Genomic DNA, 72,089 nt, shown 5'->3' on the forward strand with positions numbered 1-72,089 from the left:
AGGGGAAAACAAAGGAGGAGGTAACAATGCTTGCTAAGAAATGTACTCATTATCTTACTCATGTATGGTATTTTTACAATAATAAAACCTATAAAAAAATAAAAAAGCATGCCTGGGGCCAGGTACATGGCTCAAATGTTGGAAGATTTGCCTAGCATGATGGAAGACCTGAGTGCCATCTCTATTACTGCCAAAAATGTCTTTCAAGGTGCAGGCATTTTCCCCATCACTGGGGAAGTAGGGTCAGATCTTCAGTTCCAAAGGATAGCCTGGGATCTAGAACGTGTGTAAAAATAAAGGGGAAAAAACAGGACAAATATATTTTAATTAGAAAAAAATAATAAATGCATTGAGGATGCAAGAAAAGGGAGAAATGAAAGTAAGCCCAAGAAATAAACAGAGAAAAGCAGAGATAACAAAGTGAAAGAATTATAGACTACATATATAACATTCTTTGGGCATGTACCAATGGCTCACAGCTGTAATCCTAAGTGACTCAGAAGCAGAAGCCTGAGGATCATGGTTCAATGCTAGACCAGAGAAAGAAGTCCATGAGACTCATTTCCAAACAATAAAAACCAAATGTGGAGAGGTGGCTCAAGCAGTACAGAGCTAGACTTTAGCAGTAAAGCTAAACGACAGCACCCAGGCGTCAGTTCAAGCCCCAGGACTGACACAAAAAGAAAATAAAACGTTAAGTTCTTTGGGATCATTAAGTATAGATAAGTTATTAGTGAATAAATACCGAAGAGTAATAAAGAAAATATTTGGAATTATACCATAATAATGATCATTGGAGTTTACTTGTTAAATACCACACAAATACCACCAAATAGATGTGGAATGGGCTATTAAAAAGGTCTCATAAATTGGCAAAAGTCTCTCTAGGAAACAGAGAGAACAGAATATACCATTTACCATGGAAGAGACAGAAGGAAAATTGCAGACTATCCTCCAAAAGTGTCCAAGGCCCAAGAGATTCCAGGCAATTCTATTCATTCTTCTCAAACTTTTCAAACTGCTCAGGAAAAAAAAGGGGGCACTGGGTGGGCGCAGGAAGGAGGAAGATCTTAAACATCTCTTTTGGGTATTTCTCTGCTTTTCTAATTGCACGTAAGATCCCTCCCAAGCTTCAGCCAAGTCATCAATGTTCCTTTAATGGAACCCAGTAATATCAACCAACCAACTCAGGAAAAGGAAGAGGAAGCAGGGCTTATTCCAGCCCAGCTCTCTCACTCCCCCAATCCTCCCATGATGCTAGTCCTGCTTGCACTACACTACACTGGACCACAGGGTTGGAGTATCTATTCACAACTGGATCAGCAAACGCAGCTGTTAAGATGAAAATGCACAAAAATCAAGAAGGGTCCTCTAATTGCTAAGGCCCACAACAGCACTGCTGTTCCTGAGGAGCTTCCTTCAGCATCTGACCGCAAGGCTTTGGTTCTCAAAGCTTATTTTCATTTCTCCCTCTTCTTTAACTGGATTGTCAATGCACTTATTCTTTTTTTCTTATTAAAATATATTTTCCTGGTATTTTTTCCTTTTTTCCCACAGGTTCTGAATCCCAAGCTATCTTCTGGAACTGAAGATCTGCCCCCACTTCCTCAGTGCTGGAGAAAATGCCTGCACCTTGAAGGCCATTTTTGGCAGTAATAGAGATTGCATTCAGGTCTTCCATCATGTTAGGCAAATCTTTTGACATTTGAGCCACATACCTGACCCAAGACATGTTTTTAAGGCAGTGATCTTTACCTGTGGATTTCATTGTAACTGTATTTGTGTGTGTGTGTGTGTGTGTGTGTGTGTGTGTGTGTGTGTGTGTGTGTGTGTGTTACTGTAGATAAAACTCAGAGCTCACACATTTGGGCAAGTGTGCTACAATTAAGCTACACCCTCATTCCTCACTTTTCACTTTTTGAGATGAAATCTCAAACTCAAATTTACCTTTAACTTCTTGTCTCAAGTGGTCCTTCTGCATCAACCTGCCATGTGACTGGTACTAAAGACATGTCATCATGCCTGGAGATTTAACTGTATCATGCAGATAATAGTGTGTAGTTTCTTTTTTAATTTGCAAAAAGAAATCCTGCATAAATGATGTTTAAAATTTTTTAAACTATCACAGAATTACAGAAAATTTGTTAGTGTGGTGATACTTGTTGTAAGTCCAGTAGTCAGGAGGCTGAGGCAGGAAGATTATGAGTTTAATGCCAGCCTAGGTTACATACTGAGATATCTCAAACCACACTATAATCAATCAGGACCCTGAGTTTCCAATTGCAGTGCTGCAAATAGTCGCAATCATCATCATCATCATCATCATTATCATCATCATCATCATCATCATCATCATCATCATCATCATCATCATCACAATTACCCAAGTATTGAAAGTACATTACAGAGAACTTTTCTTTCTGAACCATTTAATATTACCATTTAAGATTGTTCTTGGATGCGTAGCAGGACAAAGGCATTGTCCTGTATAACCAAATCCAGCCACCAGAATCAGAGTTATGTACTATATTGCTATCACCTGATCCTCGAATCTTACCACTGCAAATAAGGTCATTTCTAGCAGAAGGGAGCCCATTCAGAATCCCATGTTGCATTTTGTTTTCCTCTCTCTTCAGTCTGAAACAATTTCCATAGGCTTTCCTTGACTGTGACACCTTAAAGGTGAACATTAGAAGTCAGTACCCCATACCACCCCACCCTCCCTGGCTGAGGATCCAACCCTCAGCCTTGGGCTTGTACCTGTGCTCTATCACTGAGCTGCACACCCAGCCTAGTCACTTTGTAGCTCACCCATGAGATGGGTTTGTCTGCAGTCACAGCACCCTCGGGTTCTGCATGTTGAATAGGAGGCTCACACAGGTGATGATGTATCTTTTTCAACCACTCCTCAGATGTGGAGTGCAATGACTCAATACTGATGTTCACGTCTGTTCCTTCATTGAAATAGTGTCTATATGCCAGGTTTCCTCTCCCCCTCCCTTTCTCCTCCTCATCTCCATCTTCCCCTTCTCACGTCCCTGCGCCTCCCCCACCACCTCTCTATGGGTGATGTTGGAATTGAATCCAGGGCCTTGTTCCTGCTTCTCAGTGCTCTACCACTGGGCCTACTCCCCAGTCCCTCTTTCTCTAATTTGAAGTTTGTACTTTTCATTGTAATTGATGAGTTTAAAGTGGACAGGTACTTGATACTAGGTAGGTATTTACATTCTTCCTCACTTCAATTCATGTCATCATGGATTCAGGGTTTATTCTTTTATTCAGTCAATTTTAATCTATGTTTTTCATTACTTGTTTTGATATCCTCTAAATTTTTTGTTGAAAATGATTATCAAGTCACATCCAGTGATTAATAAAAATTTTATAGGGCAGTCCCTTCTACCCTTGCTGAGATTTCCCAATTGTAAATATTTGGTCTAATTTTGAAGTGCGGTATCATTGCTGAAAAGTTGACACTGGTGCAATGCAGTTTATTCCCACCTCATCAGTTTTCCATGAATCCATGTATTTGTGGGATTTTTTGTTCAGGTATGTCACCTGTACCATATTAAATATTTAGGGTACTGGATGGTTCCAGTCATTCAAGCTCCCCTTCTCCCACATTTTTCTAGGCAGAACTAGTCCTATTTTCCCTACTACCCTCATCCTTGATAATACATATTAGCTTTGCTATTTTATCATATAGTATGGCTTAAGGCTAGCACTCTACCACTTGCCCAACAACACCATTTCTGGCTTTTTCTGATTATGTGGTACTAAAGAATCAAATCCAGGGCTTCATGCATGCTAGGCAATCATTCTACCACTAAGCCACATTCCAGCCCTGCAATGTTGTTCTCTCTCTCTCTCTCTCTCTCTCTCTCTCTCTCTCTCTCTCTCTCTCTCTCTCTCTCTCTCTCTCTCTCTCTCTCTCTCTCGATCTCTGTGTGTGTGTGTGTGTGTGTGTGTGTGTGTGTGTGTGTGTGTGTTTAGCAGGGTGAGCGCGGGCAGTTTTTCTTTCTTTTTGTTATTGTTTTTCCATACTGTGAGTTGAACCCAGAGCCTTGTGCATGCTAGGCAGCACTGAGCTACACCTACTCCAGCTATTTTTATTTTGAAATAAGATGCAACTAAATGGTCCAGACTAGCATTGACTGCCCAAGTAGATGGGATTACAGGTAGTGTGTACCACCATGCCCGGGTATTAAAGCAGCGATGAAGATTCACGTACAGGTTTTTGTAGAAGCCCAAATTTCCATCTCTCTGGAATAAATGACCAATAATACAATTTATATATTATATTCTTAGGTTTTTCTTTTCATTTTGCAGTGCTTGAGATTGAACCAAGGACCTTGAAGATGATGGCCAATACTCTGTCACTAAATAAACCCCAGTATCTTCATGCCAGTTCTTTATATATGGCTTTACCATTACCCATTGCCACCAGAAGTGTACCAGTGAACAGTTTCTCCAATTACCAGTGTTTGGTGTTAATGCTATTTCTTTTATTATAAGTTATTAATTGTAAAAATAGTGTACAGAGGGATTACAGTTACCTGAGTAAGGTAATGAGTATATTTCCTATTGAGCATTGTTACCTCCTCCTTTGTATTCCCCTACCATCCTCCCCACCTCACCTCTCCAATTCGTCCCTACCCCACCCCAAGTTGTAAAGTTCATTTTCAACATAATGTCTTGTACATCTCATTGTCACAATGGGTCAACCTGTATCTTTATTTCAGCATTTTGTTATTTCCCTTCTTCTCCCCAAATTAGAAAAATGTATATACAAGATGCAGGGCACCGACATGAAATACAGTAAAAATGGGCTATACTGTGGGGGAAGAACATACAAAAGAAACAAAAAATCTCACATTGTACAAGTTAAATACACTCCCTTATGACCCAGCAGTCCCACTTGGCATTTACCCAAATGATCACAAACAAGACCATACTAAAGCTACCACCACAACTATGTTTATTGTAGCATTATTCACCATAGCTAAGATATGGAACCAACCCAGAGGACCCTCAGTAGATGAATGGATCAAGAAAATGTGGTATATATACACAATGGAATTCTATGCCTCCATCAGAAAGAGTGACATTGCCCCATTTGTTAGGAAATGGAAAGACTTGGAAAAAAATATTAAGTGAAGTAAGCGAGGCCCAAAGAAATAGAGGTCCCATGGTTTCCCTTATTTGCAATTACTAGTATATGTCTGAGACAAGAAGAAACAGTCAGATAAGTTGATGTTAGGCGAAATGAACCCTAGATAAGGATTCAAATGGTTTTTCTTTCTTGCGATTGTTTCTAACATATTTATAAGATGATTTCTTTGTTGCTTTGTATGTCCCTCCCCCACAGTATAACCCCTGTTTTCACTGTATTTGATGTTGGTATAATTTGTGGAGGGGAAGGAAAAAAACAAATTGTTTAAATAGGGATACAGGTGGACCCATTGCAACAATGAGATGTACAAGATGCTGTGTTGAAAAACAAACTTTACAACTTTGGCCTGGGGGCAAAGCGGGAAGGGGGTAGGGGAGATGGGAAGGGATTGGAAGGGGAAAAAAAGGAGGAGGCAACAATGCTTGATAAGAAATGTATTCATTACCTTGCCCATGTAATTGTAACCCCTCTGTACGGTATTTTCACAATTAAAAAAAACAATAGCAGAAAGAATAAAACCACTGTGTCCCTATCTTGGGGTTCATTTCACATAACATCATCTTATATGGTCATATGCACATAGCTTTTGACCTTTTCTGCTTGTCCTAGACTTATACTAGTTATCACAAATAAGTTATTACAAATAATGGGACTTATGTTTCTTTGGGCCTGGCTTACTTCACTTAATATAATTTTTTCCAAGTCTTTCCATTTCTTAACAAATGGGGCAATGTCATTCTTTCTAATGGAAGCATAGAATTCCATTGTGTATATATATCACATTTTCTTGATCCATTCATCTACTCAGGGGCATCTAGGTTGTTTCCATATCTTAGCTGTGATACACATAGTTGTGCTGGTAGCTTTAGTATAGCCTTGTTTGTGATCATTTGGGTAAATGCCAAAAACTGGGATTGCTGGGTCATAGGGCAGGTCTATGTGGAGTCTTTTGAGGAACCTCCATACTGCTTTCCAAAGTGGTTGAACAAGTTTACACTCCCACTAACAATGCAGTAGGGTTCCCTTTGGGCCACATCCCTTCCAGCATCTGTTGTTATTAGATTTCTTGATTATAGCCATTCTAACTGTGGTGAGGTGAAATCTCAATGATGTTTTGATTTGCATTTCTTTTATGGCTAGAGAAGTTGAGTATTTCTTCATGTATCTATTGGCCATTCTCATATCCTCTTCAGAGAATCCCACTTTAAGTCTTTAGCCTACTTATTTATCGGACAGTTGTTTCTTTGACGATTTGTTGTTGGGGGATTTAGTTTTTTGAGTTCTAAGTATATTTTAGATATGAGGCCCTTGTCTGTTGTATGGCTAGTGAAGATCTTCTCCCAATCTGTGGGCTTTCTATTGATCTTGCTAGCTATGTCCTTTACCATGCAGAAGCTCTGCTACTTCATGCAATCCCATTTGTCCAACCTTTCTTTGATTTGTTGTGTTTCTCAATCTTTTTAAAGAAAATTTTGCCCTGTGCCAAGGAGCCCTAGAGTTTCTCCTATTCCTTCATGTTATGTTTGCAGGGTGTCTGCTTTGATTTTGAGGTCTTTGATCCATTTGGAGTTGATTCTGGTGCAGGGTGATATATAAGGATCTAGCATTAGTTTTCTACAAGTATTTAACCAATTTTTCCAGCACCATTGTATTTTTTTTTAGCTCCCTTATCAAAGATTAGGTGGTCATAGGTCTGTGGGTTCATTTCTGGGTCTTCATTTCTATTCCGTTGGCCCTCAGTTCTGTTCTTGTGCCAGTACCAAGCTGTTTTGATTACTGTGCTTTGTAGTAGAGTTTGAAATTTGGTATTGATATTCCTCCAGCACTGTTGTTTCTACTAAGGATTGTTTTTGCTATTTGGGGTCTCTTATTGTTCCATATGAATTTTTGGGTTGCTGCTTCTACTTCATTGAAGATTGAGGTTGGAATATTGATAGGTATCACATTTAATTTGTAGATAGCCTTTGGAAGTATTGACATTTTCATGATGTTAATCCTCCCAATCTGGGGGAATGGGAGGTTTTTTTTTACTTTCTATGTTCTGATTAAGAAGTGGCACTATGGCTCAAGTGGTAGAGCACTTGTCTTGAACTGAAGAGCTGAGGGACAGCGCCCAGGCCCAGAGTTCAAGCTTCACAATCGACCAAAAATAATATTTCTAAGTTCTGATTTAATTTCCTTTTTTAGCTTTTTAAAGTTTTCGTCATAGAGGTCCTTAATTTCTTTAGTCAATTCCTAGGTATTTTATTTTTTGTGGGGCTACTACAAAAGGAGTTCTTTCATGATTTCAGCCATGTTCTTTTCATTGCTGATATACAGAAAAACCATTGATTTCTGAGGGTTAATTTTATAACCTGCTATTTTGCCAAAGTTTTGAATCAGCTTGAGTAAATTGGGCTTCAAGTTCATGGGATTTTTTAAATAGAAGATCATGTCATCTGCAAATAGGGAGAGTTTTACATCAACTTTCCCTATTTGAATCCCCTTTATGTTCTCATCTTTTCTTATTGCTTTAGTATTATTTCTTTAGTTATTCTGGTTTACTAGTGTGGTTTTAATTTGCATTTTCCTCAAAGTTGGTTATGTGGATACCTTCCATCTATGTATATCTTTGGTTAAATGTCTGTTTATCCATTGTGTGGGTTGTCTCATCAGGATATTTCTTTATGTATTGTCGAGAATTTTTGTTTAGTGGTTCTTTGTTGGTGCTGGGAATGAAATTCAGGACCTCAAAGGTGCAAGGCACTTGTGGTCTACCACTAAAATATGCCCCATTCCCCACTGTTGAGTTCTGATAGTCATATATTCTAAAAATTGCTTTTATTGGATATATAATGATATATTTATATCATTTAGATAACTTTCATCCACTTGTTCTTGTTGCCTTGTTAATCATAGTTCTTGAACTCAGGGCCTGGAAACTATCCTTGAGCTTTTCTGCTCAAAGTTAGAGAACTACTACATTGAGCTATAGCTCCACTTCTGGTTTTCTGGTGGATAACTGGAGACGAGTCTCACAGACTTTTCTGCCTGGGCTGGCTTTGAACTGCCATTCTCAGGTTTTAGCCTAGGTAAGCTAGGATTACAGGCATGAGCCACCAGCACCCAGCTTTTTTTGTTATGATGTGGGGCTTTTTTTGGACATAGGGTCATCCTGTGTACCCTAGTTTGAATTCAAGTGTTTTTGCTGAAGGCTGGCAGTCTACCACTTGAACTCCATCTTTACTTCTGCTTGTAGGTGGTGAATTGTAGATAAAAGTCCAACAGACTTTCTTGCCCAAGCTAGCTTTGAACTGAGATCCTCAGATCTCAGTCTCCTGAATAGCTGAGATTAAAGGTGAGTGACCAGTGCATGGCACTTTCTTTGTTTCAATTCATTTTATAATAAACATTTTCCTGTGTGTGCTGATACTGGGGCTTGACCTCAGAGCCTGGGTGCTCTCCTTTAGCTGTTGCACTCAAGGCTGGCTCTCAGTCACTTCAGCCACAGTCCACTTTCAGCCTTTTGCTTGTTAGTTGGAGATAAATGTCTCACAGACTTTCCTCCTTAGGGTGGCTTTGAACTGTGATCCTCAGGTCTCAGACTCCTTAGTAGCTAGGATTACAGGTGTTCGTCACTAGAACATGACTCTTTCATCCTTTAGTAGGATCTTTAGCTGAGTAAAAGCTCTTAATTTTGATTTGGTCTAGTTAATGATTTTTTTCTTTTATGGATCATGATTTGTGTTAAATTGATAGCAAAGATTTTGCTACTCTTTTTTTCTAAGAATGTGTAGTTTGACACATTTTACAGTGAATTAAATGTTGCCTGAAGTGTGAGATTCAAGCCAAAATTGACTTTGGTTTGCTTTGGTTTTACTTACGATGTCTAGTTGCTCCAGTTAATTTGTTGAAAAGAGTAGCTGTCCTCCACAAACTGCTTTTCACCTCTAGTAAAATCTGGGGTGCTTGGCATTGGAAAGGCCTTGGTTTTAGTCTCCAGAACTAGACAAAAACATTTCAAGATTTTTATATGTTCATTCAAACATTACACAACCAAAACTCTTTAGATACCAAGAAACTCATAATCCTAATTGTGAAACTGTCAGCAACTTTACTCATTTTTGGTCCCCTCTGGGTCTGTCACAAATTTCTCTGATTAATCCAAGACTCCTATGATTTGGTTCTCATTTTTACTTCCCTAAGTCATTTTGATGATGATGTACATTGTGTTTGGCTAAACATCATATGATGGATATAGAATTTGACCCATGCCCCATTCTTGATGCTAGGCATTGAACTTAGGACTATATATATATATATATATATATATATATATATATATATATATATATATATATATATATGCTGCTAAGAATGTGCTCTACTACTGAGCACACTTCTAGCCCCTGGAGTTTTCTAAAACTGATAAGGTAATATTTTAAAATTCAGGGCTACATTGCCTAACATACACAAGCCCTCCTGGTTATATCCTCACCTGTGCTAGTGTGAGGGTGGGTACAAAACCAAAAACAGTTGGAACTGGAACTTTGGAGCATTCTTCTAATCCCAATCAATCAGATGTTGTGCAAAATAAAGTTGAGGCCAAAGGATAACTTCAGCCAAGGTATTCAAGATTAGCCTGGTGGATATAATGAGATGCTATCTTCAAAAAGAAAAAGAAAAAAAGGTAAATTTGTGTGAATCTACTTTTAGGGTTTACACTTTATCATATCTGTATCATTTTCCTTAACCCTGCTAGCCTCAATTTTCCCAGCTGAACTGAGACTAATGGAATCTACCTCCTCACATCTAACATTGAGAATGAATATTTTATATGAATGGAAAAATGTTATTTATTTGATCAGAACACACTGTGCATGCATCTACATATACTGTACTCCATTAATCTGTCTAATTATTACATTTTAATCACAATTTATTTTTATGTGAGTACTGGTGCTTTTCTGATCCGGGTTGGTACGCCACCACGTGAGCTATACATCTGCTTCTGGTTTGTTAGTTAATAATTTGGAAATAAGAGTCTCATGAATTTTTCTGCTTAGGCTGGCTTTTGAACTATGATCCTCAGATCTCAACCTCCTGAGTAGCTAGGATTACAGGTGTGAGCCACCAGAACCCACATTAATCAATTTTGAAAATACTTCAGGAGCAAGGTAAATCCTATAATGTCCACTAGGGAGCATGATGCCATTGTTGGAATTACCTGCTAAGAATGAGTTTGCAGTCTACCTTAAATCTTCCTTTAACATCTGAGAAATGAGGCTTAAATTTGATGAAGTACACAAAAGGAAAAGGGAATTACCTACCCTGCCCTGAGCCCTCTGTTCTCTTACTGGCCCCAAAGAAGTCTAAATTCTCAAACGTAACTAGCAAGCTTCTTCACATTGCTTCTTCACAGTGGACTTTTTTGTTTCTGTTTACCATCCCAGAAAGAGGAGTACTGAGTTAACATTTACATGTTATCCACCTAATTATTTTTTTTATTTTCAACCCAGAGAGCATGACACGAGGTAAGATAAAGCTTGATTTCATTTCACAGCCTAGAACTTTCATTTCATTTGCATTTTCCTAAAAGCTGATTATGTGGATACCTTCCATCTATGTATATCTTTGAATTTCACTGAATTCAGGCCCCAACTCTTCATTCTTGGAATACAAATTTGAGATCTCTCAAGTGCTAAAAGGAGATTGGAATTCTGGGAACAAGCCATTCACAGCTATGATTTCAAAGTTCAGAATCTCAGTTTTTGATAGTAGTTGCTATTGGGAGATAGGCCAGGGCATTTCCCCATGCCATTTAGACTAGAAAAGGTCCAAACCTTCTAGGATATATGGTGTAGTTGTACACTGTAACCTGTATATTAACATTTCTATCACATAGCCTACAGTGCTTGCTGTAGGAAATTAGGGACAAGCAAGGGCACAATATGGGCAAAAAATGTAGAAGGGCCTGGCGCCACCGGCTCATGCCTGTAATCCTAGCTACTCAGGAGGCTGAGATCTGAGGATCTCGGTTAGAAGCCAACCCAGGTATGAAAAGTCTGTGAGACCCTTATCTCCAGTTAACCACAAAATGCCAGAAGTGGAACTATGGCTCAATGGGTAGAACACTAGCCTTGAGCAAAAGAGCTCAGGAACAGTACCCAGGCCGCAAGTTCAAGCCCCAGTGTATGCAAAAAGTAAAAGTCATAGAAGGGTAAATCATGATTCTCTTCCGAGTGATGGCGCCCTTGTTTACCCATTAGAAACCACTGTGTCCAGCAGAAGAGCAAGTACATGATGGTCAGAGGCAGTCATACCATAGCTTGCTGAGTAGCTAGTGAAATCTTAACACTGTATAAGACAGGTAAGGTGATAGCCGGCCTACTTTTTACCAGTGTGTTACAGATGTGTAACTTAAGAAAGCACTCAACAGATTTGATATCTCACCCCAGTTTCATTGTTTGGCAGTGAAACAAGTAGGAAATAAGCCAAAACCAAACAGGCCTATTATATGTAATTATAGCATAGCTTGGTCTATTTCAGACTCAAGATTTGTCTTACTTTCTGCACATACAGCACATATTCCACAATGGCCATGAGCTTCAATGTAAAAAATTCTTAGGAAGAGCAAGGTGGCTCTGCAATGTTTGTCTAACAATGTAAGGGTCATGGTTTTTTTCCCAATATTATAGTGGATACAAATCATGTGCCATCTTTATATCCATATCTATCTATCTATCTATCTATTTATGTACACACACACACACACATATATGGAAAGGAAAAATGAGAAATGTTTGTATGGCTTTTTTTCAAAAGTTGGTTATTTCTGGATAGACTGATCTTGTGTAATTTGGTATTTGTGTTTGCGCCAGACCTGGAGCTTGAAATCTGGGCCTGGGCACTGTCCCTGAGTTTTCATACTCAAATCTAGCATTCTGCCACTTGAGCAACAGCTCCACTTCTGGCTTTTTGGTGGCTAATTGAAGATTAAGTCTCACAGGCTTTCTTGTCTAGCCTGGACATTGCTACTTAGGCTGGCTTTGAACTGCCTGCCATACCTCAGCCTGCTGAGTAGCTAGAGTTACAGGCATGAGCCACTGACTAGTACCTGACCCTCATTTGTATTTGCTTTTTAACTTTCTGAAGATAAATTTTGTAATCAGAAAAATTATGTATTTTAAGCAATAAATTGTAGAATGAAGAATGTTGTAAATGTGTCTGTTGCTATGCTCATATCTGGCATACTAGTAGGTATTCCGAGCCAAAAATTCACTAAGGGAAGAGAAGTCTGCCAATGGGTTTCACTTGGGAACAAAAGTTACAGTTTTGGTGAGAATGAGGGTGTCTTTCTGAAATATGAATTTGCCTTCTGACCAACCTTCCATACTTAAATTGTAAGGGCCTACAAGCAAACTCTGAAGAATACTTTTTTGAACTTTTATTACACAAATTTTCAAACATATACAAAAGTATAGAGGATAGTATAATGAATTCTCAAACATCCATCACACCACTTCAATAATAAAATCAGAACCAATCTTATTCCATCTATGCACTCACCTACCCCACCCTCAGATTATACTGAAGCAAATAGCAATACTGTATCTGTCCTTTTTTCCAGAACATTTCTCTAAAAGAATTAAAAAAACATGACCAAAGTACTGACCATATCACACTTAAAAACAAATTGTAAGATGTGTTTTTATTTCAAATCCTGTTAAGATTTTGAGACACAATCAATACACTTCACTAGTACCATGAAGCAAGGTGTAACACTGCAACGGAGTTCAAGCTTTACCCAAGGTAATTGCTTTATAATGCAAAAGAAAAAACTACCATTTTAAGAGCTACTTTTGGGCCTTTTCAAGGAGCTGAAGAAGAGTGCTGACATCACATACCCCATGATGACCAAACTCAATGAACGTCTGCGCTTTTCTTAAAGTTGTTCTCCTAGAAGCAGCTGACCCAAGTCCCCTCTTCAAATCCTTCATTTTCTGTTACCTCTTTATAGCAGTATCTTACCCAATAGTCTTTTCTAAGTGACAATGTAGTGTTCCACCAGAGCCCCCTGAATTTTCATATACTGAAAGTAGTGGGGGGAAAAGCTAGCTGAGTATATAGAAAAGTTTTAGAAACTATGGCCAACTGGAACAATAAGAGGCAAAAGAAACCTAGGTAAACTAAATGACAAAATTAACTTTGAAAGTGCCTATCTAAGCAGTCTTTCTTGGCTCTGGCATTAGATAACACATTATTTTGAATCTGCAAATTGAGAATAGCAATGTTTTCTTCCTTAAGATGTTAAGATGGCATGTAATAGTGATTAGAGCATCGCAAACAAAATTAAATGTATTATTTTCATATTATTTTAAATTTTTAGAAAAACACAATATAGTTTATTGTATTTACTCTTACAATTACCTTTATAGCAAGTGATTTTTGAATAAACCTTTAAGCAAATTAACAACAGTACAAAAACACTAAAGTTGTTACACGAAGGACTGATTCTACAAAATGTTGCCTTAAGTGATGGCATACTCTTTAAACTGTGCAAGCCACTGTGCGGTATGACATAGAAATTTGAGTAATAATTCATGTCCTTGAACATCTTAAACTGTCTTGAAATGTTTCTGAAACACCTGAATCACAAAAGCCACATGTATGGTGCTTAGACAGCATATACTCTACTAGCACCAGATTGGGAGGGGAATGTTTTGCCACACAGGGATTACAAAATATTAATTGAATCAAAGACCTTCAGTGATGCCAACCATATTTCAAGTAGTGTCTCAGATGCAGAAAATGCAAAGAGTAAGGAAAAATAGTCTTTGCTTTCAAAGATACAGTCTAATGGCAAAGGCAGACACATCAGAAAAGCACAACAAAAGGCTATAGGTGCTGAGTTAAAGTCTGTTCACGTACAACAGTACAACAACCAGAGCAAGAAGAGTCAGTGGAATAGACGGGGAAGGAATGTCCCAAGATGTAAGAGGAAAACCAGATGAGCTGTCTCCTCGGGAACGTTAGAAGTTGACAAATCCATCGTGCAGTGGATTCACATCAATGATTCCTGAACATCTTTACTGCTCATCTGGAAAGAGACAGCAACATACAATTAGGAGCCTTACATTAACAATTTTTCCCACTGACAAAATTATTGAGGGTTTATCAATCACTTGGTACTTGGGAAACTGTCACAGAATCATCTAATGGAAATCCTATAGGTGTCTGGATCAGCAATTGAAAGAGAGTCGCAGCCCCAAAAAGTCTCAGGAAACTCATGATACCAGAAGTTTTGCAAAAGGGGAATGTAAATTTAAGACATAAAACATTTAAGACACAAAACTTTATGTTCTTGACTCTAGGCTAATGGGAGTCATTCAGGCTGGTGGCCATGCAGTGATACCAATAGATTAAATCCAACTGTAGTAACATTCACAAAGAATAGGATTTAAGCCTCAGTTAGAAAAGGCTTCTCATTGTAGAAGTTTATGAAGTATCTATTTTTATTATGTCTGGTGGCAGATTTTTAAAAAACATAAGCAGGAGATAATTAAATAACTTAGCTAAAGCTACAGAATAAGAACTGGAACTAGGTTTGTCTGACTTCCAATGTCGTTTCTATAACATCAAGTTCTCTCATAAAAATGTCATATTTTAATGTAATCTCCATAGTGATTTCCAGTTCTCATAGTGCTCTTTGCTTAAAAGTGCTTCAAGTCTGCTAAATATAGTACAGTAAATTATCTAGAGAAAACTACAAAAAAAAAAAATACCTATGAAATTCTTTTTGGTAGTATCTGGCAGCTTCTTCCACAAAGGAAGCCTGAAAGTGAAAGCTCTAGCCATGTCAAAATTTTTTATCTGTATAATTACATTTACTATAATTAGTAAGTATAAACAAATTGCCAGTCTTTCTTATATGGATCTTTTCTTTCCTTTCTTGGCAGTACTGGAGTTTGAACTCAGTCTCTCGCACTTGCTTAGGCAGGTAGGTGCTTCACTATTTGAAGCATACCTATCTTACCTTAAATGGATCTATATGAAAGAAGGTAAGAAGCAATTGAACAATTTCACCTCTTTACAATTGTTTTCTTTAAAGTGTGGGTAACAAATTTTATATTTGCACAAATTTTATATCTGCATGCACATAAACATTTCCAGTATATCTAGGTATCTACATTTCCTTGTTTTCTCTTTACACATGTGCAAGAATAAAACACTTGACCACGGGGCTGAGAGCTTAGTGGTATGATGCATACTTCAAACTGAATCACCAAAACAAAACCAGAGGAAAAAAACACTTGAGCAGCTAAAAATGTGCAGAATATGTATAAAATGTGAAGAAATTAAATTTGATTCATAACTGAAAATCACAATTATCTGTGATGAAAACTTCTTCCTTTTTTAATTGAAGGACAATAAAAGTTAACTGTGCATTTCTGATACAATCATAAAATGTGTAAGTGGCTTACAACAGTTTCAGGAAGAAAAAATTAATCCCTGTGGTACATCACTATTTTGGAAGACTAAACTGATTATTGAGTTAGTCTTAAAAGGAGCTTTTAATTATTGGACAAGACTTTTATACTGTTTTACAAAACCTACTTAATTCATACTGAAAAAATCTAAAAATCCTACTTAAATTATACTGAAAATGTATTCTAAAAAAATCTATTATGTGTGTATGTATGTATATGTATTATATACATATATATCTGTTCATTGTATTTCAGTTTGTCAGAAGAAACAAAAAATAATCCAATTACACTATATGATAAACTTGTCTTGTTTTGTGTGGGTACTGGTGATTGAACTCAGTACTATCCCTTAGCTTTTTCACTCAAGGCTGGCACTCTACCATTTAAGCCACAGCTCTACTTCTAGTTTTCTGCTGGTTAATTGGAGATGAGTCTCATAAAATTTACTGCTCAGGCTGGCTTTGAACTGCGATCCTTAGATTTCAGCCTCCCAAGTAGCTAGGATTACAGGCTTGAACCACTATGCACAGCTGGGTTTTGCACACTTGCTTGGCTTTTTCCTCTCATGACTGGCATTCAAACGTCAGTACTGCAAAAAAAATTAAATAAACAACACTTTGTTAAAGCTGGGTGTCAATGGCTCATGCAATATTCAGGAAGTTAAGATCTAAAGATTGCAGTTCAAAGCCAGCCTGGGAAGAAAATTCCATGAGACTCTTATCTCCAATTAACAAGCAAGAAAGCTGGAAGTGAAGCTATGGCTCAAATGGTAAAGAACTAGACTTGGGTGAAAAAGTGAAGAAATAGCACCTAGGCCCTGAGTTCAAACACCAGTACTGCAAAGAGAGAAAGAGGGGGGGGGGAATTTTATTAGTATAGTATTTTATAGTATAATCAAATACAATGTTTTTCCTCTAACAAGCTGAAAAAACTCCCATGGACTTTTCTGCTCCAACTGGCATTTGATCAAGTATGTTCCTCCTCAGATCTCATTGTCCTGAATACCTAGGATAAAGAGTATGAGCTACAAGTATTAGTCTGTCATATTTTTAATACGTTTTTTATTGTGAAAATACTATAGAAAGGGGTTATATTTACATGAGCAAGGAAATGAGTACACTTCTTATCAAGCATCTTTGCCTCCTACTTTGTTTTCCCCCTACCATCTCTTCCCTCCCACCTCCTCAACTACATCCCCTCCCCCAAATTATAAAGTTCGTTTTTCGACATAGTGTCTTGCACATCTCATTGTTTCAATGGGTCAACCTGTATCCCTACTTAAACATCTTGTTTTTTCCCTTCCTCTCCCCAAATTATACCACCATCAAATACAGTGAAAACAGGGGTTATACCATGGGGGAGGGACATACAAAGCAACAAAAAAAAATCTCATGGACATATTTTTTAACTACTTACATTCCAGTTAACCATTTCCTTTGGAAATATTAGTGCAGAAAATGCTTGGTAATCTGATACTTATATTTTATGTTTATTTAAATGTAAACAAACATTTTTAAAAAGAGAAACCACATTTGTTTAGAAAATGTGACGCACATTTTAGTAGCATATAACAATATGAATTCGTGAAATTACAACTCAAACTCAATGAAGAAAAATATTATAGTACTATGAATGATAAAAGGCAAAAAAAAACACAAACTGTTAGCAAAAGGCATATAGGTATCATTCAAAATCAGAACTATTCCCTGGTATTAGTGACAGCAGAGCAATGTAGAGATTGGAAGGAGTAATTCAGGAGCTTTTGGGCTAGTGGCAATGTTGCTTTTTGATCTGCATTCTGGTTATCTGTGTTTACTATGTGCAAATTCATTAAACTCTATAATTAAGATTTTAAGATTTTATGCATTCCTCCATATATATGATGACTGTCAGCAAATAATTTTTAAAGATTATATGCCCAGTAAATCTTTAGCAGTAATTGTGTTTAAACATCTTTCCATCTCCAGTAATTTATTTTCCAAAGGAAGCATTCATTCCACCTAACTTCAAACATAGCTCCACGAATAGAGGAAGTTCCAAAAGACAGACAGGTTTTTTAGATGGGGTGTTTGCTGTCAAGCAAGTATTAATGCCAATGGGAGTACTCAAAATTGAGTACAACCAACTTTGGGCTGCAAAGACATTCGCTCCAGGTCCCATTAATGAGACTGCTGGGGTGTCCTAAGGTCTTGGGATGCCCATGACAGCTGAGAGGGGGGAGCATTAACTCACTCAACTAGGATGCAATCACTACCAAAGCTCACACTCCTCTGCTTGCTTGAGTTAGCAAAGTTTAACTAGGTTTATACTAAAGACAAATATGAGAGACCACTTCCCTTCACACATGCATCGTGAGAGAACCAAGGTTCTTCTAGCCACCCAAACGTGGCACTTGAGAGTCCAGAACACAGGTTTCACGGGAAGATGTGTTTCCCTAGCAATTACCCAGAAATACCTATTCTCTAGGGCAAAACCTCGTAAACTCTACAGGAAATGGCCATGTCAAGTCAGCAGTGAGGAATTGCCCAGTGTGAAAATTTCTCTGTCTCTGTCTCTCTCAAAGTCTACATAGAAATACACAAAGAATTGTCTTGACAGGAGCATATCAAAACCCATCTCTGAAGCTAAAATTAGTATTAAGAGAAAGCATAAGATTTCCGATTTTCCTTTTCCTTTTTTGTTTTTTATAATTTTAAAATGGATTCTTGCAACCCACTCCCACCCCAGAAGAGATCGCTGACAAGCAGGAAGGCTGCTGAAGGAGAAAACAACAGGAGATGCCCACCCTGACCAGGCCGGTCGGAATTTAAAGGCCTCCACCAGGCAAGGAAGGAGCCAGCAGTAGCCTGGCATCAGAAATGCGCACGCACACTCACGCACAAACATATGGAAATGAAGGGGGGAACCCAAACAAAAACATCAGCGGGCCCGCCCCGCCCTCGCCCCCCACAAGCAGGGCCGGCCGCGAAGGCACCTTGCCAAGCAATGGTTTGCCGGCGGGGCTCAGGGAGACACTGCAGTGTCACCAAGAAGCGATTTCCATCGCGTCTGCAAAACGTGCAGACTGTCTGCGAGCAGCCTGGCAAGCCAGACAGCTCGCAGCGTGATTCGGAGGTCCGCCTGCCAAGGAAACAAAAGAAGCCTCGCTCCTGCCCGCGCGACCGACCGCACGCACATGGCAGCGGAGGGGCTCCCGAGGGCTGCGGGCTGGAGGGACCGGTTTTGGGGGGGGGGCGGCGACCGCAGCGTCGGCGCGGGAGGGAGCGGGACTTACTGAGGCTGGCTCTCGGGCGGAGGCAACGGCGGGGCCACGGAGTTTCCATTGGTCGGGGAGCCGCCCAGCTTCAGCTTCTCCAGGTACGCGGCGTGCACGGGCTTGTGGCACTGCAGGATCTTGATGGCATCCTCGATCTTGAACCACTCGCGCTTCCGGCCGATGCTCAGCGAGTCTTCCCAGTCTTCCAGCAGCTCGGTGACGGTGAGGACGTACACGTAGGTGCGGTGCTTGCGGTCCTGGTTCTGCTCGAAGACGCCCAGCAGCCGGCCGAGCTTCCCCTTGACGCCCGCCTCCTCGTACACCTCGCGCACCGCCGCGCCGCCCGGCTCCTCCTCGGGCTCCATTCCGCCGCCGGGCACGATCCAGCGGTCGGGGTAGCGGCTGCTGCTCACCAGCAGCACCTCGTCCTCGCGCTCGCTGCGGAAGCACAGGCACGCCGCCCGCTGCTTGAAGCCCTCGGGGTCGTAGGTGCGCGTCTGGTTCGGCTTGCACTTCATCCTCGGAGCCGGCTGTGCCCTGCGGGCCGCGCGCGGACACCGGGCTCTGCTGTGGCGGCTGCGGCTGCGGCTGTGGCTGCAGAGAGAGGGCCGGGCGGGCGGGCGGGCGAGGGAGTGAGCGACTCAGCGAACGAGGGCGGGCGGCTGGAGACCTTGGCGCCTCTGCTGCGAGCCAAGCGGAGCCGCGGGGAAGATGAGGCGGGCGGAGGCGGGCGCGGGCGCGGGCGCGGGGGCGGGCCGCGTCAGGCAGCCAGTCACTCGGGCCGTGGGGCGGGCAGCGCAGCCCGGGCACGCGGAGGGTCCCGAGCCCGCCGTCTGATTGGAGGCGTCGCTTCCACCGCCCCCTCACGGAGTCGGGAGCCCGCGACGCCCCACAGCCCACCGCGTCGCCGGTGCGCAGCTCCCCCCACCCCCACCCTCAGCCCCGTGAGTTGCCCAGGCAGGGGTTGAGCGAGGTGAGGCGAAACCGCGTGCGCGTTCTCACTCGGTGCGTGTGCGCGTCCGCGGGAACGGGCGAGGGGCGGGGCGGGGGTCTCTCTGCTCCCGCGGAGCGCGCTGCCGCGGGCACACTGCGCAGGCGCCCGGCACCTCTGCCATAGGGAACCTCCTGCCCACGGACTGCATTATGCATGCCTAGAAGCCTCTCCGTGTGTATCCCAGCCAGGCCCTGCTGTGGCGCTCCCAGACATTGCCCTTCCCCTTCCCCACCCTGGAGAACCTCACACAAATGCCCCACCCAGAACTAGGCCAAGGACCGCAGTGGCTGCCATGATGCTTATTGATAGGAAGGGCAGGTGTCATCAAAATGACCATTGGCATTCCTGGCAAAGCGGTCTTTGCTGAGTCACACGCAGTTTTTACTCTTCAACAGGTTCTCCACCTTGTCAAGCATCCTGATGCAGCCCTTAATTCAACACGTTTCTTTTTCTTTTCTTTTTGTTTTGGATTTTGGCAATAGTACAGTTTGAACTCAAGGTCTTGCAGGTGCTCTGGGACTTGAGCCACTCCCCTGGCCCTTTTTGTTTGGGTTGTCCTTTGAGATAGGCTTTCCTTCATGCTCAGGCCTGCCTGGATCAGGATCCTCCCATTTGTGATCCCCCTGCCTAGAAGCTGGGATGACAGGTGCCAGCCACCATGGCCCAGCCAGGGGTGGAGATGAAGCCCTGGAAACTTCTTGCCTAGATTGGCCTGGAATTGGCATCCCCAGATCTCAGCTTCCTAGGGAGCTAGGATTCCAGGCTTTAGCCACCATGCCAGACTAACACTTTTTTTTCAAAGCCACATTTACATTTCTATTCCTCAGTGTTCTCCTCAGTAAACTTCTAGTCCCTCATTTCAGCCCTTCATTTGCTCTATGAAGAACATGCACCTCACAACTGGAGAAGCATCCAACTGATCTTAAGTCCCAACTATCTCCATCCACACACACCATCCATCCTTGTCTTTTTTAAATTGTCTTTCAGTAGTTGTACGAATGGATTTCAATTCAACCTGTCAATTTATGAGTACAGTGCCTGTAGATCTGAGTCACCTTTGCTATTCTTCTCCCCCTATTCTAACCCCTTCCCTCCCTTCTATTTTCCTGGTTCCATTGTCATATATGTACATTGAGTATTATGACTGTATTCACCCACCAGTCTTCTCTCTCCCTTCCTCTGCCCCTTTCTACACACCCACTAGATGATTAACTGACAGTTTAACAAAATGAATGCCAGGCAAATGAAGCTAGTATCTTTCAGCTAGAGGTGAGGAAAGCATACCCATGGAAATACCTTTGTGACTTACATTTTTACTTTGAAGTACAGAATGGGACTCCAGCAAGGTCACTTGTTGCCCTCAGATCTCCATGATCCAAGTGATGACACTCCAAACTGAAAATTTTAGCAATCTAGAACTTTTCTCACCTTTTCTATTTGTTCATAGTATTTCCTTAATCCCTTCTTTCGTCAAAAACAAAGGAGAGTTAGGTGCTGGTGGTTCACACCTGTAATCCTAACTACTCAGGAGACTGAGTTCTGAGGTTCACAATTCAAAGTCAGCTAGTCCAGGAAGTGGCACTGTGGCTCAAGTGGTAGAGTGCTCCCCTTGATCTGAGGAGCTGAAGAACAGCGCCTAGGCCCAGAGTTCAAGCTCCATGACTGACAAAAATAAGGCAGCCAGGCCAAGAAAGTCTGTGAGACTCACATCTCTAATTAACCCACACAGAAAAGCTGGAAGTGGAGCTGTGGCTGAAAAGGTAGAGTGCTAGCCTTGAGCAAAAAATGATCAGAGATAGTGCCCAGGCCCAGCACACACCACCACCACCACTACCACCATTTACAAAGGTAACTGTGGGAGTTGGGAGAAAGAGAGACTTGGGGAAAGAAGAGACACCTTTTCTGCACTGCTTTGCGCCCTTTTCCACATAGAACATTACACTGCCCCTCCCATATGAGTATTTTTAGCCGTAGGGCCACAAGCAGATGCCACACAGCAAAGGCAGAAGGGAATAAGGACTTCATCTGTGCTCCCATGGAGCAATGTCCAATTCCAGATTAAAGGCACCATTGCCTCCTTCCCCTCTCCTTCGAAAGGAACTTTCTGGCCTAGAAGATTGAAGCCTTCAGCTGAACTGTAAGGGCTCTGGGGAAAAATCTCACCATTATTCCCCAAAAGAGTGATGTTTGTGTCATTGGCAATCATAGCCACAACCGTTTTATAGAGGCTACTCATAGTTCCTGACTCACATGTATGCACACATATGTATCCCCATGAACACCCACACAAACACACACACACACACACACACACACACACACACACACACACACACACACACACACACACACACACACACCATCCCATGGCTGAGACAGGTCTCAATTCCCTTTACATCTTCCAAGTGGGGAGGGGGGCTTAAATTACTGGGCCAGGTCTCAGGCTTCTGGAAATGGGTGCATGCATTTGAAGAAATGGAGCCTACATCCTGCCTAGTTTATTGAGCTCTTCTTGAATTCAATTTCCATCCATAGCTCTAGTTCTCCTCTGCCAGGCCTGGCCCAGAATTCTACAGTCAAAAAGAGCTAATAGTGTTTCCTTATTCCATTGACAATGCCAGCTTCTAGGCCTTTTGCCCAGGTTACAGTCTCCACCTCCCTACCCACCCCATTCCCTTCCTCCAAGAAATTCCAATCCCTCTTCCTCTGCACAAATCTCAATTGGGATGATCTGCCTGGATGATTCCTCTTCAGAGTGTTGTGCCTTAGCTCCCTCTTGGGACATGAACAGATATTTTCCTTTTGACCTTTGAGGTCCCAACAAAAAACAAGAAATATCAAAGTAAGCAATGAGCAGCATAAAGGTTGAGGAAGAATGTCATCCTGTGTCACATGCCCCTTACCTTCACAGTGTGAGATTCTAGCAGACAAGCCTGGGGTCAGGGAGACAGGGAGAAGGAGGAAGAGAGTTACAGGAAGTAAATGTAAGGAAACTATTGGAAGACTCTTCCAATTAGCCAGACAGCTGGGCCCTCCTATGCTTGCCTCCACAGTCCTATGAGCAAGTTTGCACATCACAAAAAGTAGGGGTGGGGGTCACAGACCAAGCTACAGGGTTGCAGCTCCTGTCTGCTAGGCCACCTGGTGGTTGGAGAGGGCAAGGAAGAAGACCAGAGGGACAAGCTGCAAAGGACAGGGCTGACAGAGGAACAAAAGACTGGTGTTGAGTGGGAGGACAGGTAGGAAATATAAGCTGAGGTATCCAGAGAGCTTGGGGCCCAGGAGTTGAAGTCCTCTCCTGTGACAGTTGGAGCCTTCCAGATGGCCTCAGGTTTGAGGAAGCCCATGGAGTGGAGCTGCCGCCGCCACTGATGGAATCTCCCTTCTGGCATTGGCATGGGTGAGTTTGCACTCCCAGCCAAACACTGGATCATCTGTTCATGAACTGCTATTAGTAGTGGGAGTTCCTGTGGGAGGACATGTGGCTGGCATGGCTGGTGAGGAGGTGGAGCCTCGGTTGTAGTTCCAGAGTTGCTGTCTATCCGTGGTGCTAGGATCTATGACCTCCCAAAGGAGCTAAGGCTGGTGCCAAGGTGCAAAGGTGCCTTGCTCTCTCCAGAGTCTGCCCACCCTGCTGCATCTTCAGTAAGACCTGCAAGATGCAGGGATTGGTGAGGATGGAGAAGGACTCCTGGTTCTGCCTCTGCTGTGGAAAGACAGGGAGCTGCAGGCTGAGCTGCTCCTTCAGCTGGGGCTAAGCAGGGCAATCCTCATGAAGATCAACATATTCCCCATCATCTGAGCAGCAAAATCAGGGTTCTGGTCCATGATTGTATCATGCTGTGCATGAGGGGTGTTGCGATCACATTCTGCCTTAGCTGGGGGATTACAGAAATCTGCGGCAGGATTGTGTACATTTCTGGGCTATTGAATTTTGCTGGCCCCAGGCTAGCCCCATGGATCCATAGTTGTTGAGTATACCTGGCTCATCCGCCATCCTGTCATAAACTCTTCACTGGGACGGGAACCTTTGGAGGTGGGGAGCACCTGGGCACAAGGGCTAGGCATCGGCTCTCTATTCTCAATAGGAGGTGGCTGGGAAGGCAAGCTGTCAGTTCTAGGCAAGAGAAGAGAATGCAGCACTGACCTGGCCATGGTGGGCCACTTAGGGCCCAGGACAGGCATGATGTCCTTGGAGAGTCACAGGGCTACATCTTGGTTTCACATCCATTCTGCCTTCATGGCTGGACTCCAAGCCAGCTCCATTGTCTGCCTCATGTTGAGTGTGAGGCTAATCTCAAGGTTCCCCTTCATCAATTGCTACTTTTGGGGGTTGGTCATGATTGTGTGGCACATCAGGAACACTAGATATTTTATCTTGGAACAAGGGGTTCTTTGTGATTTATGACAGCCTTGTGTGCTTAGATATCATCTGTCTTTGTACCTGTGGCTGTAGCTTTATGAAGCTGGCAGAGCCCAGGCCCAGGCTGTACAGGCCCAGGTTGTCCCTAAAGACAGAATAGTTGCAGAATCCTGGGGTAGTCCTTTCCAAATGGGGACAACTGTTCCCCAGGTTCCTCTGTCAGCATGTGAAATGGCCCTGGTAGAGGTGGAGGGCTGGGCAGAGGTGCCAAAGCAGGTTTAGTGGAGGGTGCTGTGCTGAAGTGGGGACAGCAGTGTATATGGGGGGAAGCCACTGCAGCATCTGGATCTTGAGCCTTCTGATGACCTAGATGGTCAGTGAGCTTATCCTGGACCCATGCTGATTCAGTGTGTCTCAGTCCTTGAGGATCTTGCCTGGAAAGACCTGAACCAGCTGGTCCTATGGACAGTGAATCTTCTGGGGATTTTCCCTTTGCACTTGTTTACCTAAGCTCCATTTCAGGCCACAATTTCCTCCTACTCCTTGAAGGTTTCATGGTGACTCAGTAAGGGGCCTCTTCTCCCCATGGTGCCATAGCAGCCCACCAGCCTGCCCTCCTCCTCATCCTTTTTCCCCCAACCTGCCTAGCCCTGTTCAAATCCTTCTATTCCTCTCTCCTTCCCTCTCCTGATCCCTTCTTCCTTCATACAGATCTCTGCTGCCCCTAAGGTGTATACTGTCACAGCTTATGCATCTTGCTCTCTCTCACTGACCCCCTCCTGGCATCAGACAGGAGTCATGGAAACAGCTTTTTTTAAATGAAATCATCGCTTCATCTAGAGAAAAGACTGAAAAGCAAATGGAATGTAGCTATGAACCAGCTATGACATTTTTAAACATTACAGCTTCCCAAGATCTGATCAACACCATTTCTACCCTAAAACATTAATGAAAATGATCTCATTCTCAAGTACAGCCAAGAATGTTCTTCCCCATTTTATATACTTTGCCATTATTAAAGAAGAACATGAAAAATAAGCAAAAAATCACTTTCAACTGGGTCAAAAACAGGCTGGTATGGGTAAAAGTAAGAATCCAGTAAGTCAGCCAGCTGGACTGTCTGCATCTGTGACTGTCTGGGTCCCAAGGTAGCCTCTTGTGCACTATGGCAAATTTCATTCATGGTAAGAGTTGCCAAGACATAATGTACCCGACATTCTTCCTTGGTAATATTTTTCTACCTGGAAGATCTGGGTACCCAAGAGGATGTAGCTTCCACTGAAATGTGAGGATTGTCAGACTCAAAGCTGACAGGATTAGCTCTGAAACCAACAAGCTCAGAATACATATTGTGATTTTGTCTGAGCCAGGAAGGAGCAATTAACAAGGAACAGGGCAATTAGGAGGCCTGGGAGAAGCCTGCAGTTGCTGTTAGGAACCTCTTCTTCTGTGGCTTAGGTTTGGTGAGGTTTAGGACTGAGAGTAGGTTTAGGCCTGAGAAGAACACCCAGAAACAGCTGGCACCCAGGGTTGAGGAAGGTAGACACTTCTCCAGGCTGTCCAGTACATATTGCTGGACAGTGGTACCACAGTTGCTCAGGAGAGCGACCACCAACATCTGCCTGAGAGACTTTCTGATATTTGGAGGGGAGCAAAGCCAAGGGAAGGGATTGCATCCTAATCAATGAGGAGCTCAGTGGTGGACACTGGACCAAATGGCCTAGAGCTCTAGTGGGCCTCCCTTAGTATCTACAAAGCCTTAGGTAAGTTTACAGCTTCAGCCTCAGTTTTTCTCATCTGTAGAATAGGGCAAGTGAACTACCTCCTTCCTAACACCTCTTTCCAAGAGGCTTTTCTGACCCTGTGCACACCCACCCCTGTCACAAGGGCTCAATCACCACCCTCTGATTCTCTAGGCTTACTTTACACACTGATTCTGTCAGAGCCCCAGATCCTGGTTCTGTGAGCTCCTCTGTGAGGAGAGGAGGGGCTGCGAACCAAGCTGAAGTGTAACTGCTCGCCTCCAAGTCAGCACTGTGTCTAGGACTAGGGCCCAGGCAGGGACTTCAAGTCACATTGACGGAATGACAGAAGCTACATGGACCCCAGGACAGACAGTATTATCCCTCTTGATTGTCTCTTACTGACAGGAAATGAAATGTGAGAGGCCCAGGGCAGCTTCTTACCTGCCTTTTCCTCTGGAGCAGGAAGAGATGGGGGGGGGGCGGTGCTGGGCCTTTGACATCAACCCCCAGGTGTTCCCAAATTCTTTGTTTTGCCCTCCAAAATGCAGGTGGCTTCACAATGGTCTCTAGTAGGTCTTTCACTGAAATGTTCTCAAATACAAATGTTTGAACACAAAAGACCCCACATATTTGTTTCACTAGTTGAGTCATGGGATGTAATCAGGACAGCTTCTCAGATGCTTCCTGTGAATCATGGCAGAGGTATGCTCAGAGCCAGGGGAGCTAACCCAGTGGTCAGCTAATTGGGAAGGCCATGTGAGTGCCTCCACTCTCCCCTACCCTTCTCCCCCTTGCTCACTAGCTCTGCCCCTCCCAGCTGTATCCCTGCGCCAGGGAGGAACAGAGCTGCCTAGGCCCTCTCTCATGCTCCTGTTTCCTGGGTGAGGACTGAGGTGCCTCCAGAAGCCTCAGGGTCTGCAGCACTGGCTGCTGCCTGGCCTTTCTGGCCTGCCATTGCTTAGTCTCCATCACTCCCCCACCTCTGGCTGCCTTGGACTCTGCAGGCATTCCTGAGGGCCTGAACCCAAAAATCCCTCTCCTATTTTTTTCAGAGTTTTTCCCCTTTCCTTCCATGCTAAGTTCACATTCCACTAATGCCTGGGCAGTTCTCAGCCCCCCAGACTGCCATATTACATAAAATCAGTTTGCACACTCATGTTTGCCCCCTCTTCCTCTTAAGCCTAGTCCCATTTCCTGTAGCCTAAGTTGTCTTTTTATTATAGCAAATATCCCCTAGCAGAATGAAACTTACAACATGAGTGTGCTTATTCTCTCTCTCCCCTCCAGGGCTCCTGCTGGAATAAATGCTCTTGAGCTTGGCACTGATGGCTCATATCTGTAACCCTAACTACTCAGGAGGCTGAGATCTGAAGGGTCACAGTTTGAAGCCATCTAGGATAGAAAATCTGTGAGACTATCTATTAAAATAACTACCTAAGCCAGGCATTGGTGGCTCATGCTTATAATCCTAATTAATCAGGAGGCTGAGATCTATGGCTCAAGTGGTATAGTACTAGCTTTGAGTAAAAGGACCTCAGGGACAATGCTCAGGAATTGAGTTTGAAAAGAAAAAAAATCCTAGCTTAGTAAATAATGCTGCAATAAACATAGTCGTGCTGGTAGCTTTAGTGTGCTCTTGTTTGTGAACATTTGGGTAAATGCCCAAAAGTGGGATTGCTGGGTCATAGGGGAGCTCTATGTGGAGTCTTTTGAGGAACGTACATATTCCTTTCCAAAGTGGTTGAACAAGTTTATACTCCCACCAACAATGCAGTAAGGTTCCCTTCTGTCCACATCCCCTCCAGCATCTGTTGTTATTAGAGTTCTTGATTATAGCCATTCTAACTGGAGTGAGGTGGTATCTCAATGTTGTTTTGATTTGCATTTCTTTTATGGCTAGTGAGGTTGAGCATTTCTTCATGTGTCTATTGGGCATCCTTCTTTTCTCTTCAGAGAAGTTTCTCTTTAAGTCTTTAGCCCATTTATTTATTGGGCAGTTGTTTCTTAGAAGATTTGTTGTTGGGGGATTTAATTTTTTGAGTTCCAGGTACATTTTAGATATGAGACCCTTGTCTGTTGTATGGCTAGTGAAGATATCCTAATCTGTGGGCTTTCTATTGATCTTGCTAGCTATGTCTTTTGCCAGGCAGAAGCTCTGCAATTTCATGCAATCCCATTTGTCCAACCTTTCTTTGATTTGTTGTGTTTCAGGGTCTCTATTCAGAAAATTTTGGCCTGTGCCAAGGAGACCTAGGGTTTCTCCTATTCCATCCTGTAATGTTTTCAGAGTGTCTGCTTTGACTCTGAGGTCTTTGATCCATTTGGATTTGATTCTGGTGCAGGGTGATATATAAGGATATAGCTTTAGTTTTCTACAAGTAGTTAACCAATTTTGCCAGCACCATTTACTGAAGAAGCTGTCTTTCTTGCATTCTATTTTTTTAGCTCCCTTATCGAAGATTAGATGGCTATAGGTCTGTAGGTTCATTTCTGGGTTTTCAATTCTATTCCATTGGTCCTGAGGTCTGTTCTTGCCCCTCAGTAGATGAATGGATCAAGAAAATGTGGTATATATACGCAATGGAATTCTATGCCTCCATCAGAAAGAATGACATTGCCTCATTTGTTAGGAAATGGAAAGACTTGGAAAAATTTCTATTAAGTGAAGTAAACCAGGCCCAAAGAAATATAGGTCCCATGGTTTCCCTTATTTGCAATAACTAGTATATGTCTGATGTTAGGGAAATGAACCCTAAGATATGTATTCAAATGTTATTTTCTTTCATGTGATTGTTTTTAACACATTTATAAGATGATTTCTTTGTTGCTTTGTATTTCCCTCCCCCACAGTATAATCCCTGCTTTCACTATATTTGATATTGGTATAATTTGTGGAGGGGAAGGGAAAAAAACAAATCATTTAAATAGGGATACAGGTGGACCCATTGCAACAATGAGATGTACAAGTCATTATGTCAAAAACGAACTTTACAACTTTGGTGGAGGGGGAGGGTTGGGTGAGGGGGGGTGGGGGAGGATGGGAAGGGATGGGAAGGGGAAACAAAGGAGGACACTACAATGCTTGATAAGAAATGCACTCATTATCTTGCCCATGTACTTGTAACCCCACTGTACATTATTTTCACAATTTAAAAAAAAAGAAAAAAATACCCTACATAAAAACTCAAGTGGCACCAGTTGAGCAAGTTCAGGACCCTGAGTTTAACTCCTGACTTTAAAAAAATAAAATAAGTGCTTGGAATGTGTCTTAATGGTAGAGTGCTTGCCTAGCATCCATGAGACCCTGGGTTTGTTTCTTCAGTACCACATAAACAAACAAAAAATAATAATAAAATTTAAAAACCAAAAACTTTAAAAAGTTTTAAAATATAAATGAATTTCAAAAATAAAAATAGAATACAAGATGTAGAGATTTTTGTGTTTATCATGGGTGTATCTCATGCCCCACAATTATATGGAGTTCACACTGGACTTATGGAAATGGCTCTGTCTACAGTGAGTGTGATTATCTCGCATTCTATACCGGGGGACCCCAAAAAGCAATCCATTTTGCTGGGCTTTGTCAATCTACCATCAGGTATTCTCTATGATATGACCGACCAGCAGGTCACTGCTAAACATTTGTTTCATTAAGTAGTAGTTGATGTTGGGTGACAGTATACATAGGCTATAGATGTATGACCCTAGACACTTCATTTATCTCTTTCTTTTACTCCGAATAAAATCCCCTAAAAAGACTAGTTTCCTTCCTATTTTGTTTGTGAGCATATGGCCATAAAGGCATCTGTGCCTTTCTAGGGGTCTAGAAGCTCCTAAGTAGCCAGAAGAGCCTCAAGGCCAAGGTGCCCCTAACCGCTCAGCCCTCCCTCAGTCCCTCTCTTCATCCTGCTCTGACTCTGTAATGCTGCATGCCTCTCCTGGCCCTCTCTCAAGTCTCTAATCTTGAACTTCTGTCCAGATCCCTGGGCCAGTGCTGGTCTATTCCACCTGGTTCCTGATGTGGCAAGGAAAGGACTGTGTGAGGCCTGTCCTTGTGAAGTCACCAAATACCTGCAATCTTTTCACTTTTCCTCCAGGAGGATGCCATGGAGGGGCATTTGTTGCAGAGCAGGTCCTGTGTGACGCCAGGCTTGTCATGGAGCCTCAGTTCCAGCAAGCCCAAATCAATTTGAAAGGGACTGCTTACTTATCAGGGATGCTGGCCCCCATAGGCCAGCATATAGGAACCCCGTTTGTTCAGAGGCCCATCAGTTTTTCCAGGTAGAGCAGGTGGTATGAAATGTCATAAGGATGGAGAAAAGCCGCAAAGTGCACTGCTGTGCACGAAGTAACCAATGGGCTGAAAATGGGAAGAGGCAAAGTACAGGAGAGGAATGAGGAGCACTGGGACCTTGTGACTTGAGTGGTCTTGGTGCCATCTGAAAACCCCACTCTCCTGGGACTCGCAGACTTGACTCCATATTCCTAAACATTAACCAGGCACCGGTGGCTCATACCTATAATCCTAGATAGTCAGGAGGCTGAAATTTTTGTATCATGGTTTAAAGCCAGCCAGGGCAGGAATGTTTGTAAGACTCTTATCTCCAACTAACCACTAAAAAGCTAGAAGTGGAGCTGTAGCTTTTTAGTGTGATAGCCTTAAGCAAAACATCTCAGGGACAGAGCCCAGCTTTTGAGTTCAAGCCTCAGAATCAGCACACATTAAAAAATGCCCTCCTGGGCACCCATGGCTCACGCCTGTAATCCTAGCTACTCAGAAGACTGAGATCTAAGAATCGTGGTTCAAAGCCAGCCTAGATAGGAAAGTTCCTGAGACTCACATCTCCGATTAACCACCAGAAAACCAGAAGTGGCACTGTGCCTCAAAGTAGTAGAACACTAAAACTCAGGGACAGTGCCCAAGTTCAAGTGCCCTGAGTTCAAGCCTATATCTGACAAAAAAAAGCCCTAAAAATTTATGCTTTTCGCCTCAAGACTAAATGATTTTGTTCATAGGCTGATGTTCACGCGTTCATTCTCCAGTTACTTTTGGTCACACTCGGGATATGTCTGCAAAGCCTATGTGAATTTCATAAGGAATTCCATGGGAGAACATTTCAGACATGGAGAGGTGATCAGGAAGGCTGACATTGACTGTGGAACTCAATCATATATAATACTAGAAATGCTGAAAAACTAGAGCTAGTATAAATTCCAGGCTCTCTGTTCTGTGCTCTGGGGTAAGTACTTGTTTTCAGAGGTCCTTGAGGCCAAGGCAAGCCATCCAGTGTAGAAAATCATGTCTGTCCCCAGATCTTATCCCTAGTGGTTTCTAAGGGCATATTAGAAGTGTTTATTAAGCCAGGAGTCTGTGGCTGATACCTGTAATCCTAGCAATTCAGGAGGCTTGAGGAGGATTGAGATTTGAAGCAGGCATAGGCCAAAAACTCTGTGTGACTGACATCTCCAATTAACTGGCAAAAAGCTATAAGTGGAGATGTGGCTCAAGCACTAGCCTTGAGTGAAAAAGCTGAGACAGTTCACAGACTCTGAGTTCAAGCCCCAGTAATGGTACAAAGAAAGTGTTTATTAATGTAATTTGTTCATACACACACACACACACACACACACAGAGGATTTATCAGTTAGAAGCCTAGTGCTGTGGGGAGTAGGGCTGGAACATTTTCATACAGATTCTTTTTTGTGATGTTATTTCACAGTCATCAAGGCCACCAACTGTATTTGCTCATCTGTGGTTGCCACCCCAGGGACCCTGGAAAAGAATGTTCCTCCTTTTCAACAGGAGGGATTACAGGGGTAGCACCAGCATCCCAGGCCTTCTGACTGGGTAAGACCTCCTCTTACCTGGTAGGGCCAAGATAAGTGTGTTACACTTAGCACTGTTTGTTTTTGCTGCTATAATTTCAAATAATCTTCACTACACAAGACATCGAATTCTGTGCACTTTGCCTTTGGCTATACTTTTTCAATTTACACCTTGGAGCTGCCTGTGGTTGTGGTAGAGACTAGATTTACCATTCGTGTGCTCCAGCAGACTGGATAATACAGAGAATGCTTTAATCATAACACATTCTCAGCAGCAATGACTCAATCCCCATGGCTTAGTTTTTCCTGCTACATAAAAAACACCACAAATAAAGGGATTAAAAACAACACACAGTTGTTTTCAGTTCCCATAGTTCAAACGTCTGAGAACACAGCTCTCTGGTTGGGGTCTCAGAGGCAAACTCAAGTTCTTAGCTGGATTAGGATATGTGTGTGTGTGTGTGTGTGTGTGTGTGTGAGAGAGAGAGAGAGAGAGAGAGAGAGAGAGAGAGAGAGAGAGAGAGAGAGAGAGAGAGAGAGAGACAGACAGACAGACAGACAGACAGACAGACAGACAGACAGACAGACATAGACACAGAGACACAGAGGGAGAGAGAGAGAGGGAGAGAGAGAGGGAGGGAGGGAGGGAGGGAGGGAGGGAGGGAGGGAGGGAGGGAGGGAGGGAGGGAGAAAGAGATTGGAGTTTGAACTCAGGAGCTCTATCACATGAGCCACCTCTCCAATCCTGTTGGCTTTTCAAGAGAAGTTCTTCCTTTCTTCCTCAGGCATATGCCTAAGTGACAATCTTGCGGCTTTAGGCTCCCCATCCCAGCTGAGGTTACAGGCTTGGTTGACCAAGTACAGATTCCTCGGTGGAGAATGAATGTGTTTTGGGACTGCCACCTGGATTCTCTAATGTCAGCCTTACATATAGCTTTGGATGGAAGGCCCTCATTACCATGCCCAGCTTTGGGTTGAGAAGGGATAGGCAAATTTTCTTCCCCTGGGCTGACCTCAAACAATGATCCTTCTTTTCTTAGTCTCCCAAGTAGCTAGGATTAGAGGAGTGAGTCACCAGTTCCTGACTGGGTTGAGATATCTGCACAAGAATCTACTTTCAAGTACAGTCATAGGAGAATGGACAGAATTCAGTTCCTTTTTCATATAGCCACATGTATTACTATATTAAAATCCTGATGATTCCAGGATGTGAAATCAGCCTTACTCTTCACTGCTGCCTTCAGTTCAAGCCCCAGGATTGGCATTAAAAAAAAGATGCAGGCAGTAAAAGGAAATCCCATACAAACTGTAAGCTCACTCTAATATTTCACTTTTTTATTTTTGTGCTAGTCCTGGGGCTTGGATTCAGGGCCTGGGTGCTCTCCCTTAGCTTGTTCAATCAAGGCTGGTTATTTTACCACTTGAGCCACAGCTCTACTTCTGGCTGTTTTTGGCAATTAATTGGAGATAAGAGTCTCATAGCTTTCCTGCTCTGGCTAGCTTTGAACCATGAGCCTCAGATCTCAGCCTCCTGAGTAGCAAGGATTACAGGCATGAGCCACTGGTGCCCAGATCTTAGCATTACACTTTCATAAAGGAGATATTTTTTTGCAATACTTAGGTTTGAGTCCAGCCCTTATGCTTTCTAGGCAGAAGCTCTACCATTTGAGCCATGCTTCCATCCAGTTTTGTTTTAGATATTTTTGAAATAGAGTCTCCTACTTTGCCCAGGCTTGCCTAGACCAGAGCCTACCTATTTTTATGCTTCCTGCATAGATTGGAGGACAGGGTACGTGCCACCATGTCCAACTTTTTCTGTTGAGTAGAGAATTTCATGAACTTTAAGTCTGGAATTCCTCAAATCATGATCCACCAGATCTCAATCTCCTGAGTAGCTAGAATCACAGGTGTGAGCCACCATACCTAGCAAAAATCTACATATTTTATACTGAGACATGATAAATTATACAGGACTCTAACATTCACACACAGTGATACCAAGAGAGGATACTCTTAAGCAAGGAACACAAGGATGCTATGCCTATGTACATCTGATCATATAAAATCATCAAAATGAACTCCAGGAAATTGAAAAAAAGAGTCTTTTATATTTGTTGCTGTTTGTGTTTCCTTTTTTCTTGCTTGCTAGTTTTTTGTCTCTGGAAGGTAAGTGGGGGGGTCACTGAACTGGTGGAACAAAGGATAAACAAATGCAGCAGTGACACTATATTGAAAACAAACTATACAACTTATGGGCAGGGATGGGAGAGAAAAACTGGGAGAGAGTAAGGGAAGGGGTGTCATTGTCTGCAAAGAAATGTACTCATTATTTGACTTAAGTAACTGTAACTCCTCTGTATACCATCTTTATAATAACAATAAAAGAATTTTTAAATGAGATATTTTGCATATTTTACACACTTCTGTGTTTTCTGTGTCTGTCTTTGTCTTTCTGTTTGTCTGTCTTTGTCTTTCCCACTCCTCCCTCTTTGCCTCCCGCATCCATCCATACAGAGATACAGCAATGCCCACATATCTACATATGCATATATATTTATTTTTAAACCATTGGAAAGTGAGCTGCAAGCATACATGCCTTTTCACATAAATACTTCAGACATATACAGAAATAAGGAAGAGATCAAGATGAACATGGAAAATGGGCAATTGAGATGTTATTAGGGTGAAGTCTAGTAGGAACAGGAGTTCCTTGTTCTATTGCAACATTTTAGTAACTTAGACTGGTAGGCCTTGAGAACAAGGATGCTCTCTTATGCAAACCCAGCTTGATTATTAATGTCAGCAATTTCACATTGAGACAATAATGCTATCTTTTTCATGGATCTTCACAAATGTGGCCACATGTCCCAACAATGCCATCAGAAGTTTTCTAATCTTCTAGTCTATTATCTAGGCCAGTATCTGAAAAAGGAGTAGCTTGTGGAACATAACTGTTATAGAGAGGAAAGAAACAGCTTATGGCAATGCAGGAGGTAGAAGATGAAGAACTGATATTTTGTGCATGTGCACTCTGTTACTGGCGAGGTCATTGACCAGTGTGTCCATCTCCCCCTGGGTAATACCTTTATTAGAGACTTCCTTACCCACAGAGCTCTCAGTAGGCGTTGAGAGCGTGTGATTGCAAGAATGAGCAAAGAGCCCCTTGCTGAGTGATGCCCTCATAGTAATGCCTTCATTCACGTAACTATGTATCTCTAAATGGTTCCCAATCCCATGCATTTTTTTAATTTTATTTTATTTTGTTGTAAAAGTGATATACAGAGGGATTACAGTTTCATAAGTAAGGTAATGAGTACATTGAGTACATTTCTTGTTGAACAGTATAACCCCCCCATTTTCTCCCACTTTCCCTTTCCCCTGACTCCCCTACTCCCAAGTTGTAAAGTTCATTTCCAACATAGTGTCTTGTGAGTATCGCTGTTGCACTGGTTTACCCTTTATCCTATGTCTCACAATTTTGTTATTCCCCTTCCCTTCTCCAAATCAGAGAAATGTATATACAAGACCCAAGGGATTAACCAAAGGGGAAAAAAGAAATACATTATTTTTTCTGGCAGTACTAAAGGTTGAACTGAGGTCTCTGCTTTTGCTATGTATTTGCTGCACCAACTGTATTTGCTATATTCAACTGCACCAGAGCTATACTTCTGGTCCTTTCTGCTTTGGTTATTTTTGACTTGGGGACTTGTCTTTTTCACAGGCAGCCATGACTGTGGTTCCTCCTACTTATGCTTCCTCTGTAGCTAGGATGATAGGTACAGACCCCTACACCCAGCTTTTTCTATGAAGCTTGGGTCAAACAAACTTTTTGCCCTAGCCAGTATGGAACTGAGATCGTCCTGATCTCACCCACCACAGAAGTTAGAGTTATAGGTAGAAGCTTGCCTGGATTTCATATAAATTTTGAAATAAAATAGAAGCATACAATTGCATAGTATTTACTCATAATGAATAACAATAGTTAACACCTATGTTAACAGTAGCCAAAACAGTGAAATCAGATAATACTAAAACATAGAACCCACTGTTCCCCTACCCATATCCTTCTCTCTCCAGTCACTGTGGGGTCCATTCCCCCGTGCTGATCACTGGTTCCATCTCTTCCCTGATGCTTACAATTTTTATCCTAGACAACACCATTTTCAACTCCTTTGTAGTGGCTCCTAGAAAGGTTTCCAGATGCATCATCTTCCTAGATCAAAGAGACAAGAAGTGTTACCTGGATGTCCAAGGTATGTTTGGGCCTGAACTAACTAAAACACAGTCGCTGCCCTCACTGGACCTCCAGTCTCTCTGGGCAGGTGCTACCTGACCATAGCATCCATTGCTAGAAACAAATACAATTCAGGGTGGCAGCGAGGCCATGGGTGTGCAGTGAGGAGTCCCATGGGCCACCACTTACTGGCTTTGTGACTCTAAGCCAGTGTCTCCCCACACTGAGCCTGTGCCTTCCCCTCCGTTGTACTCAACAGGCTGGTGTGTGGGAGACAGTGAAGGCTTATGCCAAGCGTAGACAACATTACTGTGAACCCTAGTGAGTCAGAAGGAAGGGTGAAGAGTGATTAATTTCTATATGCACAGCCCAGACGGCACATATGAAGCACCAGCAACCCTGGTGCCCATTAGATATCAGTGAAAGGCTGCATTGATCGGGCACAGAAATGGGCTTTGGCAGCTCCTTGGAGCAGCAAGAAGTCCGTATCCTAGTTGCAAATAATGAGAATAATTTTAGTCATGGTGAAAGTCCTTTTTACTCGGAAATTAACTGCCCACCAAAATACACGCTGATTAGATCTTAGAACTTCAACCCCAAATATCTAAACTAATGATGTACTTTCAAAAGAAAATTGAAACAGTGAACAGTGCTGGTGGCTCATGCCTGTATTCCTACCTAATCAGGAGGCTCAGATCTGAGGACAACAGTTTCAAGTCAGCCTGGACAGGAAAGATCATGGCACTTATTTCCAATTAACCAGTAAAAGCCAAAAGTGGAGCTTGGGCTCAATTGGTAGAGCACCAGCCTTGAGGGGATTAAGTGAAGGCAGCTCTGATTTCAAGCCCCTCCAGAGCTGGCAACAAAGAAAAAGAAGAAACCCCCCTCCAAAAAATACCCCAGGATCGAACTAAAGACACCTATGCATACTTTTCTAGTATTTCTTCTTTGCAAGATATGGGCTCCCTTTCACATCCTGCCAGAGCCCTTGTATTTAGTCAGGTTCAATGATTTTCCTAATCAACAGATCAAAATACCAAGTCACTTTTTTTTGTTATAATTCAGCTAAGAAGAATTGTGTGTTGATTCAGCCTGTTATCTGGAACCCTCAACCTTTGCTTAGGAATGGACAATTTTTGGAGATAATTTTGAATTTACAAATGAAGGCCTGAGTCTCCAAGCACCTAGGGCATATTAGGCTGATACACTGAGCTGAGCTGAGCTGAGCTGAGCTTTGTCTTCTCCCATGTTCCAGCCCTGTCCCTGCTGCCTGGGGCAGGAAAAATCAAGCATAACCAGTTTGCCCCAACTTGGAGTGGGGATACCACCCTTCCAACTTGGACTAGGCTTTTGAGTCTCAGGACTGATCTACCCCCAGGTCACAGAAGCAGACTGAGACACTGGGCTGAGTTGGCACAGTACTGGCTGCCGAAGTGAGACCCTCTTCAAGCGGCAGTGTGTGGAGACCCCTCTCTTTCCCCCCCCCAAGAATAGGGGCTGTGAGTAGGGTGTGCGGGCTCATCTCAGATATCTCCCTGAGGCTTTGGTAGCTCTGGGTTTTCAATGTAGAATCTCAGTCTTCCTAAGCTGATGCACTACCATTGAGGCATTCTTCCAATCCTGTTTTCTGCATGTTAATTTTAGGAGGGTCTCACTTCCTGCCCAGGCTACCATCTGAGCCAGGATACTCTTATTGTAGGCTTCCAGGAGTTGCTAGGATCACAGGCACTGCACCAATGAGCCTAGCTTATGGATTGAGAAGGAGTCTAGTGGTCTTTTCTGACAGGACCGGCCTCTCACTTGATCCTCTCTTCTCAGTCTCCCAAGTTGTTAGGAATGCAAGCCAGCATGCTTACTTTATCCAGGAGATCTTAAGGCTGAGGGGAGGGGGCTGCTTCCCTTACGGCTTCCTCCCAACCTCCATTATGCCTGGGCCTTTGAAGTATCCCCCATGTCTGCAAAGACAGGGATTTAGAATTCCTTGAAGAAGGCTTAAAGCTTCTGGGACCCTCTAAGATCATCAAGGTGTTCTTCAAGGAGAAGGACTCCATGGTGGGGTACTGTCGACTGAGGATGGCGTGGACCATGACGTGGACTATCTGCTTGTCCCCTGGGAAAGTCAAGCCACCTGGGCATGGGTGAAGGGTCTGCTCAAAGCCCTTGTCCAGGAAGTGGAATTTTGGAAGAAGCTGACTCCGTTTCTGGAGAAGGTGATCTGCAGCACTGAGGAGAAATTGCGATGCTTGCCTCAGCCTCCACCCCTCCACAAGGCCTAAGGAGCCCCCAGTCTGAGGAGAGCCCCACTGATGGTCATGACTCTCCCACAGCTGGCCACAGCAGCAATGATAGAAACAGGGAGTTGCTAGAGTCTAGAGTCAAAATGAGCAGTGGCTCCAGGCAGGCAAAGAAGTGAGCAACAAGGCCTGTGAGTTCACTGGGCAGCAGAGAATACCTCAGAAGTGACCTGGAGGGTGAAAGTCATAAGGGGCTGCTCACGGGCTTCCTGAGACACAGGGAGAAGCAGTCCAATGCCCTGATGCCCTGCCACCCCACCAGCATCCCATCAGCCAGTCAACACCTATGTCTGGGCCTGGACCCTGGGCTGTCTGAGGACAGGTGGAAGGACTATGTCAGTCAGGTGTGTAGGAAGAGGAGGTAGGGGGGTGGGTGGGCAGTGAGATCATGTGCCAAAGTGGGTGAGGCTCACAGTCCTCCACCATAGCTGTGGGGAAGTCGAAACATCTTCCAGCCCCAGCCCCAGGTAATGCTGAAAAAGCATGGGAAGGGGCTTGACTGATCCCTCCTCCAGATGTTACAGGCCCGAGATCAAGGGGGCCTCCTGAGATTGCAGGAAGAGGGGGTGGCAACCCTAGCTAGGGGCAGGTATAACAGTAGAAGAGGGCACACTGGCAGCAGATAATCAGAGGGAAGAGGCTCCAGCTTATCTGAGGGCTGACCAGGAGGTAGAGGGTGCATCCAATCAGAGGACAGAGGCCCTAGCTGACCAGAGGGCAGGGAGTCCAGGTGAGCAGAGAGAAGAGATTGGGCCCTAGCCTATCTAGGAAGCCAAAGTGCTCACTGACTTGAGGGCTGTGGGAAGTCTCAGGAGCTAGGAACTGGAACCAGGTCAAGACTGTGAGGTTCAGACCCCTGATCATTTTTTTATAGTTTTGAAAGCATGCGAAAGACCTATGGCACACTCCCTTCTTGCCATCACTGCTCAAGAGATCCCTCAGAGTGGCAAGGCCATGAGTCTTAGGTAGGGTGTTGAGGGTAGAGGCCAGAGAAGATTCAAGCAGGGGAAGCAAGAAGGTCAGATGTAAAAGGATATTTAGGGGGCTCCATCTGAATTACTCTATCCTGTACTGGAAAATAGAGGGGGGTAGAGGGGCAGAGGGCCCCTCTTACAACACCCAATGAATCTTTCCTGTCTGGTTTAATGTGAATCGGTGTTGTGTTTTTTTTTAATACTGACACTAGCTAGGCACTGGTGGCTGACACCTGTTATCCTAGCTACTTAGGAAGCTGAGATCTGAGGATCTCTGCCAGCATTGGCAGCCAAATCTGAAAGACTCCAGTCAAACAGAAAAGTTCTGGAACTGGAGGTGTGGCTCAATTGGTAGAATGACAGTTGTGAATGGAAAATACCCAGAGCATGAAGCCATGAGTTCAAGAGCCAGTATAGGTGTCTATGCCCTCCCCTGCCCCCCAGTGACGCTATAGCATTCCAAAGAATGTAAAGAAACAGATCCAGCCCTGTTCCAATGTTCTGGTTTTAACTTCCACAGAAGCAGTTTTAAGTGCACAGCTTGAAAAGCGGAGTGAGACCGAACAGGGGGTAATTCTGCTCTTTCCTCGTTCTCACTACACACCCCCCAACACACAGTGAACTTCAAAAGAGGGTTCAAGCCAACATTCATACAAAAAGGTTTACAAGATAACAAATTCTAGAAGTAAGTCTCACTTGACATCATCCTAATTCATTATTTGTTAGCATTTTACATATTTTGCTTCTCTCTGTCTCTATTTGTCCCTCTCTCCTTTCCTCTCTCTCTCCGTACACTCAGAGATGCATAAATGCATATGCATATGCATGTATTTTTCTAAAGCATTTAAGAATAAGTTGCAGGCTCACCTTTTCCCCTCAATATTTCACACACACACAGAAGACACGTAGAGACAGACACTCACTAACATGGAAAATGCTGCACATTGCTCCTCCATGGTGAAGTCCACTGCAAATAAGACTTCATTGTCTGATTCTTGCAACTTTTTTTAAATGTTAGAATTATCTACCTGAGAACAGCAATATTCTTTTCATAAGCACTGATTTCATATAATACAATACTGTTATATATGTCATTTACTGATCCTAGTCAATCATGGCCACTTCCTTACCATTGTCATCTGTGACATTACATTTGTATGTTGTCTGCTTTATGGTCCAGTGTAGCAGCACACATATTATTTTCTTGTTGTTTTGTTTTAGTCTTCAGCCTGGAACAAGTCCACATGTTTTCTTTCATTACCATCACAGTTCTTAGATTGGGAGCCACATTACTAAAGTGTCATTCAGTTTGTGTTTATCATCATGGTGAGATTCATCTTATCCATTTTGCAGTAGTACCAGGAATGTCCTAGCATTTCATTCTTAGTGCATTATGTCAGTTGGCACCTGAAGGACATTGATGCCACAGCTGACTATGTAGAGCTGGACATATGCTCAGTTTAAATTAGTAAGTTAAGTGTATATTCACAAGGTTACTACAATGTAAAGTTAGCATTTTTCCTTTGTATATTCACCTATCTGTCTTGAATTGTTTGTTGTGTGCCAGTGCCAGAGCTTAAACTCAGGTCCTTACACTCTTATTTGGTGTTTTCCTTAAAAGCTGGCACTCTAGGCTGGGAAGGTGGCTCAGTGGTAGAGCGCTTGCCTTGCATGGATGAGGCCCTGGGTTCGATTCCTCAGCACCACATAAGCAAAAAGAAAAAAGCCGGAAGGGGCTCTGTGGCTCAAGTGGTAGAGCGCTAGCCTTGAGCTGAAGAGCTGAGGGACAGTGCCCAGGCCCAGAGTTCAGGCCCCACAAGGGGACCAAAAAAAAAAAAAAGCTGGCACTCTATCACTTGAACTACAGCCCCATTTTTGGCTTTCTTTCTGGTTAATTGGAGATAAGTGTCTCATGGGGCTGGCTTTGAACCACAATCTTCAGATATCACTGTCTTGAGTAGCTAGAATTGCAGTCATGAGCTACTAGTGTCTGCTTAATACTCTATTTTTTTTTGGTTCAGTTGTGGGGCCTGAACTCTGGGCCTGGGCACTGTCCCTCAGCTCTTCTGCTCAAGGCTAGCGCTCTACCACTTGAGTCACAACACCACTTCCAGCTTTTTTCTTTTTGCTTGTGTGGTGCTGAGGAATTGAACCCAGGGCCTCAGGCTTGCAAGGCAAGCGCTCTACCACTGAGCCACCTTCCCAGCCCCTAATACTCTATTTTTAAATACAATTATTAAATACCATTTTCTTAACAATTGATAATTCTTTCCTGAACTCTTGCCTATATGATGGCTGAGGACAATGCCTTCATAAGACCTCAATTTTCTACTTCTTTCTTACTTTTTCTATAGGTTCAATCTTTTTTTGTGTTTCACATATTAGTGAGATCATGTAGTGTTTCCTTTCTGTGTCTGGATTACTAAAAACAATATACTCTGGGTTCATCTACATTGTCACAAAGGAAATAATTTCTTTCATTTTAAAGAATGAATAATGTATGTCTGGGAATGTGGCTTAGTGGTAGAGTGCTTGCCTAGCATACATTAAGCCCTGAGTTCTATTCCTCAGTACAACATAAGCAGTAAAAGCCAGAAGTAGCGCCGTGGCTCAAGTGGTAAAGTGCTAGCCTTGAGCAAAAGAAGCTCAGGGACAGTGCCCAGGCCCTGAGTTCCAGCCCCAGGACTGGAAAAAAAAAACAATAATGTTTCATCATGTCTGCCATATTTCAATGCTTGATGGACATTAAGGCTGGTTTCTTATGTTGGTTATTAAGTATACACTCATGAGTGAAAATTTCTCATTGACATCTGTAAATTTACATTATACTATAATCAAGAGCTTTTCCTTAACATTGTTTATATGTTTATTTGTATATTTTATTTATGGCAACATAGGCTCCTGAATATATATTTTATTCCCTACATAATAATCTATCTACATTTTTTATTTTTGACAATCAACATATCACACTTTTGACCATTGGACAGCCCTTGAACCTAGTTCTTATATCTTTTTAACTTTGCCACTAACATTTAAAATATATTTTTACTTTATATTGCAGCACTATATTTTTTCCTGGCTCTTTTTACTTTCTTTTTTTCTAACCCCAGAATCTGACATTCCTCCTGGAAGCATAGATTGTTTTTTACTATACAGTGGTGCTTACAATCAAGTCTGTACCCTAATATTTCTATCTTTGTTTTGCTATTATTTCCTTAATTTTAGTTACCCAATATGTAAAGTGAATATAAAAATGGCCTTTTCTCATAGGAATTGTTGTATCTGTATTTTATACAGTAATTGAAGCATTTAGCAAAATACTGTCACAGAATTAATTTTTTAAATGGTACTCTTGCAACATGAGAATCAGTCATCATCATCATCATCATCATCATCATCATCATCATCATCATCATTATCATCATCATCATAATGGCTTATCTCCCAGTGGATAAAATAAAACCTATAAGTGCATTTGAAAACCTGTGGCAGCCTTTTGATCATTTTTTATTACCATCAGTAAATAAGATGTGTCTGTGGTGAAAACATCAATGTTACAATATTAGCCTTGTCAAGCCAAGAACAGATCAATAGTTTCACAGGCCTTGCAGAAGTAGAAAAATGAAGCATGATTCTAGAAACATGTTTGAAGCCTTACAGAGCAGCAACTATTTCTACAACCTCTGCTACTAGAATCCTACCTTTTGCCTTAATAAAGGCCTTTAAAAAATCCAGTGCCAGTGGTTATAACTGTAATCTAGCTACTCAGGTGGCTGAGATCTGAGGATCACAGTTCAATGCCAGCCTGGGAAGGAAAGTCCATGAGACTCTTATGTCCAGTTAACCACCAAAAAGCTGGAAGTGAAGGTGTGGCTTAAGTGGTATAGTGGTAGCCTTGAGCAAAAACAAACAAAAAACAAAACAAACAAAAACTCAGGACAAGCCCAGGCCCTGAGTTCAAGCCCCCAGTACTAGAGCACATGCACGCGTGCACGCACGCACACACACGTACACACACACACAAACACACATATACAAATAATAATGATCTTAATCCCACTGTGCTACAAAGAATTATTTGTGTGTGACATTTGATAACCCAAGAGCTATTAGATAGGTAGAACATTATCTGCTAGATAAGAGATATTCAATAAATGTTTGCTAAATGAAGAAAGTGGTGATAAATTTCAGATGTCTCATTTGGGTAACTAAGAGCAGGAATCTAAGGCAAGGAAGTAGAGAAGAATCCACAAACTCTCACAACTTAGTAAGATATGGAATGGAATTTTATCCTATATTGGCATCGAAGCATATATGTAAGCCTGTCAGAGAATCAAAGTAGAGCCACCAAATAAAGTCATGTATATGGTCAATTAATCTTCTCCTGGGTTAATATTGTATAAGGTAGAATGATAGTTTCCAGTAACTGGCCATTCTTTTTTCCTCTTCAGCGAAGTCTCTCGTTAAGCCTTTAGCCCACTTTTTTTTTTTTTTTTTTGGTCAGTCATGGGGCTTGAACGCAGCCTTAGTGCTGTCCCTGAGCTCTTCAGCTCAAGGCTAGCACTCTACCCCTCAAGCCACAGCACCACTTCCTAGTTTACTGGTGGGCCCAGGCTGGCTTTGAACTTCAATCCTCAAATCTCAGCCTCCTGAGTAGCTAGGATTACAGGCATGAGCCACCAGTGCCCGAATGTAGCCTACTTATTAATGGAGTGGTTGTTTCCTTGAGGATGTGTTTTTGGGGGATTTGATTTTTTAAGATCTAAGTATATTTTAGATATGAGGCTCTTGTCTGTTTTACAGCTAGTGAAGATCTTCTCCCAAGCTGTGGGCTTTCTATTGATCTTGCTAGCTATGTCCTTTGCCATGCAGAAACTCTGAAGTTTAATGCAATCTCATTTGTCCAACCTTTCTTTGATTTGTTGTGTTTCTGGGTCTTTATTAAGAAAATATTGGCCTGTGCCAAGTAGATCTAGAGTTTCTCCTATTCCTTCCTGTAATGTTTTCAGGGTATCAAACAAGGTCATACTAAAGCAGCATTATTTACCATAGCTAAGATCTGGAGCCAACCCAGATGTCCCTCAGTAGATGAATGTATCAAGAAAATGTGATATATATATATATATATATATATATATATATATATATTTAATAGAATTCTATGATTCCATCAGAAAGAATGACACCATCCCATTTGTAAAGCAACAGAAAGACTTGGAGAAAAATCATATTAACTGAAGTAAGCCAGACCCAAAGAAACATAGGTCCCATGGTTATCCTCATTTGTAATAATTAGTATATGTCTAGGATATTCCTAGCAGATGAGCAGAATAGCTCAATAGCTATATACATATGACCAAATAAGATGATGCTAAGTGAAATAACCTCCAAAACATGGACACAAGAGGTTTTTCTTTGTTGTTGTTGTTGTTGTTGTTAACGAACTATGTGATTTCTTGTTTCTTTTGTGTGATTTTCTCCTATGGTTTATCCCTTTTGTCACTGTATTTGATTTTGGTACCCTGGGTATTGCATATATGTTTATCTGAATTAGGGAAGGGAAGGGGAACAAGAAAGTGGTGAGACAAAGGACAAAGGGGGAAACAATGCAACAATGATACTCACAAGACAACATGAGGAAATGATCTGTATAACTGAGGGAGGGGAGTGGGGGAAGGGAAAGTGGGAGAAAAATGAGGGCTGGGGTAACAAGTTCCACAAGAAATGTACTTACTACCTTACTTATGTAACTGTAATCCCTCTGTATATCACTTGTTAATAAAATTTTAAAAAAGAAATCAGCACAAGGTCTTCTCAAAAAGTTAAAGATATACTTAGCATTTGATGCAGAAAGTCCACTTCTAGGTATATAGAGAAAGGAATTGACATCTCAACTGACATCTGCATCCCTTGTTAATTACAGAAATATTCACAATAGCCAAGACAGACAAACTTACATGTTCACCAATAGCAAAATATTATTCAGCCTTAGAAATGAAATTATGCTTTTTTGTGACAACATGGATGGGCCTAGAGGACTGGATGCTTAAAGAAATGAACCATATAGAGTAAAGAAAATGCTGCATGATCTTATTTATAAGTGGAACCTAAAATTTTCAAAACACATAGACTCCCAGATTAGAATGATATTTACCAGGGGCTGAATGGAGAAATGAGGAGGTATTAGGCAAAAGGTACATAATTTTATTTATACAGTAATAAATAAGATCTGTAAATGTGCTGCATAAGGTAGAGTTTCTGGCTCACAATACTAAATTGCATATTTAAATGTTTGTTCAGTGATGGGCTAGGGATTTATTTGAATGGTAGAAAACTTACCTAATATATATGAGGCTCCAGAAAATATTTTGCCATAAAGATAGATCATATATTAAGCACTCTCTTACTATAAAAGGAAGAAAATCAATGAGGATGAGAGGAAAGTTTCAGAGGCAATGGATAAATAAATAACATTGGTTTTAGTTGTGTATTGTTCCTTCATGGGTATATATGGTGTATATGGGTATATTCATGGTAATATATATATATATATATCTATATATATCTCACCAAACACTTGAAGTGTACACACTTCATATGTGTAATTGTTTGTATGTCTGTTTTTGAAGGTACTGCAGATTTAACTCAGGGCATTGTGCTTACTAGGAAAGCACTCAATTGTTGAGCCACTCTGGCTGCTCTATGCACTGGGTATTTTTGAGCTACAGTTTCACTTTTTGCCCCGGCTGACCCTGGACTTCAGTCCTCCTACTTATGCTTCTCTATATGCCAGGGATGATAGGCACTTGCCACTGCACCCAGCCATGAGTTGAGTGTCATGAACTTCTTCTTGCCCAAGCTGGCCTTGAACCACAATCCCCCAGTCCTCCCAATTAGCTAGGATTACAATCATGAGCCACTGAACCAAGCAAATTGTATGTGTTTTGTAAACGAAAAATGCCATAGAAGCTGGGAGAATGAGATCTGAGGATCGCGGTTCAAAGCCAGCCTGGGCAGGAAACTCAGTGAGACTCTTATTTCCAATAAACCACTAGAAAACCGGAAATGGCATTGTGGTTCAAGCGGTAGAGTGCTCGCCTTGAGCTGAATAGCTGAGGGATAGCACCCAAGTCCAGAGTTCAAGCCCCACGACTGACCAAAAAATATGAAGAAGAAAAATGGCATACAATGGTGATATAAGAATAACATCCATTATATCCTATTATATATTCAGTATCACGGAGATGTGGTCTTTAGAAAATATCAATTTATTAAGACAACAAAACTTAGTTATGCATACCATATTTCCTACAGTGATCAATACGCTGAAACTTATTCTTCCAAAGTCTTGGATTTGTAAATATTGCATTAGAGCCAAACACATAGATGAAAAATAATTTTAGAAGGAACTGTTAACTCAGAAATATAAATTTGTACAGAGTACAGTGGGAGTCCAAAAGAAGAACACAGATAAATGAACAGAGGAGAAATGACCCAGGAGATAAGATAAAAACAAGCAAGCAATCTCTTCCATGTCAATACAGTAGTTTTTGCTAGTACAAGATAATTTCTTTCATCTTTGAGCTCAAATCCTTTGTTCTGTCAGTGCATGCCTAAATTAAATATTTCTTTACAATGTGGAATAAAGTAATTTACTTGTGAGACAAATGTGTTCAAATGATCAAATGTATCTCCAGCCACCTCTCCCTCACTACCAAAAAAGCAAAAAATAAAACACCATTTGAGAATCTACATTAAAAATCAATTTTGTATGAACATTTTTAGAGAATTGCCAAAAAAAGTCCAACTGTGAGATGAGATTAAAAGCTCAGAGTGTGTGTGTGTCTGTGTGTGTGTGTGTGAGTGAGAGAAGGAAGAGAGAGAGAGAGAGAGAGAGAGAGAGAGAGAGAGAGAGAGAGAGAGAGAGAGAGAGAGAGAGAGAGAGAGAGAGATTTCCCCCTGTGAATATTATGAAATTGTTTATTAAGTCCAGAATGTACTGGTCCCAGGAGTTTCTAAATAAACAGAGCAATACTCAAGCACAAAACTTTCTCTAAGTGGAGATAATCTTAGTGCAGGGATATTGTATATTCCTTAAAATTACATGGATTTTTCCCAATGGAAAAAAGCATATAAAATAATAGTTTTATGGAATGGTTCTCACAGCAAGGATCATTCACATTTGTACAATAAATGGTCATTATATACCTACTGGCCACTAAGTTCTAGACTATGTGTCATATTCTAAGAACATATATGACATAGTCTATATCATGTCTTTCAATGAGTTTTCAAATTAATGAACCTAGAGACAAATAAATAACTATTGGTTAATGCGACAAATAAATGACTATAGGTGAAACCATTAGAAAAGTAAGCGCAGTGAACACAGAGAAAAGGACACTACCTGAAATTGCTGTCTGAAATCCATGTCGTTTTTATGAGAAAGTTGTTGCTATTATCCCCATTTTTCAGCTGGAGAAACTTAACAGAGCTAATGTTGTGAGAAACATAGCAGTTACTCATATTTTGTACAATGCACTGAAAATAAAAATGATCAACATCTCATGAATAGATACTGTATTGAAGTAAAAAAAATTTTATCTATAAATGTTTGTTCTAAGGGGTTATAACCTAACATGTCCATTTATGTGTACCATATAGCTCCCATCAGTCACATTTCCTAATTCTTTGACTGTATTTTTTGTCTACCATGTCTTATTTCATTCCTCACCCCCCTCCCACTAACACTCCCCTATTCAAAACATGTTTCAGGTTCCTAATATTCATATTGTTAAACCATATGTTAATTGTTCAAGGGTTTTACACCATGGAATTTCATTCCTGGATGCACTATATTTTATTCAGCTTGGTCATATATACACATACATGTATATATATATAAATATATATATATGCATATGACCCTGTGTTTATTTGGAAGATTGTATTTTGAGTCTAAGATTCATATATGAGAGAAAACACCCTTTGTCTTTCTGGGCCTGGTTTACTTTGCTCAGTATGATTTTTTTAGATCTGTCCACTTCGCTGCCAATGACATATTTTCATACTTTCTGATCACTGAATATAACTTCATCTTATATAATATATAATGTAAAATATATATTATTTACACAACTTCTTGCTCCATTTATCCATTGTAGGGCATCTAGTCTGTTTCCCTAACAACTATTATGAATAAAAGTTGCAATTGGCATAGGTGTCTTTATATCTTGTCTTATAATCTTTAAGATAAATATCCAGAAATGATTTCACTGGAATGCAGAGTAGTTCTATTTTTACTTTGTGGAGGAATCTCCATATTTATTTTCATAGTGGTCGTACTAATTTTCATTCCCCCAAAAAAGCATATTAGAGTCCCTTATTTGCAATAGTCTTGCCAGCATTTATCGTTCACATTCTTCATGATAGAGGCCAACAATTTTAAGGAATGTTTTAACTTAACAGAATTATTTTTTCAGTCATGTAGCTTGAACTCAGGACCTGGGCACTGTCCCTGAGCTCTTTTGCTCAAGTCTAGCTCCCCAACACTTTAAGCCACAGTGCCACTTCCAAATTTTTGGTGATTAATTGGAGATAAGTCTCATGGACCTGTATTTCTTTAGGTCTGGCTTACTTCATTTAATATAATTTTTGAAGTCTTCCCATTTCCTTATGAATGGGGTGATGCCATTCTTTCTGATGGAAGCATAGAATTCCATTGTGTATATATACTACATTTTCTTGATCCAATCATCTATTAAGGGGCATCTGGGTTGGTTCCATATCTTAGCTATGGTAAATGGCCTTGTTTGTGAGCCTTTGGGTAAATGACCAAAAGTGGGATTGCTGGGTCATAGGGGAGCTCTATGTATACTCTTTTGAGGAACCTCCATACTGCTTTCCAAAATTTACACTCCCACCAACAATGCAGTAGAGTTCCCTTTTGGCCACATACCCTTCAGCATCGGTTATTTTTTGTTTTCTTGATAATGGCCATTCTAACTGGGGTAAGGTAGAATCTCAATGTGGTTTTGATTTGCATTTCTTTTATGGCCAGTGATATTGAACATTTGAATCCAAAAGAGATTTCTCTGGAAAGGAAATAAGAATGGCCAATAGACACATGAAGAAATGTTCAACTTCTCTGTCCATAAAAGAAATGCAAATCAGTTGGAATGGCTATAATCAAGAACACTAATAACAACAGGTGCTGGAGGGGATGTGGCCAAAAGGGAAGCCTACTGCATTATTGGTGGGAATGTAAACTTGTTCAACCACTTTGGAAAGAAGTATGCAGGTTCCTCAAAAGACTCCACGTAGAGCTCCCCTGTAATCCAGCAATCCCACATTTGGTCATTTACCCAAAGGATCACAAATAAGACTATACTAAAGCTACGAGCACAACTATGTTTATTGCAGCATTATTTACCATAGCTAAGATATGGAACCAAACCAGATGCCCCTCAGTTGAATGGATCAAGAAAATGTGGTATATATACACAATGGACTTTTATGCTTCCATCAGAAAGAATGACATCACCCCATTCATAAGGAAATGGGAAGGCTTCAAAAAATTATATTAAATGAAGTAAGCCAGACCTAAAGAAATACAGGTCCATGAGACTTATCTCCAATTAATCACCAAAAAATTGGAAGTGGCACTGTGGCTTAAAGTGTTGGGGAGCTAGACTTGAGCAAAAGAGCTCAGGGACAGTGCCCAGGTCCTGAGTTCAAGCTACATGACTGAAAAAATAATTCTGTTAAGTTAAAACATTGATATTGAACATTTTTTCATGTGTCTGTTGGCCATTCTTATTTCCTCTCCAGAGAAGTCTCTTTCGAATTCTTTAGCCCATTTATTAACAGGGTGGTTGTTTCTTGGAGGATTTGTTGTTGGGGGGGGGTAATTCTTTGAGCTCTAATTATATTTTTAATATGAGGTCCTTATCTGTTGTATAGATAGTAAAGATCTTCTCCCAATCTGTGGGCTTTCTATTTATCTTGCTAGCTATGTCCTTTGCCATGCAGAAGCAATGCAGCTTAATGTGATCCCAGTTATTCAGCCTTTCTTTGATTTGTTGTCTTTGAATCTTTATTTGGGAAGTTTCGACCTGTGCAGAGTAGCCCTAGTGTATCCCATCCCTTCCTGTGATATTTTCAGGGTGTCTGCTTTTATTTTGAGATCTTTGATCCATTTGGAGTTGATTCTGGTACAGGGTGATATAAGGATCTAACTTCAGTTTTCTGCATGTGTATAGCTAATTCTGCCAGCACCATTTGTTGAAGAAAATGTCTTTCTTCCATCTGATAATTTTGCTTCCCTTATCAAGGATTGGGTGACTATAGGCTGTGAGATCATGTCTGGGTCTTCAATTCTATTCCATTGGTCTTCAGGCCTTTATAATGGAGTTTGAAGATTGATATTGATATTCCTCAAGCATTGTTCTTCCTTCTAAGGATTGTTTTTGCTATTCAGGGTTTTTTATTATTCCATATGAATTTTTGAATTGCTTCTTCTATTTCGTTAAAGAATGTTCTTGGGATATTGATGGGTATTGCATTGAATTTTTAGATAGCTTTGGGCCGAATTGCCATTTTTCACAATGTTAATTCTCCCAATCCAGGAGCATCAGAGGAATTTCTACTTCTTTAAATCTGTTTTAATTTCCTTTTTTTGGTTTTGAAAGTTTTTATCATAGAGGTCCTTCACCTCTTTGTTTAAGTTTATTCTTAGGTATTTTATTTTAAGAAACATATGCTCCATGTTTTCCCTCATTTGTAATAATTAGTATATGTCTAGGATAGTCTTAGCAGAGGATCACAATAGCTCAGTAGCTAAGTTCATATGACCATATAAAATGATGCTAATCAGAATGAACTCCAAGAGATGGGAAAAAAAGAGGTCCTTTTTTGTTGTTGACCTTGTTGTCATCAATGTATTGTATCAAGTTATTTCCTTCTACTTTATTTCCCACCCACCCCCCACCCTCCTGCTTTGGTTTATTCCCGGTAGTCGCCTTTTTATTCTGATACCTTGTGCCTTGTATATATATTCATCTGATTTGGGGATGGGAAGGGGAATAACAATAATGAAACAAGGACAAAGTGTGACCCAATTCAACAATGATACTCCCAAGACACTATGTTGGAAATAAACATTACAACTTTGGGGAGGGGAGGGAGAAGTCAAGGGAGAGATAGTGGGAGAAAAACTGCAGGAGTGGGTAACAATGTTCAACAAAAAATGTACTCATTGCCTTAATTATGTAACTATAACCCCTCTGTATACAACAAAATATAATATAATTTTAAAAAGAGTCTTGTGGGGACCTTCCTACCAGGTTTGCTTCAAACTGTGATCCTCAGATCTCAGCCTCCTGAGTAGCTAAGATTACAGGCATGAACCACCCACATCCTGTTAATTTAACAGAATTTTTGGGAAACAATTTAGAAGATAAAACATATATAATAATAAAAAAGGTTTAATTAGTCATTTGAGATTTAATTTCCTCTTTTGATAATGTTTTTCCACATTTCCATTAGCATCAATTTGTTGCACAAGATTTCTTTGTGAAATATCCATATACTCACACAATGTACCTTGACACACCCCCCTCAATCATTATTCCACATCTATCTTTCCTTTTCCCAAACCAGTCCCAACAAGCTTCATTGTTCCATTTCATATATGTACATAGTATTTTAACCACATTCACTCTCCTTCACTCTCTATGTTCACTCTCACCCTCCCTATGATTCGCATACCACACAGATAGAACCTAATTTACATTCCTGTCATTCTTTTTTTTTTTTTTTTGTCAGTCATGGGGCTTGAACTCTGGGCCTGGGTGCTGTCTCTCAGCACTTCAGCTAAAGGCGAGAGCTCTACCACTTGAGCCACAGCACCACTTCTGGCTTTCTGGTGGTTAATTGGAGATAAGGCTCTCACCAACTTTCTTACCTGGGCTGGATTTGAACTGTGATCCTCACTTCTCAACCTTCTAAGTAGGTAGGATTATAGGCATGAGCCATCAACACCTGGCTTGTCATTCAATTTTTTTTTGGGGGGGGGTCCGGTCATGGGCCTGAACTCTGGGCCTGGGCGCTGTCCCTCGGCTCTTCAGCTCAAGGCTAGCACTCTACCACTTGAGCCACAGCGCCACTTCTGGCTTTTTTCTTTTTGCTTATGTGGTGCTGAGGAATTGAACCCAGGGCCTCATGCATGCAAGGCAAGTGCTCTACCACTGAGCCACTTTCCCAGCCCTGTCATTCATTTTTTAATGTATGCTCATTGTTCTAAGGAGCCACACAGTGATATTTCATATAGGTATGTACAGTAATATAGTCAATTGACCTCCTCAGTTATCCATATCCCCACTACCCCTGCTGTTCAACAGCTTTCAGAAAAGTTTTGCACATACAGAAAAATGAGCAGAGTTCAGAAAATTCTCATATTTACCCTCAAATAGGCCCTTCTCCTATTATAAAGTTTTTGCATTAGAACGTTACACTTGTCACAACAAATGCATCAATATTGATAGGTTATTTTGCTTGAAAGTTCATAGATTCTATTAAGGTTCTCTCTTCGCATTACACTTTTGTGGGCTTTTGATAAATATATTGCATGCATGTGTTATTACAATATTATACAAAATATTTCCCTACTATAAAAAATTCTCTGTACTCCACCTATTCCTCCCCTCCTCCCAAACTTCTAGCCATAATAGGCATATGTTTAGCTTTTTAAGTAACAAAAACCTGTTTTTCCAAAGTGGTTGTATCATGTTACTGTCCAACTGGAAGGTAGCAGTCTGTTAATTTTCTTCTTTTTCAGAAATGTTTTAGTATGTGAATTGATTTGTATTTTCATATGAATTATAATTTTGGCTTTCCAATATCTACAAAAAAGCCTACTGTAATACTGATTGGAACTGCATCAAATATATAAATCAATTTAGTTGTAAATGGCATCTTAATAACATCAAATCTTTGAATAAATGAACAAGATACATTGTTTCATTTATTCAAGTATTCATTAAATCTTTTTCAACAGTATTTTGCAGTTCTCAATACAAAGGTCTTGACATGTTTTGTCATATTTAACTTCAAGTACTTCATATTTTATGCTCTTATAAATGGTATTTTTACCTCAAGGTTCAAATTTTTATTGCTAATATATAGAAATATAAGTGGGTTTTTTTATCTTCATTTTACCTGGTTAACAGGTAAAACCAACAGGTTTTTGCAGGTTCTATCAAATTGTAACAACTATATCATTTATGAATGAAAAGAATTTTAATTTTGTATGTCTTTTATGTCTTTTTGCATCTGATTTTCACCGCCTACAGCCATGAATATAATATGAAATAAAAACTGCAAGAATAGTTATTGCTGTATTTTTCCTAATCTTCCCTATGTATGAAAGAATTATTTCTATTTTCATTGTTAAATATCATGTTAGCTGTAATTTTTTAATACTAGCCTCTTATCTGATTGAGAAATGTCTCTTCTATTTCTACTTTTTGGAATATTTATCAGGAATGGATATTGAGGTTTCTCAACTGCTTTTTCTGCATTTATGAATGTAATCAGATTTTTTCTATAAAGTTATAGCATGATGAATTCGATGGAAGATAATTTGCTTATAGAAACAACTCAGAATCCTTCATGTTAACCTAATTGGTTTATGACCCCCATATGTTCTTTTAGTTCTTCCAATGTAAATATCTTTATTCTTTCAATATTTTTATAATAGCTGTAACAGATACTTTGCCTCCTAAATATAACATTTGGGCCCTTTCAAAGTCAATATCCAGAATTTGTTTGGTTTATTTCCTATTTTAATTGCCTCAAATTTTAATTATAAACTTTATATTGTGAATAATATAACTCAGCAATTCTGCATTCTCTCTCTCCTTTCCTTTTCTGCTCCCTCTCACTTCATCTCCATTTCGGTGCTGATCCTGCAGCTTGAACTGAAGGCCTGAGCTCTCAGTCTCTGTCTCTGTCTCTGTCTCTGTCTCTGTCTCTGTCTCTGTCTCTGTCTCTGTCTCTGTCTCTGTCTCTGTCTCTGTCTCTATCTCTCTCTCTCTCTCTCTCTCTCTCTCTCTCTCTCTCTCTCTCTCTCTCTCTCTCTCTCTCTCTCTCTCTCTCTCTCTCTCTCCTCCCTCCCTTCTGTATCTCTCCTCTTGCCTACCTCTTTCCTCCCTCTCTCCTCTCTCTTTGTACTGGTCATGGGGGTTGAAGTCAGGGTCTGGGCACTGCCCTTGACCTTTTTTACTCAATCTAGTGCTCTATCACTTGAACTGTGGTTCCACTTCTTTCTGTTGATTAATTGGAGACAATAGTCTAATGGACTTTCTTGCCCAGGTTGGCTTAGAACCATGATCCTCTGATCTCAGCCTCCTGAATAGCTAGGATTAAATGTGTGAACCATCGGTACCCGACTTCCATTCTCTTTTAATTTTGTGAGTTTTCTTTCATTTGGTTTAGCTTCAGTTTGTTTGAAGATTGCTTGGCTTTAGCTTAGTAATTTGTCACCGAATAGTAAGCAGCTCCAAATGTTGTAATTTTTATTTTCTCTTCTGGAATCCTGTTGCTCACACTTGTGTCTATCTAGTTTCATGACTGGGTAGAGATTGTCCTAAAATACCTTGAGCCTGTGATGTTTCTACCCTCAGCAAATTACACAATAAACGTTTTTGTTAGTTTCAAGTCTACCTTTATTTTTACTGTTCTGTGGACTCTTACAAGTCTCTCATCCATGTGCATGATTTCCCAGGCCTATTGGCCTATTGTGGTGCTCTCATTTTCAAAATTCCCCCATTAAAATAACTTGGTGCACTGTTTATTCCACAGGAACCTTAAACCAGACAGCTTTTGCCACTTGTTTACTAATGCATTTTCAGTTTTTAAACTAACAACACTCCAGCTTTTCATCATGTGATACAATTGGAATTATTTCATTCAAGATGAAAAGGTGCTCCATATTTTACCATCCAATACTGGTAAAACTATCCTCTCACTATCAGAGATGAAGGAGAGAGTTAAGGTGGTATGGATGGGAATCTCCCTTTGCAAGAAGTTCAAAGATCCTTATCTTATACAAACTCAGCAGCCTTTCGCGGTTAAACTTATTTTTGTCTTATTTTGGCTTGAACTCTAAGCCTAGGCACTATTCCTGAGGCTCTTCAACTTGAGGCAAGTGCTCTACCACTTGAGCTACAGCACCACTTCCTGTTTTCCAGTGGTTTATTGGAGATAAAAGTCTCACAGACTGCCCTGGCTCATAGCTCAGCCCCTTGAGTAGCTAGGATTACAGGCGTGAGCCACTGGCACTTGGCTTAAACACTTCTTTTTTTAAAAATATATATTTTGTAACACGGGTCTGGTGCCTGACACCAGTAATCGTAGCTACTCAGGAGGCTGAGATCTGAGGATCTTGGTTAGAAGCAAGTCCCTGAAGAAAAGTTAATGAGACTTTTTATTTCCAATAAAGTACAAAGAAAAAGCCAAAAGTGGCACTGTGGCTCAAGTGGTAGAGTGCTAGTCTTGGTCAGAAAGAATGACATTGCCCCATTTGTTAAGAAATGGAAAGACTTGGAAAAAATTATACTAAGTGAAGTAAGCCAGGCCCAAAGAAACATAGGTCCCATGGTTTCCCTTATTTGCAATAACTAGTACATGTCTGAGACAAGCAGAAACGGTCAGATAAGCTGATGTTAGGGGAAATAAACCCCGAGATAAGGACTCAGATGGTTTTTCTTTCTTGCTATTGTTTCTAACATATTTATAAGTTGATTTCTTTGTTGCTTTGTATGTCCCTCCCCTGCTTTCATTGTATTTGATTTTGGTATAATTTGTGGAGGGGAAGGGAAAAAACAAATTGTTTAAAAGGAATACAGATGGACCCATTGCAACAATGAGATGTACAAGACATTATTTCGAAAAACGAACTTTACAACTTTGGCGGGGAGGTGGGGTATGGGAAGGGATGTGAAGCGGAAACAAAGGAGAAGGCAACAATGCTTGATAAGAAGTGTACTCATTACCTTGCTCATGTCATTGTAACCCCTCTGTACAGTGTTTTCTTTTTTTTTTTCCAAGGCTGAGAACCGAACCCAGGGCCTTGCGCGCGCCGGGCGGGCGCCCTTCCGCTGGGCTAAACCCCCAGGCCTGTATGGTGTTTTCATAATAAATTATATGTGTATATAGTTAGGTGTGCACGTGTGTGCACACATGCAAATATATTTGTTGTCTTTAAGTAGTTGTACAAGGAGTTGCCTTTTAACAAAACACTTTATGAATACAGTGCATCTTTATTTTGTTGTTGGTGGTGGTTTGGGGGCTTGTTGTTGTTGCTGGTTCTCAGGGCCTAGGTCCTATCCCTGATGTGTTTTGCTCAAGATTAGCACTCTTCCACGTGAACCACTGCTCCACTTCTGGCTTTTCTGTAGTTAAGTAGAAATAGTTTCATGGTCTTTCTTGCCCCGGGAGGCCTTTTCAACTTCCAGAGTAGCTACAAATACAGGCATGAACCACCATACCCAGATACACATGTCTCAATTAGTAATTTATCTTGAATAGATTTTGAGAGACTTGAAATGGTTGCTTCTGACATTGTTTTTCTAGTTTTCAGTTGTTTTGCAAGGGAGGGTTTACTATGTTCTTCAAGCTGCCATGACTAGAATTTTTCTCTCTATTAAATACAAATTTCTTATTTAAAAAACTAAGATATTTGCTGCACTTACTCTCTAACAAGAGAGCTCTGAAAAACAAATAATGTACTATAAATAATGATCTGTTGACAATAGTCATGAACATACAATATCTAGAATATTACAATAGAGATATGGATGCTGTAATCAAGAAAGTTGTTAAATGGACAGTCAATAAGAGATAGTGTGAAAAATTGAAATATTTGCTCTGCAACTGGATTAAAAGACTGAATTGTAAAGATATAAATAACTTGATACATTTTTTAAAATTTAAATTTTACTATAAAGGTGATATACAGAAGGGTTACAGATCCATAAGTCAGGTAATGAGTAACTTGATACACTTAGTAAATACTCTAGAAGTATTCAATACCTGTTCTTATTTTTTAAATACATATTTTAAGCTAGGCACTAATGGCTCATGTCTTTAATTCTAGATACTCACAAGGCTGGGATCTAAGGATCATGGTTCTAAGCCAGTCTAGGAAGGATAGTCTGTGAGACTCTTATCTTTAACCAAAAAAGCCAGAAGTGAAGCTGTGGCTTAAGTGGTAGAGGACTAGCCTTGAGTGAAAATGCTCAGGAACAGCACCCAGGCCTAGGTTCAAGCCATAAGACCAACACGTGTGTGTGTGTGTGTGTGTGTGTGTGTGTGTCTGTGTGTCTGTGTGTGTGTGTGTCTGTGTGTGTCTGTGTGTGTGTGTGTGTGTGTGTGTGTGTGTGTGTGTATCATATTAGGATATGGGGGGTGATTTTTCACTTATTAAAATGTAGAGTGGTTATATTCTATGAGAGTAAATTCCATTAAAATCAGGAACATAAAAATATATTCACTCTCCCCACTATTGATTAGTATTGCTTTTGAATTCCTTTCTACTGTAAAGAAATAAGATTAGAGCCAGGAACAGTGGCACATACCTGTAATCTGAGCACTCAGACTGAACTAGGTGAGATGCTGTCAGAGAGGGAACAAAAGTAAGACAAAAGTGAGTGAGAGAGCAAAATGGGGAGAATTTTCATGTCTAAAGAATCACATCATTCAAATGAAGAAAAGAAAGGCGGGAATATACAGTCATAATATACATGTGAAAATGGAACTAGGAAAATTGAGGCAATGATGGGTTTGAGAGAGATGAGGGAAAATGATGAAAGGGATGACACTGATCAAGATGCATTGTACTTATAAATGGACATGCTGAATTGAAACCCCTTTGTACAACTACTTAAAGATAATTTTAAAAATAAGTAGGAAAATAAACACATAAGTAAATCAAAAGAATCACATCATTTTACACTGTCACCTGTAATGGTGTTTACAGTTTTGATAAGGTCTGCTTTACAACATTGTGACCCCTAGAAATGGTTTTATTGTATTGTTTATCACTATGAGCTTTATCCTCTAACACACTTGCATTCTAATTAAATTGATACTTATTTAACTTTGGACAAGCTACTTATAATATTTGGAGCCTCCATTCTCTGTGTGTATACACTTTATGAAAAAAGGATAGTTTATTTTACCTTAACTCAGTGTAATAATTTTGATAAAATCTAAAACCTCACTATCAGTTTGATGTCATACCTTTTTGTTATACATAAAAATGTAGCATGTAGCAGGGTGCCCGTGGCTCACACCTGTAGTCCTAGCTACTCAGGAGGCTGAGACTCTTATCTCCAATTAACCACCAGAGAATCAGAAGTGGTGCTATGACTCAAGTGGGAGAGTGCTTGCCTTGAGCTGAAGAGCTCATGGACAGCACCCAAGCCCAGAGTTCAAGGTCCACAACAAACAAAAAAAGTAGAGTGTTGAGAGAAATTTGGACCTAATTTAGCCATATACAGAAGGAAGGCTCAAATGAAAATAACTAAATGGAAAGTCACATAGGAAAAAGTAAAAAAAGGGTTGGAGTCACGACTCAAGTGGTAGAGCACTTGCCCAACAAGTACAAGGCCCAGAGTTAAAACCCTATTGTCACCAAAATAAGGTGTTCTATAGAACCATTGGGTATACACTATCTTTATGTGTGCTGGCCCTGGGGCTTGAACTCAGGGCCTGGGCACTGTCCCTGAGATTTTTTGTTCAAGTCTAAGCACCCTATCATCACTTGAGCCACAGCTCTATATCCAGTTAACTGGATATAGAGTATCATGGACTTTGCTTTCCAGGCTGGATTTGAACTGCAATACTGAGATCTCAGCCTTCTGAGTAGCAAGATTACCGGTGTTAGCCAGCAACATTCAGCCAGAGAGAAGACTTTGAAAGCCTGCAAATGGGACTGTATCTTTTTTCAAAAGGAAAGATTAACCAGATATGGACCAACTAGAATGCCCTGAAATCATATAGATGTTAAGTGCTGTACTAGATGTGGAGGGCACTGAAATAGAGCAGAAATTCTAAATGTTTTTAAAGCTTAATGAGGAGAGAAATATAAATCAACAAATTATAGCCTTTCTCTTTTTCTTTCTTTCTTTCTTTCTTTCTTTTCTTCCTTCCTTCCTTCTTTCCTTCTGTCTCTTTTTCTTTTCTTCCTTCCTTCCTTCCTTCCTTCCTTCCTTCCTATCTTTCTTTCTTTCTTTCTTTCTTTCTTTCTTTCTTTCTTTCTTTCTTTCTTTCTTTCTTTCTTTCTTTCTTTCTTTCTTTCTTTCTGTCTGTCTGTCTGTCTGTCTGTCTGTCTCTTTTTCTTCTCTTCTGTCTCTTTCTCTCCTTTCTTTTGTGCCAGTATTGGAGCCTGAAGTCGGGGGCCGCATGCTCTCACTTGGCTTTTTAACACAAGGCTGGTGCTCTACTAATTGAGTCACACTTCTACTTTCAGCATTTTGCTGGTAAATTAGAGGTAAGAGTCTCTTGAAATAATCTGTCCAAGCTCACTTTGAATCTCAATCCTCAGATCTCAGCCTCCTGAATAGCTAGGATAACAGAAATGAACCAAACAAAGCAATAACTTATATATGATTTTGATATATTAGCCATTAATATGTCTATGTGTGACATTATTTTTCTCAGTGAAGATTTGTTCAGTATCAATGACATTTAATAGTTAAATAACTAAGATTTTGAGTTTGGAAGCTAAAATTATCATAGATATATCTGACACTAAAGCTGATTTTATTTTCATTCATCATGGCAATGTTTTATGTTTTTTGTATTATATGTAGTGGCATGTATAATTCCCAACAAGACAGTCATCCTGTTCCTCAGTGATTCACACCTGGAAAATCCAGGCACACAGCATGGCTAGGCATGCCCATAAAAGCCAGATCATTTTCAGACAAATCTGAAGCAAGGTGTGTTGAAACTTAACAGGCAAGGGTGTCCATGTTCCTGACTTTTTAACAATGTGTGTCAAAGAGGAGGAGAGAGCATGGAAAAAGAGACCTACAAAATTGGGTCTTTTCGTAGAAAGTAGATATTTTACCCTATATGAAAGGCTGTGAAGCTGCGGTTGCTCCTGTCTTTCTGCAATTTCGGTGTGGTCTAATCCTAAGAAAGCAGTTGCTATAAAATAGCTGTTACATGAGACAGGGGAGGTGAATGGCCTAGCTCAGAGCCTTGAGCTACTCACAGCTAAGTGCAGCTTCTACCTCTGAGTTCCCTATGGGAAAGAACTAGAAAAAATTTCTTTAGAGATTATATTCCATATATTTTTATTAAAATTTTAAATTGTTATTATAAAGGTAAGGTACAAGTCAGGTAATGAGTACGTTTCTTTCTTTCTTTCTTTTCTTTTTTTGGTCAGTCATGGGCCTTGAACTCTGGGCTTGGGCCCTGTCCCTATGCTCTTCAGCTCAAGGCGAGCGCTCTACTGCTTGAGCCACAGTGCCACTTCCAGTTTTCTAGTGGTTTATTGGAGATAAGAGTCTCATGGACTTTCCTGCCTGGGCTGGCTTTGAACTTCGATCCTCAGATCTCAGCCTCCTGAGTAGCTAGGATTACAGGCGTGTGCCACCAGCGCCTGGCCCAAGAGTACATTTCTTTTTGTACAATATAACCCCTTCCCTTGCTCCCTTTCCAGTTTTCTCTCCCATCCCCAACCACAAGTTATGTAGTTCATTTTCAACATAGTATTTACTGAGTACCACTGTTGCATTTGTTCACCCTTTGTCCCTCCATTTCTGTGCCTCTCAGAGACAGATAAGTAAACAAACAACATAAAAAGAGAAACAAAAACATTTCAATTTCCTGGAGTTCATTTCAGTTTATATAATATTATGTGTTATATTACATATAATATATATTATAAATATATATACAATATTATTTTATATAATCAGAGACACAGAGACATTGCACCTTTGTGTTTCTCCCCTAAGAGTATCCTCCTTTATTCTATGGACATTAAGAAGTAGAGATAAAAAGAACCATGAGAAATCTTTAATTGGCCATAAATGCAAGCATGTTGTCAAGTTGGAACAGATCCAGAATTGAAAACTGACTCTGAAACTGGATTTTTAAACCCTAGGCCCAAATTCCAAGTCTCATGTTAGGTCAGTCTATTTGCCCTCATATCTACAGATGAAAAGTGTGTGGGGGGGAGTCAGCTTTTAAATCTCCCCCTGTGTTTGAATATTCCTCAGTCTTGAGGGAATTAGATTTTACACTTGTAATAAGTTGAAAGTACATGTCATTTAAGCCTAAAAGTAGAAAGACAAAGCAGAATACAAAAGGAAATAAAAAGTTAAATGCATATAACTGAATAAATTGCACAGAAGATCCTCCTTTAAATAACCCTATGAGCATAAACTACTAAAAAGTATGTTTGGAGCCAGCAGAAATAGCCATTCCTATCTCTACTTACATGGAAGGTGTTTTTCCAAAAATATGAGTTTGCCTTCTGTCAGTTGTGCCTCTAAGTGCTTTAAAGTCAGATAGCTATGTATGTATTTGAAGGGCTGGTATATTTGTGTGCCTGTCCTGGGGCTTGAATTCAGGGCCTGGGCACTGTCTCTGGGCTTTTTTAGCTAAAACTTGCTTGAGCCACAGTGCCACTTCCACTTTGGTATTTAATTAGAGATGAGAGTGGCTTTGAACTGAAACTGTCAGATCTCAGCCTTCTGAGAAGCTAGGGTAACAGGCATGAACTACCATAAGTGCTTGCCTCAACTCCCTCTCCTGTCTCAACATTTTTTTCTTAAGATTTTTGCCAATTAACCTTCTGTAGTTACTCAAAGTCATGTGCTGCTAGGCTTAGCTTTTTTCCATATTATATGGTCTGGGCTCACATTGGACCATATCACAAAATGGTCCTTTTGGCCAAATTTAAGACAATAAAATAGCAATGGCTTACCTGACATTTGATTATGTCTTTCGTATAGACTGTGTTCTAGCTTCTCAAAATTCAATTTAGGTTATTATTGTTAGAAGCTATAGTCCTGAAGAATGTCACCAGACAGCAGTTTTAAAGTTTTGCAAAACAAAACACAGGCAACAAAAGCAAATATTTTAAAGTTATCTCTAACAAGTAAGTACTTGTCAGAATTGTTTTTCATGGGTTTGGCTGTAAATGCTGCCAGACAAGGACCAAACCTGGGTAACAAAAACTTTGAATAAAAAAATTAAAAACAAAGTATTTGACAGCAATAACAAAAACCCTTGGAGTACCCATGGTTCATACTTGATCAACAGTCAAGCAATTGACAGAATATTTGCTTTTTTCATTTCATAAAACAGTTTAAGATAATCATGATTGACAGCCTTATATAAGCATGATTAAATTATCCTTGTTATATTTAGAAACTTGTAAAAACCAGCATCACTGAGGTACAGGGTGGGTTGGGACAGATGGGGGAGAATAATGAAAGTGGTAACATTGATCAAGATTCATTGTATTCATATACTATTTTGTTGAATACCAACTCCTTTCTACGACTACTTAAAGATAAAAATAAAATTAGAAAAATATTAAGGATTAACTATTTTAAGCTAGAGGACCCCTCGTTGATAAAGATTTTTTTCTTTTTAGGCTTTGTATTTTAGAAGACATATTTTTGGGGAAAACCTAAGCACATTCAATATACAAAGAAGTTAGCAACAATTAACACCAAACTATACAGATGTCATGCATACACATTAGTTTTTATTCTTGAAGTAAACTTGAAAAACTTTGGCTAGGGTCAGATAATAGGCTTACAAAAAATTGACAAATTTTGTCAGGATTGACAGAAGTCTCAATTTTGGATTTCTTACAAAAGAAGGGGACAGTAACAGTGCCCTTGAAAAGCTTGTTTTTATTTAAAAAATACACCACATGTACATTTCGTACATTTAATTAAATAGCAGGTCTCTCCATGTTCATGGTTCTGATTACTAACCATGGAAATGCCAAAATTTTATCGGTCATTTTTGTACATTAGAAGTCAGAAACAAGCTAGGCACTGGTGGCTCATGCCTATCTATAATCTTAGCTATTCAGGAGGCTAAAGTCTTAGGATCATGATTCAAAGCCAGCCCAGGCAGGAAAATCCATGAAGACTCTCACCTCCAAAGAACAACTTTAAAAAGCTGGAAATGGAGCTGTGGTTCAAGTGGTAGCTTTGAGCAAAAAGGCTCAGGGACAGTGCCCAGTCTCTGACTATAAGCCCTAGGATTGGCACACAGACACATACACAGAAAGGAAGACAGAAGAGAGGAAGACAGACAAGCAGGCAGATAAACAAAAGGAATAAAAAAGAAGAAAGAAAAGAAACAAAGAAAGAGAGAAGGAAAGAAGGAAGGAAGGAAGGAAGGAAGGAAGGAAGGAAGGAAGGAAGGAAGGAAGGAAGAAAGGAAGGAGGGAGGGAGGTATGGAGGGAGGGAGGAAGGAAGGAGAGGGAAGGAGGGAGGGAAGGAAAAAAGGAGAAAACTCAATAAGACAGAAGAGAGCTGATAATTTTTTTATTGTAAAGGTGATTCACAGAGGGGTTACAGTTACATAAGTAAGGTAATTAGTACATTTCTTTTTAAACAGTGTTACCCCTTCCCACATTTTCTCCTGCTCCCCCCCAACTCCCGTCCCCTCCAAGTTGTAAAGTTAATTTCCAACGTAGTGTCCAGTAAGAATCACTGTTGCATTGGTTCACCTTTGGTCCCACCGTTTCTGCCTCCTCTGTGATTTCCCCTTCCCTTCTTCAAATAAAATAAACATATACCATAGCTAAGATATGGAACCAAAGCAGATCCCCCTCAGTAGATGAATGGATCAAGAAAATGTGGTATATATACACAGTGGAATTCTATGCTCCCATCAGAAAGAATGACATTGTCCCATTAGTAAAGAAATGGAAAGACGGAGAAAAATTATATTAAATGAAGAAAGCCAGACTCCCAAACACTTAGGCTTCAGGGTTTCCTCCATTTGCAATATCAAGAATATGTCTATGGCAATTCTTTTTTTTTTATAATCGCCTTCAAAATTATTTTTTTAATTTAATTTTATTTTATTTGTGAACATACTGTACAGAGGAGTTACAATTACATGGGCAGGATAATGCGTACATTTCTTACCAAGTATTGCAGGTCTATGGCAATTCTTAACACAGGGTCACAATAGCTCAATAGTTAGGTGCATATGACAGTATAAAAGGTAGCTTATCAAAATGAACTCAAAAAATGGAAATCAGTTTTTTATAATGTACTTTTTGCAGTTACTTATTTTTTCTTATGCCCCGTTGTCACTGTTTTTGAGAGCTGATTATTTTATATGTGCTAAACTTGCATATTCTGACTTTTAAATGTTTGTACCACATTTAGATAAACTTAAACCCACATTTGTGTTATATTTTCAGTCATAGATGTATAACATAGGGAACTGTGTTTTAATCACTTAAAATAACTGTTTTACTACAGTTGTAGTCATTTAAAAGATTTACACATAGGGCTGGAAAGTGGGTCAGTGGTAGAGTGCTTTCCTTGCATGCATGAGGCCCTGGGTTAGATTCCTCAGCACCACATAAGCAGAAAAAGCTGGAAGTGATGCTATGGCTCAAGTGGTAGAGTGCTAGCCTTGAGCTAGCACTGAGAGAGAGTGCTCAGAGAGACAGTGAGAGAGCTGAGAGACAGTGCTCAGGCATAGAGTTTAGGCCCCACGATCAACCAAAAAAAAAAAAAAAAGATTTACACATAGACAGGTATTAAACAAACTGATTTAGTTGAGGTTTAGTTTAAAGGACAAGCAATTATCCTGATAAAACACAAAAGCTATTTTTTGTGAGCATTACTAAGAGCAGACCAATATTCCCAATATAGCCTGTTCATATAGACAGAGAATTAAGTTTTAATTATGTATCACTACATTAAAATTTGATCTTAGAAAAATCTTTTAAGTAACCTTACAGATAACCTAATTACACTAATCGCACACATATAAATTTTGTATATGCTTTGTCTTTCACATTTTTAAGACCTATTTATGCATTCTATATAAGTTCCTTTTGAGCCTTCTGGTATTTGTCCTGACTTGTTTTTTCTCCCTTTTTTGTTGCTTTATTTTGGAACACTCTTTAGGACAAAAAATCCATTTCATTAAAATCCTTTCTTGCTGAGTGCCAGTGGCTCATGCCTGTAATCCTAGCTACTCAGGAAGCTGAGATCTGAGGATCACGGTTCAAAGCCAGCCCGGGCAAGAAAGTCTGTGAAACTCTTATCTCTGATAAACCACCAGAAAACCAGAAGTGGCACTGTAGCTCAAGTGGTGGAGCACTTGCCTTGAGCTGAAGAGCTGAGGGACAGCGCTCAGGCCCAGAGTTCAAGCCCCATGACCGACAAAAAAAAAAAAATCCTTTCTCATCCAAAAGCATTTTCTCTGCTTTTTAAAACTTTTTTTTTTTATAATATAGATCCTCTTCATATTTCTTGATGTTTCCTAGTTACTTATTTTTTTCTTTCTTTCTAATTTGTATTTTAAAATAACTTTTACAAAATTTTGAATTTAGCTAAAATTGTTTTCCCCCAATAAAAATAAAACATTCAGTAGCTCTGCATACATTTTTTGTGGTACTTGAGGTTTTAACTTATGACCTCATGTTTGTTGAATTAGTGTTCTACTATGTTAGCTAAGCTTCTAACCTTTTCTCTGGCTGAGATTGGGTCTCATCTTTTATCTGGGCCAGTCTGCAATGTGGTCCATTTAGTTTTCGAGTTATATTCGGGATCAAAGCCCTACGCCATTATATCAAGTTGTGCCTTATATTTTAAAGAAGAAAAAAATCTTAAACTGTTTTTCTATACAAAAACACATTTGTTAATAGACTTATATGTTATAAATGAGAGTTGCATCCAAATTACATTTACAACAGAATGAAACACACCTAGATTACTTGCCCAGTCCTTATGCAAATTCCCAATTAGATAATTGCAGAGGCTTGCTTCGAGTTCAAGCTTCAATTTTAAAATGACCTCTTTTTTCTTTATTAAGAGCCTGAGAGTAAATTCTTGAATTCCTGCATTTGAGTTAGGCCTGAGTGAGAAGAGTGTGAACTTTGGAGATCTGAATTTCTTAGAAGTAGCAGAAGAGAGAGACACATGTAGAGACAGACAGACACAGAGAGAGAATAAGAAAGAGAAGACATAGTAGCTTCTCTACATTAATTTCACAATTTAAGACTCATTCCACAGATGTTTACACATATACACATACATAAAAAACTCTTACATAAAGCATGCCCAGATTCTTAAATATATAGTCTTATTGTTATTGTTAAGGTGTTGTACAGAGGGATTACCATTTCATAAGTAATGAGTAATTTCTTTTTTTTGAACAGTATCATCCCTACCTTCAATTTCTCCCAGTATCCCCCTCCTGCCCCTGCCCCTGCCCAGAAGTTACATAGTTCATTTTCCACATAGTGTATTCTGAATAGCATGATTGCTTTTGATTGCCTTTCCTTCCTCCTTTCTACCCTTTTCTTTACCCCCCCTTAAAAAAAACAAAGGTAAAAACAACAAAAAAAGTTTCTATTTCCTGGAATTCATTTCAATAAATAGTATTTTAAATTATGCTAATCAAAATGAACTCCAAGATAATAGGTTTGTTGTTGTCGTTGACCTTGTTGGCATCAATGTACTGTATCAAGTTCTTTTTTTTTCTTTTTCCCTTTGGTTTATCCCCAGTAGTCACTGTTTTTTATTCTGGTACCCTGTATCTTGTATATACATTTATATGATCTGGGGAAGGGAAGGGGAATAACAAAATGGTAAAACAAGGACAAAGGGTGAACCAATGCAACAATGAGACTCACACGATATTAGGTTAGAAATGAACTTTACAACTTGGACGGGAAGGGGGAGAAGTCGGGGTGGGGGAGATAGTGGGAGAAAAACGAAGGAGTAGGTAACAATATTTGACAAGAAATGTACTCATTAACTTACTTATGTAACTGTAACCCCTCCGTATATCACCTTTACAACAAAGTGAAATAAAAATTTAAAAATAGTATTTTAAATGTTCAGATAAAATACACCTTTATGTTCCTCCCCTAAGGGCATCCTCCTGTAGTCTAACTATGTGTGAATGCCCAAAGTCTTGTATAGGTTACCATGTTCAGTTATATTTTAGATTTAGCTTCTACATATGAGAGAAAATATGCACCATTTGTCTCTCTGAGCTTGGCTTACCTCACTTAGCATGGTTTGTTCTAAGTCCACCCTTTCCCTGCAAATGACAAAATCGTAGTCTTCCTAATGAATGAGTAAAATTCCATTGTATATACATGTATACATATATATTTTATTAATCTGTTCATCTGTTGTAGGGTAGTTGGGCTATTTCCATTATATGGCTAATGTGAATAGTGCAGCAAAGAACATGGATATGCAAATGTCTTTACTGTATCTTGACTTATAATGATCTGGGAAGATGCCCAAGAGTGGTATGGCTGAATAGTAGGAAGGTTTATGTTTAGTTTTTTTTGAGGAACCTCCAAACCTTCTTCCAGTTTACATTCCCACCAACATTGAATGCACAGATTTCAAGCATGCATGAGTTCAAAAAATTGTAAAACCCAAATTTAGTGGCCACAATTACATTGGCTAGTTATTTCTAGGAATTTCTGGAGCATATTGCATTGTGTCCAGTGTTATTCTTTTTAGGTCTCATTTGGTGAAGGTTTATCTTGTTAGCTGAAGCAAGAATCAATCTCTTAATAGGACTGCTTTTACCAGTACAATTTTAGCCTCCTTCAAGCCAATCATCATAGACACAGACTTAATGGGCATAGACAAAAATGACACACAAAGACAATTACATTAATTCATAGTGTACTCTTAGACAAAATACATCCTTTTGCATGTTTTTTAAGTAGGTAGAATTTTCTCTAGGAGACAATATATGCACTTTTCATTCTTCAGCAAATTACAACAGAGATCTCCCCTAAGACCCTGATCCTCATCTTTTTCTCTGTTTCTCTGTTAAAGACAAAGAAATTTTAGTAACTGTCCTGCATAGTTTCAAAGATCCCTTCCAAGAAATAAACAGCCTAAACTCAAGTGGCCCACAAGAGCTTGAACAACAGAAGAGCAGAAAAACCACTACAGAATTTCAAATTTTCTTTTTAAAAATGGCCTATTCTAATGACAAGAAAGCAAGATCCAATTGTGCACACTTGAAGAGAACTTACAAGGGTCCAGAAAGGCCTATTAATGTATTGATTTCTACACTTCACTGAATGGTGGTAAAAAGAAGACAATGCTGGTGAACGTGGAAAGAAAAGGTCTCTGGAATACAAGTAATTCTAGGAGCTACAGGGAGCCAATTCTATCTCTCCTGTCAGTGCCTCGCACCTCTGTCACAGGATGGGGGTGAAGATTTGTTCCATTTCTCTCTCAAAGTAGGGACTCTTCACTTAGGATCCTTGATTTCAATCACGGAATAAGAATTTCTGGAAAAGTCATAATGGTAAGAAAATTTGGCAGAGTTTTATTGAGTGAGTAAGCAAGCAGGCATGTGCACAAGCAGACAGACAAGCAGAAAAGAAGAAACACACTCTAACAGAGTGTGGGTGTTCTCAAAGGAAGAAAGATGCACAGCTCTTTGGCATCAGGGCTATTTAAAAGGCAGGGTGTCTGACTTAAATTTATTTAGATAGTTGGGTTTTGTTCTTAATTACTTTTGGTGGTGGTGTACTTTCTAAGTTCCTGGCTCTTGTTTACCATTCTGGTTGTTTATGTTTTGGGTCCACCATTTAATTTGGAGGGGAGGGGACATTTCTCTCAGGAAGAGATGCATCCTGCCAATAAACATGCTAATTCTTGAGGTAAGAAATACATCCTATTGTCTCTCTTAAAAGCAAAAATAGTGCTTCTATGTTTCTGAATACCTTGTTTCTGAATTGCCTTCACCTGGCCTCATTTTCCCTAATTTATCCTGCCTCATTTTCCCCTAAAATGACTTTGATCCCTAATCTTAAGGAAAGTAGATAGGTGAATATCTCTTGCATTTGCTTCAAGCTTAAGTTTTGTTCCTGGCAGCTGTTTACAATTCCTCATTTTTCCTAATCTATCCTGCCTCACCTATAAGGCACATTTTCTTTTTTTTGGGGGGGGGGTCCAGTCATGGGGCCTGAACTCTGGGCCTAGGCGCTGTCCCTCAGCTCTTCAGCTCAAGGCTAGCGCTCCACCACTTGAACCACAGCACCACTTCCGGCTTTTTTCTTTTTGCTTATGTGGTGCTGAGGAATCGAACCCAGGACCTCATGCATGCAAGGCAAGTGCTCTACCACTGAGCCACCTTCCCAGCCCATAAGGCACATTTTCTAATAGCTGGCTTGCCAAAGATGAAATTTGGTTTTTAGACCCCAAGCCCAATGTCCAAGAGTCCCAGATTAGGTCTGGTCACTCACCCTCATATGCCAAATAAAGAGACATGATGAAGGACAGAGATAAGAGATTTATTACATGGCATTCATGAGAAGATAGCATTTCAGTACATCTTCAGCCATCATTAGAGAAACAGACATAGGAGAACTTGGGGAAAAGGGATGAGAAGGTATGCATAATTGCAATTATAGCCTGTACCAAGTCACAGGAACAAACTAGTACCCAGTAGCTCAAACTGTCTCTTGGAGGCCAGGTGGGTGTTCTATAGCTTCTGGCTGTTCTCTTCAAGATGATAAGAAAATAGCATTGCCTGTGAAGCAGTTTGCCTTTTGTTACAAGATGTTAATCAGTGAATCCAGTGGTTCCTGGAGACAGAGATGTTTGTAAAGTGACTGCAGGAGAGAATGACTCAGACATAGGAACACAGATGCAAAGTGAGGGTGGGGCTAATACTTTTTAGTTAATTTATAGGCTTAGCAAAAACAACTTTTAAGTTGCCTCTGAAAACTCTCCCCAGTGGCCAGCTGCATGGTACCAATTCTGGAATAATTCCTGATACATTATGTTCACTTAATAAATATTTGCTGATTGAATAAATGTATTTGTTTTCCCCAATAGATAATGGAATCCTTGAAGAAAAGAGCCATATTTCATTTGTCTTTGTAAATGTCTCATTCAGTTCACTATCTAGATTCTATGTCAAGTACCACTGGATTTTAAATTCATTATTCGTGTGCATAGAACACTAATAGGAAAAATATTTTTCTATGTGGACATAGTACCAAAATACTACATTTTCAGCACTATGTATTCTGTTTTTGTGTGGCAAGTACTGAGCAATTTTCTAATCAGCTGTGAGTTTTTGAGAGCAAAAATGTCTGACTCATCATCTTTGGCAGTACACAGCAGCTGGTGTATTACAGGTCGTGTAATCATTTACTGCAGCTTTTGCTTGGTCTCAGTCATTCAAGTGTCTCTAGATTTTTTGCTTCAATTGTGTAGAGTCTATACTTTCTATGTACTTAGTATATTTTAATTTTGTGAAATAAAAACTATCATCTGAGATGCAATGTACCTACCATTAACCACTGAGAACATGAAATAATGTTCTGAAATAATTTAAATGAAAACAAAATTCAATAACAAGTAATAGTAAACTATTGATGCACAATATAACTACCCAATATATGCATATATATATATATGGATATGGATACATATATATATATATATATATATACACTCTCACTTCTTATGATGGATTTTCTTGAACAATATTTCTTTCATTCATAAAGGTGAGATTAAGATCTATAGAAGTTGGGTAACAAAGCCCAGTGTCCTATAATTGGTGTAACAAAGAAGTAGAACCCTAAACTGAGGTTTTTTTTCATTCTAAGACCCACATGAAGCACGGAATAGAAATCTAAACCTTTATTATTCCCAAGTGACTTTCCTAGGACCTTTCTTCTTTTGCTTTATAGATCTAGCTCTCCCTGGATTGCAGTCCATTTTTTTCACAGGCTCAGCAGCTCCTTATCACATTGGACCACACTGCCTACACATCTAGCACCAAGCTCTTCTAGAAAAATGAGAAGATATATCTTTTCATCTTTCTGAGAACATGAAACAATTGTTACCTATATCTTACTGAGAGTGATTAAGAAGAATTGCTCTTTGTGTTCTGTTTACTGGGGGGCAGGGGGTTAATGAGAATGCAGATAACGACCTGAGGGAGAGATTAAAAATGTCCTGATGTGCTAAGGAAGGCAAGAAGCTGACAATGAACTGCTGATGTGCAAGAAATGCAGAAACAAGGGAATGCATAGATCTAAGCTCCTGGTGAAAACTGGAATGAGATGTGATAAATTGTGGGCATCCATACAATGAAGAAAATTGCTTTTCAAATTGAAGCTGTGACTAGAAACACTGCCTTTAGATTCACAAAAATATTTCCTTTGTTTTCAGAAGTGGTTTAGGTAAGGAAAGCAAGTGATTCTGAAAGTAAGGTTTGGACCAAGGAATAATGGATCTAGGTCTGAGAACAATAGCCAAGGGACAGACTATGCAGTAATACCTAAGAGGAAAGAGTGCTGTTTGTTAACTAGCACACCCTCTCCTTTGTATCTGGTAATTTATGTATATTATTCAATGAAATCTAAAGAACAAATCTGCAAGGCAGATGTTGCCTCTACATGACAGATGAGAAAATCAGTTCACAGTAATTGTGCAAAATTGCCACCACAACAAAATGCTG

General features: G+C 40.4%; 1 protein-coding gene and 2 pseudogenes across 2 annotated transcripts; all 3 read right to left on the bottom strand.

Moving 5' to 3' along the window:
- Positions 1-12,637: 12,637 nt before the first annotated feature.
- LOC138829404 (diphosphoinositol polyphosphate phosphohydrolase 3-alpha) lies at positions 12,638-19,504 on the bottom strand. The gene is made up of 2 exons (XM_070025721.1): positions 18,914-19,504; positions 12,638-14,249 (listed from the first exon to the last, which is right to left on the bottom strand). Exons 1-2 carry the CDS (start codon positions 19,411-19,413, stop codon positions 14,246-14,248), a joined length of 504 nt encoding a protein of 167 aa, XP_069881822.1. The 5' UTR covers positions 19,414-19,504; the 3' UTR covers positions 12,638-14,245.
- Positions 19,505-22,963: 3,459 nt separating this feature from the next.
- On the bottom strand, positions 22,964-24,044 carry LOC138829416 (ubiquilin-4 pseudogene; annotated as a pseudogene). The gene is made up of 2 exons (XR_011372593.1): positions 24,037-24,044; positions 22,964-23,837 (listed from the first exon to the last, which is right to left on the bottom strand). The product of XR_011372593.1 is annotated as a ubiquilin-4 pseudogene (transcript).
- Positions 24,045-24,089: 45 nt separating this feature from the next.
- On the bottom strand, positions 24,090-38,144 carry LOC138829417 (ubiquilin-4-like; annotated as a pseudogene).
- Between the last annotated feature and the right edge of the window lie 33,945 nt (positions 38,145-72,089).

Source organism: Dipodomys merriami, unplaced genomic scaffold, assembly GCF_024711535.1.
Source record: "Dipodomys merriami isolate MVZ:Mamm:240054 unplaced genomic scaffold, mDipMer1.0.p SCAF_171, whole genome shotgun sequence".
Taxonomy (NCBI): Eukaryota; Metazoa; Chordata; class Mammalia; order Rodentia; family Heteromyidae; genus Dipodomys; species Dipodomys merriami.

Excerpts from the sequence above, each read along its gene's own strand:
- LOC138829404 (XM_070025721.1), bottom strand. The coding sequence starts at position 19,413 with ATGAAGTGCAAGCCGAACCAGACGCGCACCTACGACCCCGAGGGCTTC.